The following is a 69901-nucleotide window of genomic DNA, read 5'->3' as shown; positions in this document are numbered from 1 at the left end:
CACATTCTGGAGCTCAGCACTGCGGATAAGGGTTGCAATTGTGCTGGTGTTGTGGGTGGTGAGACACAGGCTGTTCCTATGGCATGGGGGAGGGATGGGAGGTGGAGGAGCTTGGGGAGGGGGGAGGCGGGCTGGGTTTGCTGCTGCTCCCAGGGTGCTTAATTGCAGTGGCATACATGGTGATAAGCTGCTGAGCTGCCTTTCATCAGCCAGGAAACCCAGCATGTGAAAAAATCCAGTGTGTCATTGTCTGCTTGCATAGCTGGCTGCCTGACCCACCAGCGTGCACGCAGGGCCCGGAAAAGAAAAGCAAACCCACGGCCAGAATTGGCACTGCAGGAGCCTCTGGCCATCGTGCTGCCTGGCTGGGAGAGGTGCAAGTCTCAGGTGATGGAAATTAGCTCACTTCTGACATGCTGCATGCTTTGTTTCTCCCTTTTTCGGGCCACAGCCTGTGTGACAAAGCGTTTTCCCAGCTGCACAGGGGTGGCTTGGCCGTAGGGAGCTCAGGAGGGTGTGAAGGGTGGCATGTGCACTGGGGACAACCTCACTTGTTTTTTGGTTTCCGGGCCCAACTCTTGAACACGGAGTGTTTGCAGGAAACCTGTAGTTTGCTTATTTGTTTATCCAGCTCTTCCTGTGACTTCCAAGGAACGGTTTCGTTGTCTCTATGCTAATTCGAGCGCTGCTGAATAAAGGGGCCTTTTTTCCCCCATTCTGTCCTGCGAGAGGTCATCTTTATTCAAGAGCTATGAATGATGTGCGCAGGGTACTAATCGCACACAAAGAGCCACGTCCGGAGCCAGCCAAGCATACAGCTGTCCCTTTGTTCACATAGATGGAGATGGGACCTAAAAAGTGCTCCTGACCCAGGGACAATAGCAGTGGCTCACGAGACGCCTGAGATTTGGCAGGGCCCCTCTTTCCTGGCGCTAAAGGGCCTTTATTAAACATAAATCACGTCAGCTGCTGCCACAGCCCTTTCTCAGCTTATAAAAGATTCCCCTTTGCTGCTTAAGTGACATGATGGAAAGGAATCGCTCTGAAATACCCCGAAGAACCGAGTGAGGGACTGGGCTGGGGACAATTGACACTTCTGGCTGTTTAATATCAACACTCTTCTGTCATGGTTACAAAGGTGTTTGCAGCTGGGTTCATTTTTTAAACTGGCCGGTGATTCAGGGTGCTTTATTGATTCCACATTGGCTGGAAATGTTAAGAGGCCATGAGGTCAGATTTCATACCTGTGAGTTATGAAGAATTATGTAGAGCACCACAAGCCCTAGGATAAACATGTTGCCGGCACTAATATCATTGGAAAAGTGTGATGCCTCGGGCACCAAGAAAATAAATAGGTGTAGAGCATCTCTGCAAAGAGCAGAGTGCCTCTGTCAGTGGAACTATTATTAGACTCTCCTATTCGGTGATGTGAGACCGGACTACTGCATTTCCCTGGGAAGGGAAGTAAACACTTTCTTCTTCCCCTTTGAAACAAAAGGGCAGCCTGAGAATAAGGAATGAAATTGCTCATGAAATTGCTCATGGGAAATGTTTTGCTTCAGGTAGCGCTGTTGGCAAACCCTGCACCTCATTACCAGCTGGGGTTCCTCTGCGAGAAGAGGGCCCGAGGTGTGACAGGGAGCACAAGATGTGGCAGCCACAGGAGCTTCAGGCAAGACGTGGATGTGTCAGGAGGAGTTTGAGGTCCCTCTGGCATGTCAGGCAGCAGGATGCTGGTTGTGGCTGGAGCTGTGTAGGGAACGACTTGAAGGACTCCCCCCAGGCTATAACTGTCTGGGCTCATTTTCTGCTTCTTGAACAGAAAGGTAGCAGGCCAAGTAGCTATCAGCCGTACACTCTCTTAATTAACATTTGCATCCACCACTTGTTTAAAACTGCACTTTAAAAGTAGCAAGAGCTGACTCAGACCAAGCCTTGCCCCATCCCTCCTCCCCCCTGCTCCTGTTAAGCTCTGTTTCCCTTTAGTGGATGTATCTGATTTTCCAGCTGTCACGCTTGCTGGAGGACAGTTGTCACAGGGAACATATTTCTCTCCCACAAATATCCCTGCCCGCCGTGGTGCTGTCTCTGTTCCAGTATCTCACTCGCTCTCACATGCCGGGTGCACCAGGGCTGTGTGGCAATTAGCTCAGCCCATGCATTTGCATTACCCGCTGGAATAGGTACTTCAGTAGGTGGCATTAATCCCCTAATTCAGCATCCGTGCAACGCTCGGTGACATTTCTGATCCTCACCTCATGGTGTTTGGGAAAGCAAATTAGTGTCTCTCATAGGTGGGCTCCTGCTGTCACCGGGTAATAAGCAGAGCAAGTTTTTCATATTTCCAACACACTCCGTGGCCTTTGACAAGGATCCCCACTGATCTCCCAAGGACTCACATGAAGCTGAGAGTACGAGCCCATGCCTCGTGGCACAGCTCCTCTGCAGAACAAGCCATTGCTGGAAGCCAGCTCTGCTGCCCCAGCCCCAGGTGCTGCACGGTTTGGGTGCGCTCTGCCTGCGCTGCCCACGCAGCTCTCCGGGGTGCAGCTCTCCATGCTGATAAACAAGCAGGTTTCTCTGTTTTGCTTTTGCTGTCTGTTTGCAGGAAGCTCAGCTGGCTGTTTGGATTTTCCAGGTGATTTATGGTGCGTTGCTGCATATTGTTAGTGCTGGTTTTGAAATCAGTTTTGAGTGGACTAGCGTTTTTCCTTGAAGGCTTTATCTAATTTGTGAAACATCAGGCGGGTTTTAGGTCTGATTTGGTCCTGCCATGTTCTAGTGCAACTTCTGCAAATCAATGAAGAGTCACTAGCTTGTACCAGCAGTAAATTTGTCCCTGCAACAATCAGTTCCCATTTGGAGAGGAAAAAAAAGAAAAAAGCTGTGCTGTCAACACGGAAACACAGACAGTGGGTTGGTTTGCCTTACCAGTGGTTGGAGCTCTTTGCATTTGCTATTTGCCTTGGTGATCTTGGCACCCAAATGGAGGTTATTGAGAAAGACACTGGTCTTTTTTTTCCTGGTACTGGAAGTGGACTGGAAAAAGGGTGAATGGAGTATCAGTAACACAGAAACCAGCCACCACATTGCTATCTTTGTAAAACTCATCAGTATGAAATGCTCACTATCATGTTTACAGGTGTCATTAAACTTCAGTTTTCTCCTGCATAATGTATGTTAAAACTGAGATAAATATCTCAGTCCATGTCTCAATGCATTTCTCATATGCAAAATATGTAAAGTTGAAGTAAGAAAGCTAAGTGTACCTAAGTAAAGCTCAGAGTATTAATGCTTAGTATAGCTGATGCAAATGAAAGGCAGAGAGAAAATCATGTATAAAAAGCTTTGATCTTCAGATAGATTATTTTTAATTTGCTATAAACCAGAATAAAATGCACAACAGCATTTCATTGAGGGTATCATCACTCTGCATACTCTTTGCACTGAGAATCTTTATGCCATTCTAGGTGTTTTTTCCCTTTAAAATATTTTTTTGGCTGCTAGGATGCACTAACACAAGTTTCAAATGTATTTCACTCACTCATTAAACAGAAGAAAAAGGACAACAAATGTCAAAGTGAAAATGTGCAGAGGATGGGAGATGATTCAGCCTTACTGATAGCTATTTACCATGGCATTTGCTTTATAAGTTGCAAATGTAACTTTTAGCAAAACAGGATCGTTTCAGCGTGTTTGCGTTTTCTCCTCTGTGCCTTGGTGTCTCCATCAGCAGAGGAACTTTGCTCAGGCTGAATATGTAATTTGTGGTGAGTCGCAAAAAGGGGAAGGCAGATTCCCACAGCTCCTGCACACCAAATTCAGCTGAGCTGTGGCCGCTCGCCCCCTGCACCGCGTGGTCTGCTGCATTTAGCAGTCGCCCTGAAAATATCTGGGCTGTTGGAGGGATGGGAGATCTCAGCAGATGGGAGATCTCTGCAGATCTTCCCCATTTGGGCCCTGCCTGAGAGCACAGATGTCTGCGTGTGGCCAGCCTTGTTCCTTCACACCCACGGAGGGCCACTGAGCTCTTCTCACATGAGTCACAGCCTCAGGAGCCGAGGCTGTGCCATGCTTGGCTCAGCTCTTCCCAAGCAAGTTCTTGGGAACTCGCTGCTGTGCCCAGTTTCCAGCAGCACCCACAGCTTTTGGGTGTGGACACCTGTGATGTGCCCTCTGAGACTGCCTGAGCCAGCAGAGCACTGGTGCTCCTGGAAGGCATCCTGGAAGGGTCACCCTGCTTTTGGGGAAAGATTGCCCAACAGCACAATGCTGAACTAGCAGAGCAGCAGCTTTTCTGAGGTAGGCATGCTACAACTCTCCACTGACTGAGTAAAAAAAGCTTCATATTGCATGTAACTAATCACAGATAGATAAATACACTCCTGTTCAGCCTGGTGTACTTCTGCTGAACTGGGGAGTCTGTAGGGATGTGGGTTTCTGGCAGTGCCCTAAAAAGGGAAGTGTAAAAGATTCACTATCTATTTTTAAGCTCTTATTACATCACAGGATGAGGGTTCAGATTCCTGATTTTTTTTTGCCACCAGTCCCTCATGCCAGTGAAAAAGAGATGTGATTCCAATCTGCTCCCTCCTATGGCACAGCACCCTCTTAAGATAAAGGATATAAACTTAATTACCCGAAGCCTGCACTTTTGCCTTTACTTTGGTGCAATTCCTGCCCTGTATTCTTCTGCTGTCTCCTGAATAGCTCCTGATAACTGGGTCCTTTCTATAGCCATGCAGAGCTTTAGCCCCAGGCAAGCTGGATTCTGGGCCAGAAATGATCTGAACCTGCATACCTGCAGGGAAATATGCTCCGATTGATTTTTTTTTTTTTTCCCATTGAACAGCTATGAAGCTCTTATAATCCTGGCAAACTTCTTCATCATAAACCATTTTCCCAGCCCAAGTAGCACACGCTTGATTGGCACTTCTAAAAAAAAGGGGGGGGATCTGAATGTGAAATCCTAATTTCTCATGTAGCATCACTCACATTTAGGAGCTGCTGGATGGCTGCACTCTTCTGGGCCCAAAGTAGTGAATTCATCCCTTGTCAGCAGGTCCGAGGGGAGACCAGCAGCATTGCCCTGATGGTGCCGATGGGTTCGGCGGAACAAGGTGCTGGGAGCCTGGACTGGGAGCTGGGCAGCTGGAAGGGGCTTGGCAGAGCAGGAGGGGAGGGTGCCCCACTTCTTTAACAGCTGCAGAAACCACACGGGGCTTGCTTCCCTCCTGTCGCAGCCCAGGGAGCTCGTCCTGCCTCGTGAGACATCGGGGTGTGCTGGCTCAGAGTGGTTTTGGTGCTTAAGAGGCAAACAGAGCTGTTGTCTGCAGCCGGCTGGAAAGACAGGCAGGCTTTTAGGCTGCCAGCTGGGAGTTTTTAGGCTGCTGTGAGAAACCCACAGTATCCGGTGCCTAACAAGTGAAGGTCGTTGGCGTGAATTCAGACGGTGACGTTTACATTTCGATCGATTACAAAAACTCAATCCTTTTTTACTAATTCCTTCTGTCTGCAGGTGAGGATGCCAACTGCAATCAAAGCAGAAGTTTTGCTGCCTTTGTTGGCCTTGCCTCAGCCTTCCCTGCTGCTGTCGCATGTGACATTGGCTATTTTTATCCTCCATAAAGACGCTACCATCAACTCCCTCTGCTGCAGAAGGAGCTCTGATGGATAATTTAATAGCAAATGCTTAGATGGTTAGTGATGCAGGGAGGCTTTTTTACAGTCAGAAGGAAGCTGAACAGGCGAAGGCTGCATTGTACTTCTGAAATCTCCCCAAAATAGCAATAAGGAAAACCTGTGCAGGCAAAACTCTTACAGAAGTGTAGAAGGATGAAAGAGACTGGTGGCTCACGGGGGACAGAGGGGCTCGGTCGCCAGGCACAGGCAGAGATGGGTCACAGCCCTCCAAACACAAGGCTAATGAGCAGTGGTATCCTTAGAAATGGGGCTGCTCACCTGTTATATCCCCGTTACACCTGTTACACCCGTTACACCCCTGCCCGGTGTCACCCAGCCAGATCGGTTGGCTTCTGTTGCCAGAAGGCAGATCAGCAACCGAGTCAGGCCACAGTCAGGCTGCCTTTAATCACACCATTGCTGTTGGGCAGAGAAAAAGAGTAAACAACTCTGCTGTCCTCACTGGAGGAAAGACACAATTTCTTTGAAGAATCTTTCTTAACATTAGAAAACACTATTTATTTTTTTCCTACTTTTTGCTTACTCCCCTGCGTTGCTGCAGGCAGGGTGCTTTTCTTTTGGAGCAGAGCACGTGTTATAATAGACATCATTCTCTTTGATATCTTCTGTTGGCTGGAAGACATCCTCATGCTGAGCATGCACAGGAGAGTCGTGTCCCTACAATTTAAGTGGTAAAACTTCTTTTGAGTGGGCACAGTTGTGTTGATATAAATACATCCTTGTTGGGATATCTGCTCCTGAGCAGAAATGGAATAACTCTCCCAGTCTAAAACATATGCACCAGTATAACCTGTGGACCAAGAGAGGTAATAATATAACTATATAAAGTGGTTGAGATGGGATTTACCTGCTCGTGGGGTGAATAGTTCCTGGTGCAGAAACAAGTTCAGGTCTGTTGTTAATCTGTCCTATGTGGTAGACACAGTACAGACCATACGGATAGCGGTACCAAGTGTCCTGTAACAGTTTGACTCCCAGATACATCAATAAAAGCTATCCCTTGGCAAAAAAAAAAATAAATAAATTATGTCAGCACAAAGCCTGAGCATAAGCCCAGGTGTGGCGTGAAGAGCTGTGATGAAAGCCGGGGTGGCTCCCTCTCCATCGAGGTGGTGAACCCCACACAAAAACCCTTCTGGCTTTGAGATTTCAGTCATACCTGTATGATAAATAAGAATCCTTTTTCTTATTTTGGATGTTTTAAGAAGCTCCTCAGCTAGTGTAAAGCCCACCTATATCAGCCAAGAGAACAGCTCGTCAGTGGGAAACCCTATCTAAGCCTAAGCCAGGTGTCCAAGGCACTTTGAAGGGAAGACATGGTAATTTGAGGGAAAGATTGTGCTAGATCACCCCGACCATCCTCCCAATGCTCAGGCCATACTTTCTTCTCCCTGGCCCTTTGCAGGGGGCTGGCACCAGGGAGAGGCCAGAGATTGCTCTCTGCATGGATGGAGCCAGCCTTGGGGCCACCGCAGACTCACTCCCTTTCCCTCGGATGTGCTGAGGGGTTGGTGGGACACGAGCGTTAACACCGAGCTGCAGCATTTACATTCCTCCCCTGCTTGTCACCCTTTTCTTACATTTACCTAAGTACCCAGCCCTGAGAAGTACAGCATCCGGCCTTTGCTAATATTTTGCTAGAGCTCAGCAACGAGGCTTCTATTTTGTCTGGCAGGGCTCATTTCAGATGCCTGGTCCCTGGAGGGGCAGCTGACATTCTCTCTTTCTCCATTTCATCCTGCCAGCTGTCTTCTCATTTCTGACTTTTAGACCTGTTTTTGTTCCTGAACAAAAACACTTGCGCAGGTCAGCACTGAGTTTTGATTCAGTAGCAAACTAAATAAATTTTCAATGGCATAACGTTAGCCTTTTTTAATCCCTGCATAAATTCATTCTCCTATAACCTGGATACATTTAATTTGATGGCAACAGTGAGTCACATCAAGAAAACACATGGCAGAAGAGGTTAAAAGACGAATTCCCAAGCCCTTTTGTTCTACTTTCTTAGGAAGAGTGGCTTTACAGAGTGGATGGAGGATGCACAAATATACCTTACACTGCATCTCCTCCATGACTTTTCCAGGCCAGCAGAGATGTTCCTCAGTACCTGTTATTTCTGATCCTGGCTCAGCCACAGACGTCACTCTAAAAAGAAATGTTCCATCATTTGCTGGGAGCTGCTGACACAGTGAGTAAGAAGCCAGGAGCAGAATCACACTTTGTGTCTCCCAAACCAACAGGGAGCATTACGATGGCTCCCATGGCCTTTGGAGGTTCACCAATACCAAGGTTTTTCTCCAGAATGAAAAACCAAAAAAAAAAAAAAAAAAAAAAAAAAAATTGTTTTTTTTTTCACCCAAAAAAGCATTCTTCCTGGCTAAAAAGACCCCTCTGAGAGCCATCCCAGCCTCTTCTTCCCCACGGTGCCAATCACAGCCGTGTAAGAAGCCCTCCCCTCGCTTTCCTTCCCTTCCAGCCGTTCCTTGGTGGTGTGGGTGGAATTGCAGTTTGTAGGTAGCAGTGCCCTGGGGCTTCATTTTGTGAATCGCACTCCAACAGTCACCTCTTCTTATCTGCCAATCAAGGTATTATCTGACTAGTCACTTTACAGTCTACCATGTAAACCTTGACAATCTACTGCAGAGTAGACATTTGCCAAGATATTTCATGGTTTATTTGGAGTAAATGCATGCTAATCTCCTTTAATCTAGGATGTATGCACTTCCCGAAGCTTCCCATCCTCTTTCTGTTCTTTGTTTACAAAAAAGTGCATCTCTTCCTCCTGCAGCTTGGATGCTAGCAGGACTCTGGTATGCTCTGTGTGCATTTGTTTCATTCTTTTATCTTTTCTTTCCCTTCTTTAGCTGAAAGCGGATACCAGCTTCTTCTCAAGTCAAGGGCAAGGTTGTGATGGACTTCAGCAGGTGAAAGCCTGGGCCTTTAGCTACTGTGGTCACATACCAGAAATGAGAAGAACAGAATCACCTCCGTGGGACACGAGGGCACCTTTGAAATCCATTATCCACCGTAAAACCCAGCCGGTCCTGCAGCACAGCTGCAGGCACGCCAGTCGCACAACGACAGATTGAGTTACCAGAAATTAGGCTTGGAGTTACCAGACTTACCCTGAGCGTGGATAAATTGCAGGAAGGACTTTCAACATCAGCCCTGGCAATGCTGGGAAGAGAATCATGCTACAAATCATACTGTGCCAAGAGAACTTGCTCGACCCCAGCAAGCTAGAGAATTGTGCAAGAGCTGCTACAAATATATAATGTCACTGGAGAGCAGTTTAATGTCCTGAGTGGTAGGGAAAATTTTGTGAGAGCATTAATGGTAGCACTTAGATGGGCCCAGCTCCTACAGTGCTGCTCCCAGTGAGCAACCTGTGCTTCCCTGCAGTGCCTCTTCCCTTGCCGTGCAGGAGCATCGCTCCCCAGGCAGCATGGCTGAGGATTTGAGCTGATGGGACTTACTTGTGCTCAGAGCAGTGATGCTTCAGAGACGTGTATTTCCTCCATCAGCACTAAAACCACTCAAACCCTTCACTTGGGCTTGCCCCAGGAGCATCAGCGACTGCTCCCCGCTGGTCCCCCCATCCTCACCTGCTCACACCACCTGCCCCCCAGGCTGTAAGCCCCGGAGTCAAAGGCTGGGCTGCAGCTGCTGCAGGCTCGGTGCCCTGGGTCTCCGCATATCACCCAGGGATTTCCTTTAGGTAAAGAGATACGCTGACTGAATTCCTTCTCCCTCCTTCATCCTTTTCTGTTCCCTTGTCTTTTCTTCTTCCTCACGTTTTGAGGAAGCCTATGAGCTGTGGGAGACCTGGGGGACATTGAGCAGACAAATACACAGCAAGGAGCCCAGGATTTTGTGAAATTGCTGGTGTCTGGCAGATGGTTCCTACCGGGAGGGTTTGTTATGAATGAAGTGTGTGGGGATTGTGAAGCCACAGCAGGGGGCAGTGCTATATGGTAAATCCATGTATAGGCTTTCAGACATTTTGAGCATGGGAATTTTGAAATTACAGAGCCAGAGACAGTAACCTGGAGTTTAATTTCCCTCTTATTCCCTGACCAAGAAGCAGCACTTGCAACTTCAAGGGCTGGTGCACAGCTGGCGCTGCAAACCTTAGTTTCCAGCTAAAATGCATGCTTGATTTTGAGGTTGAAGGAAATAATCAAGAGATGTTTCAGTGTTTAAATCCACGCATATACTTCCCCAGCTGTATTTGCAGTCTCTTTTGGCCCGAAATACCTTCGACTGCTTCTAGAAAGGAAACTCCAACCACCAAGGAACCACCACAGCACCCTGAAGAGGGAGCCCTCGGCAGCCTGCAGCCTTTGTCAGCCAACACTGAGAGGACCACGCGCTACCCCTCGAGGGGCCACCTCAATTAAAGCTTGAAACGACTGCCAGCCCTCCACTCGGCTCCAGCTTCAGCCCTTTTCCTGTGTTTACTACAGAGCACATCCTGCCGCGACCCTATCCAAACAGGACAGCGTCTCGCAAACAAACAGAGGGCCCTGAGGTCCCAGCCTTTTCTCCTCCCCGACTGCGGGCTCCGTCCCAATTTGCAGCAGGACAGGCGGCCTCCGAGAGCTCGGCTGCAGCTTTCTCCTGCTGCTTAGGCAAACCAAAGGCTGGTCGAAGTAGAGAAAGTGGCCACTTTCCTGCAGTTTTGGATGGTCTGCTCGCTGGGAAGCTGAGCTGGAGGCACTCTCCTGGCTGAGACCTCCTCCTGCCAGCCTGTAGCATGCACGTGTGGACCTCCACCACATCTCCTGCAAATGTTGGGGTAGTGAGAAGGTTTTTGTAGCTCATTGTTATTTATTTATTTGCTTACACATGTAATACAAACAACAGTGAGATTTCTCTCATGGGTCCCTCCCTTGCTCTCCCATTCATGGCACCTCCATGGATATTGCAGCAACAGCATATGTGGTAGAGTTGAGTTCAGTAAGGATTTTGCAACCTTGAGGAAGCCTTTTACACCTCAGGCTTTGTCACCTAGCTCCCTGGAGGCTCTGCAGGTGCCTGGAGCCACCAGGAGAGGCACGGTGGAGCAGCCTGCCCAGGGGACCTTTGTCCTTCAGGGGACACCAGCCTGGCCCTGCGCTGTGCTTTCTGTTTTTGCCTGTTCTGATCTCTGCTCTCCAGCTTATCCTCTCACCCCTTTCTCCTCCCCTCTCTGACGTGCTTCTCTGGCTTTCCCAAGCGTGATGCCAAGTCACTAATTACTTTTCTCATGTTCCTGCATTTCCATTAATGGCTGAGGACTTGAATGCGTTCTTTGCTCCTTCTCTCCTCCCAGCTTACCTGTTCTTGGCCCAGGAGCCAGTCCTGCCTCAGGGAAAGAGGGCAAGGTCTGGGCTCATCGCTGATGACAGGCTCCTAAATCTCAGCACCCTGCATCCTGAGGATCCCCCTTGTAGCTCTCAGCTCTCCCAGCATGACCTGAGCCCAACAGCCACCTTCTGGGGCAGCCCTGCAGCCAGAGGAGGGGCTGGAGCAGATCTCCTAGGGCTGAAGCATGGTGATGGGGTTGTTTTCAGAAACCTGCACAGTGTCCCTCTCAGCACAGAAGAGCACAAAATCATCCAGAAGATGAGTCTGGAGGTGTCACGGCCTCCCAAAGGGCAAGAGCCTCAGAGGAGGCCGGCTGCGAGCAGTCATGAGACAGGCTGTGTGCTCACCAAACGTGTATTTAGAGGGTGGAACGCACTGCCCCAAGGTTACACGGATTCAAGGAGCAATTAGACAAACGCACTGAGGGAAAGTATGCCTGGGGCTATTAAACACACAGATGTCACCCCTGAACCAGGGCGGCCCTGAGCTATGGGTCGGTGGAAGCTGGGTGGGTGTGCTGGGGAAGAAGGAGCACGTGCTTTTGCTCTGATCTTCCCTGGGCATTCACTGCTGATCGCTGCTGGAGGCAGGAGCCTGGGCCAGGACGATGCAGCCTGGGTTATGAAATGCCTTCTGGAAGCAGCTCCACAGGGAGAGCCGACAGCACCTCCGCGCTGCACCAGCAAGAGCTCTGCAAGGTCAAGAAAGTCATCCCAGACCATCAGGCCTCTTCCAGGAGCCTCACTGGCCTCAAAATGTCCCCACTTGCAGCTTTCCAAAACCAGGGAGCTAATCTTCCGCTTCAGGGATCAAGGATCTGGCTTCACCTTGCGAATGCTGTGCCAAGGTGGCAGTGGCTTAGCCGGCAAGAGAGCACACGCAGCCCGCTGCCTGTCCTTGTGCCTGGAGGCGCGGGATGCATCATCTCGGCACCAGCAATCCTCTTGTTTCACTGTCTGTATCTGAAAAGGCCTCTTTGAGCTTCTGTGGTGGTGTGCTGGAGGCCACACTGGACTTGATGGGAAGCTCCTGCAGGCAATCTCCATCCTCAGCGTTTTGCTGCTTACCCAAGAGATGCTGCCACTACTGCCCATCTTCCCTGTGCACAACCTCTTTGCTCTGTGGGCTGGGAGCCTGCCCCATGCTCGTGCTGGTGATGTCCTTTGACTATCCTCTCTTGGCCGTGCCTCCCCCTGGCCTTACATCCTCAGCAGAACAGGTCTGGGTCCCAGACCCTGCCCCTATATAAAGGAGGGGCAGCCCTGGGAGCCCCCTCACTGCGTTACACAAGTCCCCCAAGACAAACTGTGCCACATAAGTTTAAAGGAATCGTCACCAAATGCTTGTGCAGCACTGCTCTGAGCAAAGGCTCAGGAAACTCTTGTGCAAAGATGACCTAATTTACAGCTTTCGGTGCTATTCTAGTAGGTTTACTTTTTTTTTTTTTTTTTTGTGTGTAGAGAAAAGGAACCTGGCATCTATCCTCATTTAATACTGATCTCAGCCTGACTTTGAAACGTCCTACCAAAAGCACAGCCAAGGGATTTTTTTTTTTTTTTTTTTTTTTCCAAACAGACAAACAGCCAAGGGGAGTAAATAGCAAGGAAGAGGGGGGGAGAAAGAAGCAAACAAACAGCAACCAAGGATTTGGGTACTGCAGTCCCAAATAGCTTCATGAATAACATTATCCCCTGGAAATCAAGCTGCTGGAAATGCTGGCCTGACCCAATATGCAAATCTTTTCTGGAAAGGACAGGGGCAGACGGGATTTCGGGTATGCAGGCAGGGGAAGGAGAGTTCCCTTGGCCAGGCACAGCCTGAGGCTGCTGGGCACAGCCGGGGGGCTCGGTGCTCTGCTCCTGCTGCCCCACCAGGGCAGCTCCCACCAGCAGAGCTGGGGTCACTCCACAGCAAACACGCCTGTGTGTGCAGCTATCTGTGAATTACGAGCTGTTCCTGACACGGCACCCAGGGAGGCAACGGGTCCTGGGCTGCTTTTTGCCAGCTGGCTCCTGAAGACATTTTTGTGTGTGGTAGGTTCGGTTTTCCAAGGGAGAGAGGCCCAAAATCAGAGCAACTTTTGCAAGTAGAGGTTATTAGGTGCTGATAATGCCTGGAGTTACACAGATATCTCCCTGTCATGGATGCACACGCGAGTGCTTGCCTACGTACGGCTCTCCCTGCGGCTGCCTCATTGGCACCAGTCGGTGATGCACATGGGCTGACATCCTGGCTTGGCACGGCACGGAAAAACCTTGATCAACATGTCCTGGCAGAGGTGCTGGCACAAAACGTGCATTACTACCCTCAGCCCCATACATACTGCAGTTTGTTTGAACCTTTTATTGGGCCATTTCAGCTCCCCTCCAGGGATCAGTCTCCTCTGGATGGCTCTTCTCACTCTGAAGGCCTTTTGCTTAATTTCTTGCAGGAATTTTATTCATGTAGCTCTATTTTGACTTCCTCCCCTTTGCCCTCCTTGGATAACCTTGCCGGTATGTTTTTTATACAGTGTTATCGCCTCTCTTTATGGTTGTCCTTCAGGGAACATTGCAGGGGAGTCTTCTTTTGTTCTCATGTGACATGCCGTTGCCTATTCTGCACTTTATTATTTTACTATTATTATTTTGGAGGTTGCCCCCATGTACGTTATGGATCTGTGGGTCCACCAAACTGCCCCTGGTGCAAATAACTCAGAGCACCTCCTTAGCATCAACACCCCTTCCAACTATTTGGCAGTGTAGTGTTACTGAGATAGCTCCCCGAGCTGCGATACATCTTGTCAGTCTCACATGAGATGCCAGGACATTGAACCTGAGCACAGGGTGCCAGCGCTCGAATTAAAACTAATTGCTGTAGCACATTGGTGCTTGGAATGAAGCTGATAAAGCTGAAGCCAGCAGAGAGCAAAATCAGATTGGCAATTTGCCTGGGGGGCAGCTTACTGACCTCTCTCCAGATGAGCTGCAGTCTGGTTGGTCCTTCTTCAGCACAAGGAGTGATTGCAAAACTTTTAAGGACTGGAAATTGTTTTCTGTACCTCACGCCGTAGTACACTTGTACAGTTGCATAGATTTTGAAGGTTGAGTCCTGAGTGGCTCTCTTGGACTCATGTCCCTAACAGTTGTGTTTCCTGGCTTGTTGCTGGTGGGTAGGCTCAGTGCTCTTACCCTCTGCCCTTCAGTCCGCAAATTTCCACATGGCAAAAGCCATCCTTCCAGCTACATGGCATGAGGCTTGCATTCCTTTCTTAGCCTGTTCAATGCCATTGTGCTTAATTCGTGTGGGATGGACTTTTAATTTTAATCATTGGTCATGCAGCTGAGCCTAAAGGCTCTGTTGTTCTAGGATAAATGTAAAAAGTTCAAAATAATTGCAGTGAAATTGCTAATGAGAGGGTCAGTTTGAACACAGCACTCAGTCTGAACCACAGCTTTGAAGACTGACCAACTCTAAAGGTAACCAAACGTGCCCAACTGAAGGCATGATTTCTGCTTGTGGTAGGACAAGCGAATGGCTGAGCTCATAGGGAAGAAGCTGAAAATCAGACTCCAGGCTTGCAACAGAGATTATAGTCCCCCTAGGATGTAGCTGTGTGGAACATGTCAGTGGGAGGTTTACAGCATGGCCTGAGGTCTCTAGCCCAGGTTATAAGACCAGAAGCAACCAACCTCCTGTATGACCATGCCATATTTCATTTTGGGCAGTTTTAGAGCTCCATCAGATTAACTGTTTAGGGACAGAGATCTCCAAACACAGGCACGCTTCCAGAGAGCCAGCCCAGCAGCTGGGCCTAGAAGCAGTGTATGAGATGGTGGCTGCTGGAAGGGGAATTTCTTCTCCCATCTTCTCCCCTTGCTGCTGCCACTTTTTCTCCTGTGCCAGCAGTGTGAGGTTGTTCAAGGAGACGATCAGAAAACTAATCCCAGATGGAAAAGGAGGACAGTTGGCTGGTTCCTCAACAAAGCTGGAGCTTCTGTGTGAGAGGAAGGTCTCAGCTGTGCAGTCAGTTTAACTCTACTGCCCGGTGCTTTCCTTTATTTTTCAATGCTTTGCCCCCCTCCCAGGGACATTCCTCTCATTTCATGCATGCCACCAAAACACAGAGAGGCAGTTTCTGCAAGGCAAAAGACAGGTAGCCATCAAATGGCTTTAGAAAACCGATCAGGATTTTCAGAGCATGTGCTGCGATAGGAATCTTCTTCACCTGCTCTTGGGAAGAAGATACCTCAGCAGCTGTGGGTATAAATAGCACTTATCAGGCAGCGGGAAGGAAACAAAGGTTTGGGTAATTAGAAGGAGAAAGGTCTAGCAGCAGATTTTTTTTTAAAGGGCAAGTAAATCAGCTCTTGTGCAGCTGGGGAGGTTGGGAGGCACCTGGCAGCACGGCACGGCACAGCCTGCTCTGAGCACGGTCACGCAGTGAAGGTCAGGCAAGAGCAGTGGCTGGAAATTTGTGCATGTATTGGACCAAAAAATTAGAAATAAAGGACAATGAGTTTAATAGCTATGCTGGGGTTTCTCTGCATTAGGAACCAGAGTCTGATCTTCCTTCAGTTAAGGACTATGGTGACACAGATATTTTTTTCACAAATAGCACTTTTCCTATACCTTCACCTTCCAGGGATGGGCTGTGGACAATATAGAACATCATTTATTTGATTTGTTAATTTAAGAAAAGATCTTGGGAGTGACATCAATGCAAGTAGGCCTCTACACGCTGCAAAGCCCCTCAACAGCAGGGGGCCTATGCTCAGAGTTAGAGGGTGGGATGCAGCTGCAATGGGATGGGGATGGGGATGGGGATGGGGATGGGGATGGGGATGGGGATGGGGATGGGGATGGGCTGTGCTGCATCCTTCCAACAAAGTGGCCTGGAGTGTGTGGGCCAAAAAGAAAGTCAGCGTGAGCAGGCAGTGTGCAGTGAGACCGGTGGAGCTGTGCTGCTATAAATCATTCGGGGCCCAGGTTATTCTCTCAGCACAAACCGCATGACCAGGCATTTGTTTGGCTGGCTTCAGACTGACTGCACCTACCTCGGCCCTACCTGATCTACCAGTTCTGCCTCTATTGAAAAAAGGGGCCAGGAAATGTTTGACTGAGGAAAAAAGTGCAATGTAAAATATCTATCTCTCACTAAAGCTGTGTGAGGCCCCGTTTGCTGTATGCAGGTGTACGTTTTGTTTGTACATTGCTCAGATAAATGATGCTTGTTGCCTAAAATGTCAGCAAGGTTTCTGAGATTTCTGTGCTCCAGCTGTATTAGCGATTTTATTTATTTATTTTTTGCAGTGCACTTGCTTGTCCTGGGTGAGGAAAATGGCAATACAACTGCATAGATAACCCATCTGCTAATTTATCTCTCCTGATGAAAACTGGTGTGTGTGTGTGAAACAACACTGATCATATGAGAGCCAGCAAGCAAATGCAAATATCTAAGCCAGCCTCAGTATCTGGAAAAAAAGAAAAAACACATCCCAGGCTGACACAGAGGCAGACTGTTGGTCACTTAGCTCTGTCCTGATTTGACTAAAATAATTTCCTTCCAGCTTCCATGGTTCTAGTGACAAGGAAGGACAAATTGCAGCTGTATCATATAAAAAAAAAATTACTTAACCACACTGCAATTTGCTTTGCATTAACTGTTTGAAGGCCAGCACTCCATCCCAAAGGCTCTGGTGTGGTTTGAAATCCCACAATAGGAGCAACCAGAGGGAAACAGTTTCCATGAGATACGGCTTGAAAGCATGCTCACCCCCTTAACACATTTCTTCCCCCTCCTCTCTCACCCTGCCACGCTTAGCACAACAGCACCAAGGCAAAAAGAGTAAATAACAATAGATGGCTCCTCAAATTTTCATAAAGATGCATTTTTAAGAAGTGATGCTGGTGCTTGGCTTTTCAGTAGAAGTCGTACTCCTGTCTACACCTGCCTTTTTGGAAAGCAGGCAGAAAACGTTCTGTTCCTTGACAAACATCCCCGTCTGGTTTTGGGTGTCCACAGAGCATCACTTTGTTTGCAGCCCTGCATTAGGGACGTGCCCGGTGTGTGCTGTGGGAGACGCTGGGGAGCTGAGGGTTAAGATAAGCAGTGGTTGCTTTTTTAGCAAGGCAAACAATCGCAGTGCCCAGCACAAGCTCTGCCTCTTTCCATGATGAGTGCTCAGGCGTGCCAGGCATTTTTTCCCTTTCTGAAATAGAATCTACTCTATGGAAGCAAAATTAAAGAGAGGAAGAAAAGCCTGCGTTTTGTGATTTAAAACTCCTCCTTAAAAGTGCTCCCTGGTCTCGCTGCATTGCAGGGTCTGCTGTGAGCTTTGGAGGCCACTCGGGTGGTTCAGACCCTCCGTGGCATGAAGGCCTTGAGATGGAGAGACAAATCCTTGCTCCTGCCCTCCGCCCACAGCTGGAGACATCCCACTCTCCTTCTTTGGGTCTCGGCTCCAAGGCCGTGTGGGGACAGCTCGAGTGCCGCTATGTGTAGTGACATCTTTATGTGTTTTGATTTTGATCGGTATCGGTCCCATCTAGGCGGGCTGCGTATCTCCCTGTTCCCCAGGGAGGCCACTGGGATGTGGGGGATGTGCTTCATGTTGCTAGCCCAGCTGAAAGCCAGCTGGCCCAAAACCTCATACAGGCCTGCCAGGAGCACCAGCAGAAGACTGTCCTGTTCACAGGGTAGCATTATAGATCCTTTTGGCTGCTCTTCTCGTTGTCCATCAATGCCTGTCTGTCAGTGAAGATTTTCTAAAGCTTCCACCCAAATACCTGGTCCTGAAGATGTGGGGTCAGTACAAACACCCACCGGCACTGAGAGTAAGGGCCCCTGTGAGGTCTGCATCAGCAGCTTGCATCCTGGTGTCCACCCTAACCGCTGTTTTAAGAGTAAATGCAAAAAGGAAAATATACCGAGGGGAATCAGAAATGCCAAGGAACCCAAAGGGGCTTTATCAAGGAGTTCAGCTGCAATGTAGTGTAAAATCCCCGGCCCTACATTCCAGTAGCACTGTGGGGAAGGACTGCGGTTTTGCATGGGCCTGTGTGCAAGCCGCCTCCTCAAGGCACACCCGAGTGAGAAGAGCTAATGAGGTCCAGACTATATCCGAGCTGGAAGGAACACAGTCTGCTTCTCAGAAGGATTAAGAATTAAAGAGCCACTGTCAGGTCCCATAAGTGTAAGCACAAGGTACACAACCCAGCAGCCCTGAGCTGCCGATGCTGAAAAAGCTCCTTGAATTCTTCAGGGCAGGACACAAAGGGCATCAGTCCAGCAGTGTCTGCAGAACAAGGCCTGGCACTGTGTCAGGAGGAGGGCTGTGCCGGGCACCTGCCTTGTTCTTGTAACAGGTTGAAAGTGCAACGATCACCAGAGGGGGATTAACATCTATTTACCCACCAGGAAACTTCAGCCTGAGGGCTCTCATGCCCTACGTTTCTGTGAAGATACAGCCTCTTTGTATTGATCTGGTCCAAAGCGCACCTCAACACGTCTCAACCCAAGCACCCGGCTGGCAGCACATCACCCAACAGGTAGCGGAGGTGATTCCTCAGAAGTCACCCAGCCTGTGGCAGTCGTGAGTCACCGTGCTCTGAACCCAGACGTCTGAGTCAGGTCCCACTTCCCCGCTGGGCCAGGAGGGTTTGAATCAGATCACAACAGGGTGAATCAGGACTGGAACGAGCCCTCCGGACTGTCAGGAGGCTTTGAATCAGGCTGTGAAACAGTCCTTCCTTCCCAGGCACGGAGTCAGGAGCCGAGCTGCTGCTTCTGCTCCTGAGCAGAGGGCATTAGTGGGCATGAAGGTGAGCATCCCCAGCTGGCAGAATGAGAAGAGAGAACCTAATTGTGTGGCTTGACTACAAACTGCCTGGGTGGTCTCGTTTTCAGCCAGGAGGTTTGCTAAAATTTCACAAACTCTTTGAAGCAGACAGAAGATGGAGGAACAGAGAGTATTCTTGAACAGGACTCCTTTTGGAAGAAGGGCACGAAATAGAAGGACACTTTCAATGTTCCCCTGGAGATGACCAGATCCCAGATAGTAGATCTAGTGGTCTCATCATTGCCCCTACATTTAATTCAGGGGAGCACAGTTTGAACTGAGTGCTGTTGAGGTTTTGGGGATTCCCACATAGAAGTAGGAGCACACTGTTTTGGGCAGAGCATGGTTATGAAATAGGAGAACCTTGAAAAGCACCAAATCCAGGCAGGCAACAGTGGAGAACAGAAGGCAGCATCTCTGCTTTGCAGAAGGGAGATCATCCAAAGTCACCCAAGGGCACGGTGTGGCCAGCTCAGCTTCAGGCTCAGCTGCTTTTACTATTACTCATGGTTTGCTGTGCCAATACGGGCTTCCTCCCTCTCCATCGGGGAATAAGGGATGCTTTCTTCAGCTTTGTTCTTTTTTTTTTTTTTTTTGCACACATTCACTTTCATGCTTCGATTCATTGACTTGTTAGCGATGGGAGTAATTAGTGCAGGCTCTTCCACACTCTTTGTCTTTATTATTCTCCTTGACACTACTAATGCTCTCTGGCTGGGATCTCGATGACTCGTTGACATTCATTGTCATCTGAGAACTGAGCAGACGATACATATTTTCTTCCATCCAGGGCCATGGTAGCATCTCCCAAACCTCAGCTGTATCTAGGAGTGCTTCTGTGGCATGAGCCATGTGGGGAGCTGGAGGTTTACTGCAAGGGGAGGTGGAAGCAGAAGGAAATGCTCCTTGCAAGCGTGGGCCAGCCCCACCTGTGCGCCCAGTTCTCTGGTTTCAGGGTGTGCACGGGGCAGGACAATGCGGCCAGCCAGCGTTTCACTGCTGACAGCTGATGGCTGTGAGATAGCAGCGGATCAGCTGGGATTGCCCGAATTTTTTCTCTCCACCTTGGCAGCTGCGAATGCGACAGCATGGGTGCCTGCTCCCAGCCTCCAGTGTCAAGGCAAAGGATATCGGATCGCAGCGGGAGAAGGAGGCCAAAGAGCAGCACTGCTGTGGGAGAAGACGTGTTACGGTTGGAGACGAGAGTGACTAATATCTGGCAGGAATGAGAGGATATTTTGAGCAATCTGTGTAACCTTCTGTTTCCTCTACTTTTTTTCCTATAATCTTTTCTCCTTCCATTACTTGCAGCTGTTGTATCACATATCTGCTTGGGATCTGCTCTCGTGCCCCTGGGAATCCCTCTGCTGCCCGAGGAGATCTTTGGAAGGGACTTCTAAACCAATTGTCTCTGCGGCTGGTAGGAGAATTGTCATGTTAGGTTGATGATCAGAGTACAAGTAGTGAATTCAAAATAAAATAATAACAACTAAGTGGCAGCTGCACTCCAGAGCTCAACACAAACCAGAACAGGCTCCTAAAAGAAGCAAAGCCCATCAAGCCATTTCAGGCTACTGAAATGCAGTGCAATCATGATCCAGAGAGAAAATTAGCTGTATTTTCCAATTCCCGTATTCTGGAAGTCTTCCAGCTCCTAGCTTGAAGTGCCTGGTTTACCCACAGGGGAGTACCCTGCTTGTTTAATAGTTGATTTCTGATTTGAATCTTTTCTAAAAGGTGTGTCTATGAGCAAAAGATCATTCCACAACCTTCATTTGCCTAATTATTCTCTATAGGTCAGCTCAGGAACTCAATGCTATAGGTGGGCTAAAAATGAAAAACGTCCTTCCTACAGACTGGTGTTAAATCTAAGAGATATTTCCAGTACTTTACCGCAGCAAGAAAATGTTATGGTAAGGAGAGCAAATGGAAACACTTGCAGACAAAAACTACATCCAATGCAGAAAATACAAGAAAAAAAAACACCTCTCATGGCCTTGTATGTTTAAGTGGAATTAAAATGCATGTGCTTAAGACAGGTATTGTTTTCAGTTTCACTAGGCTAAAATGTACAAACCGGGATGCAATTAATGTAATGATTATTGAGATGCCCTGGGGTAGAACAGCTGTCACACAGCCCCATTCCACATGGCTGATGCCTGTTCCTTGTGAGACATCGGTACCCGGCAGTCGGAGCCACTTAAATCCGGGACTGCAGACACGTGCTGTTGGCACTTGGTGCTGCTTGCCCCTTGCAGCAGAGGCCACACACCTAGGGACAAAGTGGCAGTGCCACGCTGTGCCATGCCACCTCCAGCACATCCCCAAGGACACCAGCCCCAGTGAGCCCGCTGGCAGCCCACCATCCCCAGGGGCTTGTTCCAACTCTGCCCACCTTACGCCGGGTTCATGCATCATGGTGGCATAAATGGCAGGGAAACATTAATTTAGGCACCAGGGTGGCCCACACACTGCCCCAGGATGGGAGTGCTGGAGGTGAGCGAGCAGCAGCCAAGGGTAGAGTCACCTACAGCTCTATCACCAGCAGAAAAAAGTAGTGCTATTTTCCACCCCTTTTCCACCCACCAGCCTTCTTCAACATCAGGTAGCGGTCGTGTCGTCAGCAGAATTAAGAGCCCTTATTTCAGGCTGTTTGAAGAGGCTCTCGGTACCTCAGTTTAAGTGCCAAGTCACAGCAGGAGGACACTTCCCAGTCTGGACAACACCTTTGCGTTTAACCACAGCGGGGAGTGCTCTGGACCGAGTTTTGCTTTTGTTTTGCTGTAAACTTGTAGTATTGCCCAAGTGCTAAGCACTTGCGAGAAGAATGAGCTCTCCAGTTTCCAAGAAGAGGGCTGGTGGGAGTGCAACGACATTGATTTACCTACAAAGCATTCCAGCCGGGCAGGTCGGGATTGCAGTGGGAGGAGAGGATACACCTGAGCAGTGTTGGCAATTTGGGCAGGTGTTTTGAGTCTGGGGGGCTGTGGGCTGTGAGGACACCACTGCTCAAGGCCAGGGAGAAAGCCCTGCTCCCTCAGTGCCTGCAGCTCCTTCTGCGTGGCAGTAGCCCTGGGAGATGCTGCTGTGCCAGCACCACATCCTCAACCTGCCCTGTGCACCCAGGTGGGGACAGGACACGTCCTGGAGGTGTGAGCCCATCCTGGATGTGAGCTAAATCCTGCCCGCAGGGCACCTGCTGCCCCTGCCCGTGGCCCTCCTTGCTCTTCTCTCCCAAGCCCCTTGCTTCAGGAGGGCAGGCGCGCTCGCTAATGGCAAGCTGACAAGTGAATCAGTGCATACGTGCAATCAGCGGTGCCGTGGGAAGGAAACAAGGGCTTATTCTCCCCCTGTTGTTTTAGACAGCGCTTCCGCTTGCAGCCTGAGCTCCAGTTAAGGACGTTTATTGATTGTTCCTTTGGTTTACTACTGGCTGCCCAGGGAGCAAATAACAACATTTTAAATTAGCAGCCTAAAATATGGCAAGGCAGGACTCAGCAAGCAGTGATTAAGCAGCTCTCTGATACAGAAGAGGGTAGGAAATAAATGGCAATATATATGTGTGATGGCAAGCACAGCAGGGGAGAAAATTAACTCATTGCAAGAAGGTGAGGGATCTTTCAGCTACTCCTGTTGCTGTCTGGTGATTGGGTTGCCAGAAGGAGGTATGAGCCCAAGTACACTTTTAAAAGCGTCACTGCAGAGCACTACGTAGCCCTGTGCCTGCAGGACTTGAAGAAATGAGGGGCTGATTGAAAGGCTGCTGAAGCCAATGTGAAGGTTTCCAATGAAGTCGGTGGGTTTAGATCCAGACCCTAAAACCTAGGCATGGTTTCACTGAGAAAAACACTTCATACAGGGCAGCCTTGGAAAGTGGTCCCCAAACCGTGGTCCTTAGAAGAAAAAAAGCATTGCTGATGGACTCCAGTAGCTCCTGGGTGCCACAGTAGCACGTTGGATCATGGCCATCCAGTTTTATATTACATATATTAATGTTACATTGCTCATCTTGAGCATTTAAGGGATAAAAGCCACATTTCCTCCAGCCTGAACCTGAACTGGTGGATTTAGGCTAGGTTGGAGGGTCCTCCCGGTGGTGCTCTTTAAAGCCTTTAGCTAAACAGGACATTAGTGCTGAAGGGGTCATTCCTTAAAGTTAGTGCAAATAAGATTTTAGACGTAAAGAATCCACCTGCCGTCTGCACAGTACCATGTGCTACGGCTGTGTCACCTCGAGCCCAGGTACCGTAATCACACGTGCCTGGTGGTGCAGGTGGATTTATCTGCTGATAGGAAGTATTTGCATAAGGCAGAGAGAGATTTGTATACATCCTGATAGATGAGGAAATAGGTTCCTGTAATATTGGCAGAGGACAGGAGAAATACCCTAGTGCCTATGCCATCCCACAGTGACCTTTAGTCTCCCTCTATCGCAGGTCTTGCCATTGTTGGTGGGGCTGGAAGGCATTTCAAAGAGCTCGGGAGCAGGTAGAACAAGTGCCAGCTGCTGGGGCTGAAGGTTATGGGCTGACGTGGGGCTGGCAGTGACAGATCTAGCAAACACTGGAAGTCAGGTGCTCACCTTGCTTTTTTTTTTTTTGCTGCACACGAATTCAAAAGCCTTTGAAGGTCAAGGATAGAGTTTTCTAGTAGGCTGAAGGGAAAGGGCTGTCTGCAAATAAAGTTTTCACCAGATGCAATGTTGCTGTAAAATCAAAGTCCTCTTCGTTTAACAAGGATAACAGGTTTATAAAGATCTTATCGCCGTTAGGAGGCTACTGTTGCTTAGCAAAGGCACCCAGCAGGTTGTCTGAGAGCACGGGAGTGACATTATAACACATTAAAACCTACAGGTAAAAGGACAGTTTTTGCTTTGAAAAAAAAACAAAAAACAAAAACCTGAGAAAGCCAATTCCTCAACTTTTTGCAGGCAGGCAGAATGCTGGGGGACCTTATGGGGGTGTAGCAAGTTGTCCACATCACAGGATGCTGGACTGAACCTTAGAAGAAGCTAGAGAGAAAGCCCAAAAATGGGTTTGTATGAGTTGAGTGCCCTGGGTATGATTTTCAGGGGTCCCATGGCAGCAAATGGCTTCCACAGGTAGTGCAAGCTAGCTTTCACCTTCTGCTCTGGGCTTTTTCCCCGCTTCTCATTAAAAGTAACATTCCCTGCTGATGTTTCCTCATGGCTGCTGTGTGGTAGTTTGTTGGACTTGCCCTGGGGCGAGGTAGGTGAAAGGCTGCATCATCTAGGAGCCAAGGACTTTGGAGGAAGGTGGAAGAAAAGAAAGCTGCAATTCTGAAGAGATGAAAAAAAATCACAACACAACAACAACAAAAAAACATTAAAAACTGCTAATTAAGCTTTTGAAAACAAGGCATTTTTATGAATAAAAACTCATTAAGACCTCTATCAGTGCTAGCTCTAAGGAAGAGACATTTTCATTTAGCTCTGTGTGCTGTGAGGAAGAGTGTTTGAGATTCTTGATATTTAGACTGAAAAGTGACTATAATTTATGGAGATCTGCAGAAAAATAACCAAACACTTTGCAAGCTAAATTGAAGCATCAGACAGCAAAAGACCTGGGAACATTTGAGCAAGAACTCAGCACTGTTGGCCAACCATTTGAATACCTCCCTGGGCAGCTGGGACACCAGGGGTTTGTGTCCACCACACAGTTAAGAGCACCAAAATCTGTGGTTGGGCTTCCTGGGTCTGATCATCTCAGTGGAAATCAAGGGGCTCACTGCTGGTTTTGGTAGGGTTTATAGGGTCAAACAGCATGGTCCAGCAGCAGAAACGGGGATGCTGGCCCTGCTCCATCAAATTAAGATTTTCTGCACAGGTATTCACATTTTCCTTCATTTCTTTGCTTTGGGTTCGTGAGAAACTGCCCGTGCAGCAGGGATTCATTGCCTGGATGGGAAGCATCCTTCCTCCCCTCGCTGCCCATCCTTCGCTTTGCTAGTGAGTTCTCACAACGGAGCATGTTTATTTGTGTGGAAGGTACAACGCTTTGTTTCCCCCAAACAAAACCTTTAATGCAGAAGCCACCCTTAACTAACGCCTGAAGTCACAGCACATGACGGGCCAGGCAGGGCTATCAGGGTGATTAAGGAGATAAAGTCGAGGCTGCTGACTGCATTGCCCTCGCATGTGCCAAAGTGCCAACACGCCTTTCGGGGCACAAACCGACTTATGAGGATGCACAAGGCCATGAGGCGATTTGCAGGCATTGGGAAATTTGTCCCCACAGTGCCACCCCCACGAGAGCACCTTGTGGCCCTGCTGTCCCTGCCAGAATGGCACCGAGCAGCCAGGGCACTGCCCGAGGAGGGACAAAGGCTTGAAAGGACACCTTAAAACGAGCCCCAGAGGAGAAGCTGGGGGCGAAGTTTAAAATAATGCTTTGGAGCTGCTGGAGCTTATGCTTGAAAATAACATGAGAGGGGATTTTGGGCCCTTTGCTGTATTTCTAAATGGCTCTTTGCATAAACAGAGATGAATTCCAGAGGGATTTTCAGTTCGAGGTCCAGGATCCAGAATCTCTGCTCAGCCTGCAAACAGGCTTAATCCACGCAGTGGAAAAAGCCTGATTTCAGCTGCTGCAGTTGCATGGGGCAGGGGCAGAAATTTGGGGAAGGAGCGTGCTGATTGTATGTGTGTTTGCACAAGGTTTATGCAGATGACTTTGAGATGTATTTATTGAATCTGGACAAAAGCGTATGATGCGACACAACCACCTTTCAAATAAAGGAGCATATCGTTTTCTGAGAAGTGACAAAGTGTGTACCTAGTGAAAGGCCTACAAAAAGGGTTAATTTTTATTTAATCTTCAGCTTGATTTTCCTGTTAAAGAACTAGCTCTGTAGTTAAAAGTCTGCTCACAGAGAAGTGTGGCCATTTTCTGAAACCGCCTTGAATCCGCATTAAGGGGAACAAGCCTGCAGGAAGAGCTGGTTTGTCTTTCCAAATACTTTTTTTTTTTTTTTTTTTTTTTTTTTTTTTGGAGGGGGGAGCATGGGGAGGAAACAGATATGAAAGTGAAGTAGATATTATTAGGCTATGGTTAGTTCCTGCTGACATTCCCCAGCTACTGTACACAGCACAAAACCACCCTGATCTGGGCAGCCCGGAGCTCCGCTGACTGGTTTTGCTCTGGCTCCTGGTGAGGTGAAAGAGGAATTTGTCCTTCTGCTGAAGCTTGGGCGAAACTGATTGCCCACGCTACCCCCCTGGCAGGCTCTGATGGAGTCTAGGGGGAGCTGGTCAGAGCAAATTGCAGCACAGCTCAGTGCCAGTGAGCTCGAGCAGGAGGCTGCCTGTAAAACCAGTGGTGGTGGGAGCAGGACAGCACCTTGCCCGCACCTGGCTGGCCAAGCAGGAGCACCAAGACGCCTCCGAAATTCAGCTGGGATTTAGCAAATGTTGTCACGCTGCACGTGCCGGGTCTGATTCTGGAGAGAGCTTCCCATGCACATCCACGCTATTCCTTCGAACACAGACTCTGGGGAGCAGCATCCTCCGGGACCGGTACCGAACCTGCATTTCCAGTGCAAATTTGTAGGTGCCCAGCTGTCGGTGGAAGTTGTTGGATGGATCTTGAATGATGGGGTCATGTTTACTTCTTGTGCTAATGCCACTGTTGCAGTCAGATGGCTTGGTTTACCTCTTCTCTGAAATTCTGTGAATCTTGGACTTGGTTCAAGACTTGACTGGATCGACTGGGGACTTTCCATTGTTTGCAGTGATCTTCGGAGCAGCTGTTATTGTTCTTCATCATCTCCTGGAACATTTATTGTCTCCTGAGGAAACTTTCAGAAAACTTTCAGAGTAATGAAGCCTTCACATATTGGCAAAGTGATTTTTGGGTTCATTCCCAGTGCAATAGTCATAGTTTTTCCTTTTCACCGACGTCATAGCTTTCAGATGCGCTTGGACTGACTTGCGGGTGAATTCAATGTTCGTCTTCACAGCTTCTGCTAGGTTTTCCCTTTTAGCCCACGGCAGTTTATGTCTACTGCTTCCTACCAAACCATGTTGAAGATTGAACTTGAGTCAGAAAAAGGTCTTTATTCTTGAAATGTTTAGGGAAAAAGCATAAATAAATCGCTGTTGCTCAATATCTTTTTTTTTTTTTTCCTTTCACAAAGAAAAAATTCTCACACATATTTCCATCTGTAGCCATTTTTCTGGTGCATCTGCGTTTTGTCTCTCTCTCCTCATGGGAACACTGATGGGCATTGTCAGCCTTTTCCAAAGCTGTGGACTTAGAGATCCAGAAATCTACTAATTAGTTCATGTTTAATCTGCACGATCTGCAGAGCACTTCTGGAGTCTTGTAGATTTGTTCCAGCACAGTCAAATTATGCTGATTAGATTGGTAAAAAGCCAAAAAAATGCATAAATAGCAATTATTTTAAATAAATTCCAAGCACATAAAGACTGATTTTAGCCTTGGGTGTTGAAAAATATTCATGCAAATTGCAGTGTATGTTTACTGCTTGTTTTTTTTTTCCCTTCCAAACCGAGTGCAAGAGTTGGACTTTGGGTTGCTCCAGCTGCCTTGCGGAGCCCAAGCCCTGTGCAGGTGAACAGGCAGAGAGGTGTGGGTGTAGGACATCCCCATTTATCCCCATTTAGATGAACAGCTGCTCTCAGACAGGGAGCCCAGCTCTGCTGGGGACCGGCTCTTGGAAGGATAATGATTTTTTGGCATTCATCTCCAGCATCTTCCCAAGGGGGCTGCCACGCTCCCTCCATCCCCACCTCACATCAGTGCAATGCAAGAGGCTCTTCTTGTCATATCAGGGTTCCCCCCTCTTTTGGGGGGAAGAAAGGAGCTTCAACAAGGGATTTCAGTGCCCGGCCTTTTGTTCATCACAAGTTTGGGAGTGGGGGCCAAGAGGTTTGGCTGCAGGTAGGGGGCTTCTCCCATCCCCAGTCTCCCATGATCGTTGCTTTGGCTAAACAGCAACAAGCACGCTCAGAGGATAAATACAGGGTACAAAACAAGGCAGGCGTAATCTGAATGTTTATGGACACAGCTGAGCAAGCCCTCTGCTTTTCAAAGGCTTTCACATGTTTAGGAAACAAAGTCATAATGAAAACCTCCCATCTCGCAAGTGGGCAAAGGCGCTGCTAAGCAGCACAGGAGTTTTGCAATAGAAATCTAATTGCTGTGGTCAGAAACAACTGGGACTTTAATCCCTCTTGCACCCAGCAGCCATTACATGTTTCGGGAGGTGTCACGGGGCTTTAGGCTGTCATAACCAGGAAGGTACAGAGGGAGGATGGGCATCAGCTCCGGGCTTGTCTACCCTTGGGCGCACTCGGCCAGGAGGCTTCGAGCAGCTTGGAGGAGGAGCTGCAGGTGTTCTCCAGGAGCCCCGGCCCACTCCATGCTGTGCCTGCCACATCCCAGCACCTGGTACCCAAACACCCATCTTCTTATTTTCAGATGGGGTTGTTCCCCTTTCCCCTCACCTAAAGAGCCCCTTGCATTTATCTACAGTGAACTTCCTACGTGCTTTATTGCCCAGTCAGTCGTAACAGGGACTCACCTGTGAGGTTTTTCTGTAGCTCTTTACAACCTCTCCTCCCCCGTACTACCCTAAATATCTCCAGGTCATCAGCAGACTTCCTCAGCTAGCTGCTCCCCCTTTCTCCAGCTCATGTACAGCCGCCTTGGGCTGCACCAGCACGGACACACGGACACCAGCGTGACCTCCGCCCTCCCACAGGACCCAACCAGCACGTCCCCAAAGCCATCACCAAGCCTTCATCTCCCAGCTAATGGCTTCAGAGAGCGCCTTAATTCCATTAGAGCCCCCTGCTTCTACAGGGCTGGCTCTGCAGCCTCGCTCATGTCCTTTTAATATTATTTTCTGGGTGTACAATTTAATACAACCGCTGGTACGTGCTCTGCAACAAAGTGGGGCAGGGAGGGAGGAAACCACGGGCTGCCTGTCATTTGCAGTAATTAGCAGTCTATGCGGTAGTTCTGCCTTGTTAATTTTTACTTGAGCAAATCAAATGCTGGCTGGTTTTCTAGGGAAGTGTACCAAAATGTGACGGCTAGTCTTACTGTGTTGGGTACAGACCACCCGAAACCAGTGCCACACTTTGGCTGGCTGGGAAGAAGTACAGGATCTGTCCGTAGTCATGGATCCATCTAATTCACAGGGAATTAAGGGTGCTTTTTTTTTTTTTCTTTTTTTTTTTCTTTTTTTCAGCTCTGATGAAAACATTGCAGCACGTAAGCCTCTTCGAGTCATCCTCTCTGCTATAAGATCAGCCACAAACAGCTGATTTCTGCGAGGCAGATGTATTTATAGACAGAATATAGATTTAAAAATACCACTTCTCTGCTTCAGAGGGACTGGCTCCCAGTTTAAGCTGTATAAAATTAATGCAGCGAGTTAATGAGAATGGCTATGGACTAGAATGAAGGCAAGGTTCAGAAAATCATTAAGCGCTGCCATGGCTGCGTGCTCTGGCTTGGTGACGAGCTGTGACACGGGGAAGGTTCCCCAGCCCTGCAGCACCTGGGTACTGCAGGAGCTGGTGGGCAGCCACGTGTTGCTGCAGGAGCAGGAACAGCTCTACTTTGGGGGAGCTTTGTGCCGAGCACCGAAATGCACAGGAGGAAGGACTGCGGTGCCCATGCCAGGAGAGAGCCCTGGGTGGCTGACACTGCGTGGTGCTGCCCAACACTTCACGGTGGTTTTGCTCTTGGCCTGCTTGGCTGGAGAGCTCTCGCTGTCAGCCCAGCCGGGCCTCTTGGTGCAGTGCTTATGACCCGTCTGAGGGGCACATGGCCCCGTTTACAGTCTACGTAGGAAACCTCAAAGAGCCCGGTGCCGTCATCCTTGCCTTGACGTGGCCGCAGGCTGGCAATCAGCTGTAACCACGTGAATTTCTGCTCTCTCCACTGGAAAAGGGCGCTTTTATTTCTTCACAGTACTGCTAAGGCCACCGAAAGAACATTATAAATGAATGATCCTTCTTAAATATTTCCACCAGATTTGACAGAGGACACAAAAACTCAGTAAGAGAACATGCAGAGACTGCGATCGGTTTCTTTGCCAGCCCTGATTTCTCAACACGGGCAATCAAACCTCTTTCTTCCACCCAGCTCGTGCCCAGCAGTATATTGAAGTGGGTGATTCTTTCCTGTAGTATACACATCATATAACTGTACTGTTTATTTTGCTAAGATTTGAGACCCACAGTAAATTTAGACCTCAGTGCAACTCTTGTAACGTGTCACACGAAGCACATGCGGTCCAACAGGTTGACCTGACTGCAGAGCCTTTAAAAACCTCCTTTGCTCTCCCTCCTTTTCACTCCATCAGTTCTAGACCCCAGCAATGCCACCGCCTGCATGCCTTGTTAGAACAGGCTGATTAAACTGAGCCAGCAAAACGCAAGATTACAGCTGTCATTAATGAGCATTTCTGAGCCACGATTTTTAAGGGGAACATCTGCAGCTTTCTGGGAAATTGCCTCTTCATTGTCAAAGTGCAGGAAGCCTTTTCCAAGAAGCCATTTCCTACCTTGCTGCTGGTCTTTCCTTTTCTTCCTCCATGCAGATTTGGTTCTCGGATACAGCCGATTCCTACAAATAGGCAGCCCCTGATTTTTTTTCTAATAATATTTTGAAATAGCACCACATGGACAATTTCTAAGGGCACAGGGGGTCAAACTTAAAAAAGACCATGGAGCCTATCATCTCATCACCTCCCTCACCCCCACGTGGAATAAAAGAACACCTGGCTCAGGATGTTCTGGCATCACGACCTCTCATCCCACGTGCCCAGGGACCGGCCACCTCGAGTCCCACACACCTGCACTGGGGGTAGCCTCTGCTCAAGTACCGCTGAAGGAGGGGGATGAGAGCCCCCCAAAGCAATGTGAGGGAGGAAACACCCCCGTAGATTTCCCTGTCCTGCACTGCACCTGGAGGGAGGTTGATTGTGCAATGTTTTCTGCTGGCTGACCAGGACCAGTCATGCACACGGGCTTCGTGCTGAGTCAGTATCGGTGCTATCTGGGGAAAGATGGAGAAAGCTCCTTCTGCACTTAGATGGCTTTGGGTGCTCAGCCAGCACCTCTGGGATCTCTGAAATCACCTGCTCTGGGTCTCTGACATTTCCTGCGGCTGTCCAGACCCCACGGGAACACTTCCCTGCAGCTCCAGGGCAACCATTTGTGCAAATCTCCCTCTCCAGCACCAGAAAGGAGTATGATATTCAGCATCAACACCCCCCAGCCCCCACTGAAATAACTCCAGGCTGAGGTCTCAGCAGCTTGAATGAGAGGAATGCCTGCCTCTGCCAAAAACCTGGCTGTGAGCTCTGTCACCTTGCAGCACCAGGCAGAGTTCATGCGTGCGCGCTCTGCTAGCTCTGAGTTGGAAGGGAAGGGCCCACGTCCCAGCAGGCTGTCTGCCCTAGGAGCCAGGTGAGGAACACGGAGGCACAATTAAACACTCCCACAGGCCAGCACAGCCTTCTGCATTTATTTCTATCGGTGTATCAGCCAGCTGACCAGTTGAAAGCTGCTGCCCACCTGCAGAGAACAGCGTGTCCTAAACAGCCACCAAGGGGACGCGGAGCTCCTGGGGGAGATACGCAGGTAAATGCCAGCGAGGAGGATTGTTTTTGTGTGGCAATTTCATTCAAGGTTTATTTGTTCCCTGCACCGATACTGATGCCGATTCATTCCAGTTCAGAAGCTGTCGTGCAGGGAGAAAGGAAATAACACAATCTGGCTCCTGTGTTTTGGCATCTGAACAGCACAGTTGTTCAGGAGCACTCAGGAGGCCAGCAGCATGTGAACGCTTTCCCTCATGGTGACACAGACAGAGCTTGCTGGTAGCGGAGTAACCCCCTTCCTCCCCGCGAGGAGCTCACAGCTGCACGTACCTTTGGTGTAACATCATGGTTATGCAATGCTGACTCTCCCACTTCACTCTCATGGTGCCTCGCTCATCCTTGCGCAAGCAGAAGCCGAGGTGGAGCCCTGCAACGGCCTCAGAGAGCCCAGCAATTTTTTCTCAGCCCTCTTTTCCTGAGCCTGCCCTGCTCCCGCTGGCACCAGAGGTGAGCTTGGAGCACTCACCACCGCCTTACGGCAGTGCAGGAGCTCAGATTTGTCCCAGTCTGTGTTCAGAAGGAAGCTGGCAAGGCACGAAGACACGGGCTGCCCGGGGCACTTGTGCACCTGAGTGATGCAGGCTCTGCTGGGGTGCACGGTGGTGTTTGCGAGGCTCGCTGCATCTCCGAGCCCCCCGCCTCCCTGGGTCACCCTGACTTCCGCAGTCGTCCCGCTCACCAGGACTAATGGAGCACAGATGTGCTCTCGAGGGAGCAAGCGAAGCAGAACCCTCATCTCTGGAACGCTTCCCAGCAAGAGCCATCTCCTCACCATCACGTATCCCACAGCACCTACGGAGAGCTCAGAGCAGGACACTGAGAAAAGAGGAAATTCAGAGCATTTTTGCTACTTTATCCCTTTAAGGTTCTCCAGCAGGATTTCTGATCAGAGGAAAGGTTGTGTGCTAACAGGTAAGCAGGAAACAACCACAACGAGATAGAGATCTGCAATACTTTAATTAAAGCACAGCTAAACAGCGAACAACAGCAGGCCTCTCAGTGTTTCACAAGCCTCGTCTTAGTCATGACTGTTTGCCTTGTAGGTTGCAAGGTGCCTGAGACTGCTGGCTTGTAGGGCACGGAGCACAACGGGACAAGTCGAACCTGGCTGTCAAGCAGAGACGTGTATTGGTGCTTGTCCACAACAGCTGAGGGATCCAGGCGCAGAGCCAGCAGTGAAAATGTGAGGCCTGACGACGTGTGAGTGAACTGTGTCAGGTCAGGAAGAAGAGATGTTTCCTTCTAGACTGGACTAAAATGCATTAAAAGGAGAAATGAGTCTTTGAAAGCGTGGCCCAGGCATATTCCCCCAGTGTGGCAGGAAAAACCCACTGAAAAACTTCTGATTTACCACTTTTGGCAGCAATTAGAGGCAGAATGTAAAACACGGGTGATCCTAAGCAGAATTAGACAGCGGAGTGCTGGCAGCACAGTGCCGCCCATGCTGGATAGCGTGGGGTCCTCCCTGCGACCCTACAACAAAGCAACAGCAGGAAGCGGTGTGGTGCTGGCCGTGGCCCTGATTGGCAACAAAAACACAGAAGCCTTTTTAATATTGCAAAGACAGAAATTAAATCCTCCTCTTACGCAATGCTTGCCCTTCCTCAGCAGGGATCAAATCAATATGGGACCGTGCAAAGTCAATGGTTTATTTCAAGGGGTTTTGAATTGGGCTTTGTAGCAAAGAAGCACCAGCCTTGTTTCAAGCTCCATGAAGACACATCAGTGTTTCCATTCCATGTCTATTTGTAAGACAGAAACATGACTTTGTTCCTCTTAAGTCCTTAATGTTACACTATTTTAAAATAAAGTCTGTTGGAAAAAGGAATCCAGCCTAAGGCTGGAATTATCCCTAGTGAAGCTTGGGGACCGCACTTGTTAGAAAGTGAGGATGACCTTCAGGTGAGTTAAGAATGCTCTGGTAGCACCAACTTTGCATTTCCTCATGCTTTCTTCTGGCTTACCTGAGTACTTTAGTATTACTTCTGTGGTGGCAGTTTAAGCACACCCAAAGGTGCACATGTGTACACGTAACACAGCTCCCAAACAGCTCCGTGTTAGCAGTTCACTGCATGCCTTCCTGGAGGACCTCCACAGCAGTAGAAGCAGAACTTCCACTTAATTTCTGGAGAAAAGCAACAATAGCAGGCCTACTTACATAACTGATTTACTCCAACAGAATTGCTTTCTGCCTTTAATCTGCTCAGCAGTTTATCTTTGCTGTCGTGATCGGTTGAGCTTTCTTTAAACCGTTATGGATTAGCATTCTGCTATAACACGTTAAAAGCTTAGCTTTGTTTATTTTTGTCGGGAATGGGGGAGGGATATCAGGTTCAAATGTTCAGGCAGCAGTTCGTGAACAGTTACTTTTCCTACACCATATTCAGGTACCAAATGCAAAGCGCAGCCAAATAGAGGCTGGAACAAAAATATTTGTGAATTCATTAAAAAGAAAGCAACAAGGAACTTCATATATTTGCATAATTATTTTACTCCGTGAATATAAAATGTAATCCAGCATTCAAAAAGTTCATCACACCCACCAGCCTTATATGGAAGACTGAAGAGTAAATGGAAGAGTAAAAGTCTAAAACCTTACTAAATAAAGCTGGTTGATGATTTTCTAAGTTTGCATTATTGTTGCAATTTGGAGACAGAAATCCTGCCGAAAGCAACACTTCTGTCATTCAGCCGCAGGAATATAACACACCATAATGCACAAATAACACCAAGCAAACTGAACCTCAGCCACACTGCTTACAAAGAGCTGTTGGGGTAACATGAACCAGCCGTTCAGTGAATTTTCACAGTGGAGTCGTCAACAATGACAGCTGATGATCTATTAGAAGATTACAGTACAAATCCAGGTCCAAATTTCTACTACAAATCGATCACAATCTACTATTTTAATCCAAATCCAACAATTAGCACGCTTATTTGACCTCTGTGTAACCGAAATGATTTGCAGATGCCAGAACGGAGTAAGAGGCTGTGCTCCTGAGCGCTGCCAATAACCCTCTGTGCAGCTGAACTCTGCTCCAAGGAAACACTGATTCTGTGATCAGCCATGCTGGCAAACACATGACCTTGCAACTTTCATATCTAAAACGAAGCAAGGAGGCACTTTCACATTCCTAAGAAAAACGCACACACTAGTTAGTGAAAGTGTGTTAAAAGAGAAGATCTTTTTTTTTAAAAAATGTATCTAGTGGTGCTCAGAAAAAATAAAAACATAAAACGAGGAAAGTAATTCAATAAAGAGGAAGAAAAAAATCCCAGTTTATTTGTGATTAGTATGCTGTTTGTTTTACTTTCTTATCAGGAGGGATCTTTATTCTGCAGATTCCAGTGAATGGCCCTTCCCTATTAATTTATCTCCTTTCTGATGGCAAGTGGAGCACGGTTCCAGAGTTCCAGCATTCCCTTAATGCTGCTCTGCTTAATGCTTGTGTGCTATTTAAACAAAGCATATTCCAACCAAATCTGACTATATATGGAATTCCCTGACAAGTAAAAACTTGGATGCCCTACAAGAAGGAACCATGAAAACAGCAAACACACACAAACACACAAAGCACTCCGAACTGCACAGACTCGCCATGGACTAAAAGAGGCTCTTGGTGGCAAAGGTCAGGTACCCGGTGTGACCGACCATTTCCTTCTGTGGCACGCCGCTTTTGAACTGCACAGTTCCTTGCTGCAGATTAGTGCAGGGGCTACCTTGGTTTGATGGGTTGCTGCTGTCAAAGCCAGCGCTAGAATTATCCTCGGCTGCTTTTCCAAGGTCAGGGATTTGCAAGCTAATTGTCCTTACGTTGTACACTCGGAGCAGAATTTCCAAGGTGTTAATCTCTGTGAAACCATATTCCTCCATTGCTAGGCAGGTTCTCTGGACTTGTTCAATGCAGGGGGAGAACGAGCAGATGCGGCCACCTACAAAATAAGGCAGGAAGTGGAAAAAGAGGGTAAAAACCAAAACGAAGCACTTTTTCTATTTTTTTTTTGAATCCTCTCAGCTGCACATAAAAATACTGTTATACAGAAGTGTGAATATTCCGAAAAAATCTTCGTGAGGCAACTGTGCGGGTTTTAAAAGTGTCAAAATCAAACACGGATGACTTTACAAGATGCTTCAGACCCTTCAAAAATTGCAGTGGCAGATTCATTCATCTTCCAAACACAGTGCTGCCCATCACATTTGTTCACGATAAAACTGTTAACGTCGATCCCTTTCGAACCACTGCCCACTACTCTGGACCGAGGCACTGAGCTGCCGTTGGCACCTACACAAAGCCAGAAGTCATTCTTCACACACTGTACAGAGTCGCCTTCATTAGAATATAAGTGTGCGTGCACACACACCCTGACAAAAGCGGCTGTGTTTATTTGAGGACGATGGTATGCGTGTACAGAATGAAGTAATCTCTCCAGGCCATAGAAGGAGCGCTGCTAAGACTTTACCCTTTTAGTCAAGATGACGAGCGTGTCTCTCGAGCATTAAAATTTACTGGATAGCACATCGGGCAGTTTCACAGCAAACGTTTCAAAACTCTAGGAAAGGTTTTTAAGTGATAAACTAACACTCGTCTCCTCATCTGCCCATGGCTCATTTTTGATTCTAAATAGGGAGAACTAATAGGCCCCCTACAACTTTCTGCTGGCTCCAATGTCACCTTAGCAGCTGAGAATAGAAGGATTCAGATTTACTCTGAAAAGCCACAGCCAAATCAGATCAAAGAATTATAAGGACACTGCCATAAAGCCAGGGCATGTGCTTTCTCCCAGGACACAGCGTCCCACAAGGCGACTGCCCTTCCTGAAAAGCTTTTGTGCTGGGGGAAGGAGAGCTGGACAACGCAGCTTCAGCTATTGTTTCACTTAGTACAATTAGATGAAAATGTTTGCTGACCTGATTTGCATTCCTTCCCAGCCCTCTCCCAGGCTCATCCAGTCGAGCCTTCCAACACCAGTTGCCTAAGCAGTTAAAGAACCCATGCAAGTGAGAGCAAAGCCTCCTGCTAAAAATAGAGGCTATGCTGGGACTACACGAAGTCTGCTTTATCTCATACTCCCCCCTTTTTTTTTTCCTTTCTCGTTTCTAAAGTCATATCTCTAAAAAAAGAAAGCATCAGGTCTGAAAGCGTCAGTGCAGCACTCCAGTTACTGTGCAGCACTGATGTGCTGGGTACTGATTGGGGAAGAACACTTTCCATGACCATTAATCCACCACACACTAACAGGGAATTAATTTTAGTCCTGGAATAAAGTCTCTGCAGCCAGGGGTTCTTATCACGCATCTTCAGAACAAAGCACCCTGGACAAGTAGTTCCCCCGAGTGACAATTAAAAAACAATCTAATAATCACCTGCAAAATTAATGCTGGTATGTGTCATTATTAACCAACTCTGGTGATGCCAATTTAATTGCACGCCCAGTCTGCTAGCTCCCGTGAAATTAGATTTCTGTGTTTAGCAGGGTGGCCAGGGCTACCAGAACGGTTTTGAATCCAACAGCTCATCCCTTCTGGCCAGAGCAGAGCACATTTCTGCCACGTCTGTAGATGCAAAAGAGAAAAGCCCAAGAAGAAATTCCCGTTACATAATTAGAAAGCTACTATAATGCACACAGGTTATTTAGAAAGCCGCTGCGTTCTTACTGTGTACGGAACTGAACAAACGTCTAGCTGAGCTAAATGTCAGCTCACAGCGACTCTTTGTCTGCAGAGAAAGAATTTGTGGGGAGATCAGAGACTTACTACTACTTCATTCACGCCTTGCTTTTCTGGTGTTTTGCACCGAAACAAAAACTGGAAATATATTTACATTTACAGTACGGCAGCTCTCCTTATTTGTTCCAACCACAAGGATTTCAAGACATCCTTAGGCTTTCGAGTTCACATGCTGTGGATTTACCGAGCAGCAAGGAGCCTGCACGCACTGCTGCAATACAAGCTGCAGGCCCGCCTACGGTTCTTGTCGAGCCTTCAATTAAAGCCCGAGCAACCTTCATCTTGCCTCAGAGCCGTCAGCTGACTGCAGCCTGTCAGCACCAAACTTGGTGCTGATTTATCAGGCTGCCCTCCTGCAAGGCAGACTGCCTGGGGGAAGCAGGGGTACAGAAAATGGGCTTTCAAGCCACTTCGTAGAGAAGAAGAAAGTTCTTGCTTGTAATAGCTGATCTCCAGGTGGGAGGTGCAAAAGGAAAGTTATTTCACTTACTGCACTGCTGGGAGATTCCCAGGTATGAAGAGTGATAAAACAGGGTAACACAGCTGGTATTCCACATAACTGAGTGGGCTTTATTAGCTTTTTCAATTGCATTTTTTCCCCTTAGTACCTATTGTTTTGGTTATTATTATGCGTTCCTCCCGAACCAATATACCTACAAACAGCTTAGAAGCAGAACCCCCAAGCATCTGTCTTTATGGATGGCAGCAAAGGGGGAAGGGGGTGTCCTCTGCTTTCTCCTCCCCACACCATCCGCAGGCTGGATTTGACTGGCAGGCTGGACGTGTCTGATTAGGCAGGTGTTAACAAAAGGTTGGAAGGCTGCAATTAGCAGAAGGCTGGAAGGCAAAACTGAAATTGCAGCTCCAGACTTAACAGAGACTGCCTAAAATAGAAAGGCTTGGGAAGTTTCAATTGACACGATGCTTTATGAGTTGCAAAAGGGTGGACTCTGAGCAAGAGGAAGCACTGAGCAGGACATGCTCTTCTGCTCCAGGAGCAGCGATGCTGTCCTCAGCAGCCCAAATGCTTCTGAATTCTCTGCAGGCTGCCCTCTGCACCCCTGCAGGATTACCAGCTAGGCCCTTTCTGTCACAACCCTTTTTGTCACAACCCGTTCTGTCACAACCACCAAACAGACATAAATCTAGATTTCAGCACTCACAATGCTCAGATTCTCTGAGAGCCCTCTTGTCCTTTACACATCAAGAGGCATTTAGGGCTTAAAGGGCTTGAATATGCAGTGCTTTGTCTTGCCGTGCCAAGGATTCCTTAATGAAGGAAGAAAAGACATGTACTGCCTCCCTTTCAGCTCGCTGGGGAATGCTGCGCTGTCTGCGGATGACAAAGGGGTAGACTAGACTAGAGAGCAGGAAAAACAACTGAACTCAGACTTCTGAGTACAAACCAGGTTCGTGTTCTCTCAGAGCTCTCCTTTTCGGAGAGCTACCATTCCTAAATTTGTTTAATGAGATCTGTGTGTCATCATAAATTGATACAGTAATTATCTGAGATTAATCCTGTTCGCATTGGGAAGCTGTGTGAGCTTTTTGATCTGAAGAGCTGTCTAAAAATGTGTTTATTCATGTATAATGCATCTGACAAGCGCTACAGTTGAGGAGAAGAGAATAATGAGTCTGTATTAAAGACTTAAATTTCTTTTTCCACCTTCAATTTTACAGGGAGTGAGTTTGAAACATTTAATGGAGAGGTTAAACCTCCTGAATCTGTAGGCTGAAATGAGCCCACACAGTCCTGGCAGTCATTGTAACCAGCAGCAGGGTCAAAAGCGTATGAAAATTAAAGTACAATTGGAACAATTAGAGGAGAGAGCTTAAGGGAAGGGGGGGAAATAACAGAGGATTTGCATCTACATAGCACTGTACATTTTTAAAACATGGAACAGACAGTATCTAACTCATAATCACGGGACACACCCTGCTATCTGAGATCAGTGCCTTGAAAGTTGCTCCTCTTTCAAGAGCAGTTCCTGGTATGTTCCTGTGCAACTCCAACAAGCAATTTGGTTTCTGGTTTGTCTGAGCAAGGACTGGCATCTCTACCAGTTCTACTCAGCTAAACTCTGCCGTAGGTTTCCAGTATGGAAAAGCTGGTAGTGCTGCCCAGCTGACAAGAACTCCATCTCATGACACGAAAACATGCGTCCAAGTTACGTACCCTCTCTTCTGCAGGTTGTAGCATGAGTCACGAGCTCTCTGCTAGGTTTTTTCATCATCACAGTATTATTCAGAGGATGTGAAAAGAACATATGTAGTGCAGCACCATTAAGCTCTGGAGTCCATAATTTTGGAAACGATTCCGTGACGTACAGAATACAGCACAGCATTTTTATTTCTGGTAAAAGAACACAGCTCTGGGTTTTGGGATCTCAGTGCATCGTGGTAATTGGAAGATTGCGTTACAAAGATCGCATGGAAGAAAAAGACGACACAGGCATTAACATTATGTAGGGGCGAGGCAAGAAGAGTCACCGAGCAGCATCACCATGGCATTTACTCTGAGCTAGTAGGACGCTAAAAATATTGCCTCTGAAAAAGGGGACAGAACGTCCTTTAAGTGAGTGTGCTCGTGGGCGATTTGATGTAGCTTCCCTGACAAGTGAAATTAGAGGATTTGGCTGTCGGAAGAAATTAAAGGATGTTTCTTGATTCAGAAAAGAAAATTTTCTCCGAATCACTTGCCAGCTCATTAATAGGAGCTTGATGTGTTTTTCTGCAAATGTGACCTTAACCTCCATGTTTGTAGGTACATCCTTCCAGAGGAATTCATTCCTGCTCACTGGGACCAGGCTGGCAAAAGCATGTACAAAAACTAAATATCAGTTGGCTCCAAACTGGGGAATAAAACCTAACACTTCCTTTAAGGTTCCTTTCATCCCCAGCTACTTCCTACAAGCTGTGCAAAGGCCAGCGATTTGGGCCAGCCTTCCTCAACATGGATTATGATGCAGGAATCCTGCTGGACTCACATGTGAGAGAATCACTTCTGCTTCTGGGTATGGGGCCAGACCCATTGTGGGCACCTGACCCAACAATTCCTGACAGACCTGAGCTAGGTTAATGCCCTCCAACAACACAAAACTGGGGTTGGCCCAGCAAACAGCCCGTGCTTGGGAGCTGGAAGATAGCAGACTCTAGTGGGGCAGCTCTGCTCTTGACCAGACGCCCCCTCAACACTGAGAGGCTGTTTCGATTTAGTTAGTGGATTTTTAACCTCACCTTGAGTGAATTCTCCTTCAAATCACAGCAGGTGCCACACTAGTAAAGGCTGGTGATGAAATTTTGCAAGCACTCATGGCTTCATCCATTTATCCCTAAACAATCTCCTGTGGTCAGAAGCATTGATATTGCCTTGAGTACCACCTGCATGGGTGGAGGAAGGCAGTCTAGACGGCATGCCAGACTGCAAGGCTCCACTTCCAGCCCTAACACATCCCCTGCGTGCTCCTGAGGGAGCCTGAGCCCAGCCAGCACCGGCCTCATGTCGCTGCCCTCTCGGCGTCATTCAGCCTGGGGTTCTCCCTACCCTGAGACTTGTGGCTGGGGATTTCAGCTGCTCCTCCAAGCCACACCTGGGTGGTTGAAAAACGGGACCGTGAATAACCTCTGGGCCTCAAGAAAAATAGCCAGTGAGGCTTTGTACATGGAACTGGTATTCCCTGAAAGCTCAGGGGAGGAGGGAGGCCAGCCCAAATGAAAATTGAAACTAGCAAAACCAAGCAATGCCTTACCTACACCACAGACTGCTGGGAGGATGAGACATTATTTATTTGCTTATACATCAACTGTAAGAACCAAACCCGGCAGATTAGGACAACAATCGATGGCTGTGCTAGAGCAAAAATTGTAAGCAAGACCTACTTGTTTTAACTCCACTGTGAACAAGCAAAACAAACAAAAGACTTTGGAAATAAAAAGCAACAGCAAAGAGTAGAGCATTGCTGAAAGGCTTCTGTGATGGCAGGAAAATACATATGGGAGGTGGTCAGAGGGGACTTCCCCCGCAGAGTTTTGGGGGAGATCTGACAGCACCACGTTACCTGATTCACATGGTCTACCATGGATCATAATTTGACAAGCTCATAATTCATGGGCTTTATGACACTTAAAAGGGAGTGGAAAGTCTGGATGTAAGAGTAATATCGTTAATATAAAGAATGGAAATAACAGAGGGGTGGTTGTAATACGTTTGTTACTCAGACTGCTAATTTAAGCACCACCAAGGACGGATTTATTAATGCAAGAGGCCCATCCAGCCTAATATATGGCTGTATTTTTCCATCTCCCTATCTGAAAATTTAAGACCTGTAGGAAAATTATTACACAAATGCATCATCTTCCACGGCCTTGGAAGAAATAGGCAATATTTATGAGAGCGGAGTAGGTGGGTGCAGAATTATAATCAAAGCACTACAGTATTCAGCTGTGAGATGACTGAGTCAAAAGTTTCAGGGTATTTAAGAACTGTAGGATATGTTTGTTACCTCACTTTTTTTTTTCCCCATTGTGTTTTTTTTTTTGTTTTAAATAAGCCCAAAGGGGTTAAGAGCAACTTTGCAAAACCACCAAGGTCAGATAACGCGAAGAGCAGCCATGACTACAGAAACACATTCATCAGCTGACGCTCCTAAAGGAAAACAGTGCAAGCCTGGGAATGAAGGCAAGTTCTGCAGTGCAGCAGTGCCTGAGAGGTATTACAAGCAGCATTTCTGCTCGAAAGCGTGACTGGTGAAATGAGCACAGAAGGATGCAGCTGAGATGCAAGCCTGAACATCATCAGCAGAGCGCATCACTAGGGAACAAGAACCTTCTAGTCACAAGCTCTCTGTGCATTTTTATCCTTCTAGCTCTTCACAAATTGGCAGTGCTTTAAATGGGAGGCCAAGCTATTGTAAGCAGCACATTTACAGCCTACTGTAAGGCATAACGTGAGTGATAAGTGTACCCTGTGAAGAGGATCATTAGCACTCAGCCTACTAGGAGCTGCAAGATTCAGGATCTTGAACCTAAGTAGGAGAGAAAATACTGATTTGATAAGGATTTGTTAAGGTTAAGAACTCTCTCTTACACACTGTCTCAGCTGAAAACTCCATAATGAACAGTGTGGTTTTAAAGAGGAGGCTAGCTGATGCTACGTATTGCATTTCTTTAGCCCTGACTTCATTCTAAGCACCTTAAGACTTTGGGGAATGAATGACCACTGTCTGGCAGCACAGCTGCAATATTAGCATTGTGCATCGCAGTAAAACCCACAATGTGACCCTGTCCAGATGTGAGTGAGAGGGCATGGAGGGAAAAGAACGGAACGACTCCTTTCCTCCAGTGATGCCCTATCATTATACTAACCCTTGGAACAGCCGTGAACATCAGCAGTACATGCACAAACTGTTCTTACTGCAGAAGAGCTTTAACTACTTAAAAACAAAACAAAGGAGCACTATGAAATAATCTGCTGGCAGTAGGGAAAGAGAAGCACTTACAGTATTCTTCTACCATATTTTAGATTTTACAGCAGTAAAACAAACAAAAAACAAAACAAAACAGAAAACCAGACCAACCAACCAAAAACAAACAAACAAAAACTACCCACATGATTTGGAATAAAACAGAGGCATGTGTAAGTTTGTATCTACTGCTATTGCAATTGACTATACACAAAAAAACAGCTTTTGTTTTTATGCAAAAACAAAACAAAACAAAAGCTCCACGGCTCAACCAGGTACTATGAAACACAGAAGATGAGCCATAGACCTACACCAGGTCTCAGACACTGGTGGCTATTTGCAGTGAAAACTGCAGCAAGGATCAGCAGCTTTCCCTCTCGAGTGGTACCTAACATGCGTGATGCCACTTGACAAACATAAAAATATGGAGTTTTAAAATATATTTTATATTGGCTAAGCAGATGTAACCTTGTAGCACAGGCAAATATAGACAAAGAATATGGCCAGTTTGGCCAGATTTAGAATGTACAGAAATCCTTTTCTAGGATTTCAAATGCTGAAGTGAGACAGGGATTCAAATCCTGGAGCTGCTCAAGCAGCTCTGCTTAGTATTCTAAACATGCACCACTTAAATAATTCAAATTGGACTGCGCAATGCAGCGCCTTCTAAGCTGGGAAGTCAGCTGAGTGTTGTGCTCACTAGATTAGATAATTTGAGCATGGGAAGGACATTGTACAGTGCAGTGAAAATTATTTTCTTCCCAGGACACACTGGAAAGCAGCTACAAAATCAGCTGTAACCCTTGCAGGTAGAGTGCTAACGAGTCTCTATTTATTTACTTTTAAAAGAAAGAATGGATTACGTTGGTATTTGAAAGCTTTCCTGAAAATTTTCCAGAGGGACCCCAATGCTGGGGTTGGTCCTGACTCAGCAAGGTAGTGCACATTCAGTGACCCTTAAGAATAAGTTGAAATGCTGTGATTTCAGGAAGACCTAGCAATTTACCTGAAGTCAGTGTTCTACTAAGCTTGTGTCCCAGCACGGGGCTGGGTTCTGCTCCTTACACTTCCTTCACTAGCAAAGCCACTTTTGTAGCTGGGAGCAGCCTGGCCTACGTTAGCTCAGATTCACACCAGTACTGCTACAATGTTAGAACAATAATTAGGGGAAAACTTGTTCCAGGATAAAAGAATGATGTGTTCACCGAAGTTTATTTTTCAATAGGGAAAAGATTTATTATAAACTGAAAAAAGCCATCCAATTGCTCAATAGCAGTTCCCACCTGCTGTCACTGTCCAGGAATAGCTGGCACAAGCTGGAACAGCCTTTATGTTCAGTTCCTACTGTTACCAATGGCAAACTTCTCATTACCTCCAACAGCAGAGATTTAAGGCAGAAATTGGCAAGCATATTTAAGTACAACCACATTTTCTTTAACATTACCAATGGAGAGCTCTGTTAAATAGGTCCAAATCTGCAATGATTGATGTAAAGTGCTTCTGAACACCTTCTATACAAACACCTTTCCACTGAAGTGCCAAAGAAATTTGCTTTCAGCATTCATTGTTGCTGCTGCTGCCCACACACGCTCAGATCTAGCAAAATGCACTTGACAAAGCTTCAAACGTGTTGTGTTGTTTTTTTTAAAAAGTTTTTCCTTTTTTTTTTTTTAAGCAACCTGCCCCTGCTAATTGTAGCAGCTAGCACAGGCTTGTAGGAAAAAGTTGTTCTGCTCTTTTCAAATCTTTTGCTGCAAATCGCAGACCTCTTTTGAAGGTTTTTCATCCTTCGAAATGCCTACAGACTGACATTTGAGAACAGCGATCACACAATGGAAAGGAGCAGATCTAGCATATAGCTCAGAGGCAGAGATGTGTGCATGCACAGTACTTCCTAAAAAGAGATCAGTGCGGTTACCTTCAGCTTTTAACGCTGCCTTTGCATGTCCTATGGCTTCCCATGGAGACGGAATATCTAGGAACACAGCATCTGCAATGTTTGAGACACCAAACCCGTTCTTGCAGACGTCCTGGTTGGTCACAGTCACCAGATGCTCCACCCCGTGCTCCCGAAACTCCTCCCTGGCCTTCTCAGCCCGCTGTTGGTGGAACTCCACCGTGTACAGGTGCCCTGTGGGAGCCACTGTCCTGATGAGAGCGTGGGAGAGGGATCCGCTGCCTGTACCTGGAAAAGAAAAACAGCTCGTGAAATGCCTTCTGACAGTGCTCCACGTTAGCACGTTGGTCTTCTCCATCAGTCCGGCTGCTTGGAACACTACTCGAAACCACAATGAACACAAATTGTTGGTTAAACTACCGAAAGAGAGCAGTCCTTCCCCAACAAGGAGACTGAATGATCTAGTAAACAGTCTTCAGGGTCCTCAAAGCATTATTTAAAATAATGCCAAGGGCCAACTATAGCTCTAACAAGAACCACAACAGGACAGGAGGGATCAAACCCAACAGGAAACATTCAGGAAAATAAACCAGAGATACTTTTTTCTTAAAGTGCCAGACTCTTCTAGGGTAAAAAGAGATGAAGGCAAAGTTGAGCATTTTCAAAACCTCAAACTTTGTTAGAACAAAGAAGAGACGTTGGCAAGGGTCTGTGTTTGAAAACCCTACTGGTCCTAAAGGCCAAATTTTTTGCATGGACATGTGTACTGCCTCTTAAGACTCTGGGCACCCTCGGCTCACACTGGAATTATCCAAAACTAAGGCCTTCAGCTCCTTGTAGCCACACTGACCAAATGAGCTGATTACTCAAGTGACTCACCTATCCACGTGCCTGCACAACCTTCATGGAGTTTAATGAGAGCCACCACATACCTGCAACTGTCCATAATCGCCATGTACAGTGAGGGACTAACTATGAAGACAAACTTTTTTTCTTGCTTTAATTTGATAATTTAGGAAACTTATTTTTAATGATCCATTGGCATATTAACTAGATGAATGACTAATAACCATTTCACTAAAAAAAAACACCCATATACCAATTTGCCTTGCAAATTACTCACTGAAATGGCATTTAGCAGAATAACCCCCCAAACTCAAAACCCCACAGCTACCCCGAATTATCCGTGTTTATTGATTTATAATTCTGTACTGGGAGCACATTTCTCCTGTAAAAAGAAAATCTATTTCTAGCTATCTTCAGTGACGGTTCAGGCTGTATTTCAGCCTGAAGCAAGTTCTTTTAACTAGCATAGATTTTAGAAGTTGTTTTTTTTTTTCTTTTTTTTAAAGACAGAACCTGAAGTACAGCAGTAGCAGAGAAAGCTTAGAGACTGCGGAGAGGAAGTTAATTAGGGGACACAGAGGCTGGTGTGCTGCTTAATTGGAGCAATACTTCCCCTAACCATACAGGAAGTCAGAGTTTACTGACAGATCCAAGGCTCTTTCCCTCTAGTCACAGAAGGGGAGAAATATTGCTGTGGCACTGCATTTAATCTGACAGCTCTGAAAAGGGAGCCGTTCAGATTGTAAACAGAGCTCAGGGCCCGTGCTTGCCATGGGATCAACCAAATGAGCTGCAGAATGGGCACCGCTCCTCGGCTCCCCTCTGCGAGGGTTGTGACCCCAGCAGGCAGGCCAGCAACTCCCCCAGCTCTAATGGGGCAGATTAGGCAGAGAAGGACCTACAATTTCAGCACTGGCCCCAAAGAGGTCCAAGGGAAGAGAGAAGCTGTGGCACAAACATTTATTTAACGTGAAAATGCATGCATACGTGCCAGGATTAAAGCAAACAAAAGGCAAATGGCAGCTCTGTGTGCACATGTGGAAAACTGCTCACGGCACCTGTCAGCTCTAAACGTCGGCATTCTCCCTGTTCACAACAGGCAATGGTATCACAGCAGCCACGTGGTTGCCAAAACTCTCTGATACACTTACATAGCAAAGAAACAGCATCTCATTGATTGTCTTCTAACGATAAAAGCAGTGATGCCCATGGGATGCTAAAATGACTGAAATTCTGCCTTTCCGTTTCAGGCCAGCAGGCAGGATTGCACAGCTGAGAACTTCTGCAACCTCACCAAATTTGATTATTTTACCTTTCAAACGGGTAATGCTGCCCGCTTTCTGCATCCTTCTCAGCTCATCTGTAAGAGCGAGCAGAAGGTCTGTCAGCACAGCTGGGATATGAGCAGAAAGGAGAGGCAGCTTGCGCATGTATCCGATTTCCTTGTTCATACTCTTTCACATTTTTAATCACTTTCCTTTCAAATTAGCTTTTAAAAACACCAGAGAAGATACTGGAAGGAAATCCCATTAAGATATTTTGGCTTATTTTCTGTTACTCTTTTTTTTTTAATCCATAAACACTCCAAGCCAAAACCAGAACCAAAAACAGGATGTTGGAAGTCACTGCTTGCAGGCATGCCTCACAGACCGAGCTTTTGTTAGACAAGGTTGCCAGGAACTATTTGTTGTTGACTGGGCTGCTGCAAACATGAGAATAATACACACGGATCACACTTTACTCCATCAAATTCTATCATGCTAACATCACTAATGAGAGTATTTCTGAAGATGCTGCCTGCCTTCTCCTTGACAACACTCTCAAAACTGCAGGAAACAAAGAAGATGGCTATGAATCACCCACCATTGCAAATTTTCTTCTTTTCTTCAAAAGACCGGGGATTCTGAACCCAATCCTGTGAAATAACGAAGACCCTCAACTCTCGTGTGCCTGATAGTTTGCTGTGGTTCATCAAGAGTATCCTCACCAAGGGTCTGGCAGTTCCCAGACCCAGTTTCCTAAAACCCAGTCAGCGCTGTCTGTAGAAGGCAGGGGTATGTTTCTCTGCTGTTATAGATGGGGAAATGAACGTTTATTTTCACCTCCTCCCTTGCAAATCTGCAATATCCAACATCCGAATCTTCTCACCACCTTCTCAATTCCTTTCCAATTTCTCTCTGTCCTCATTTCAAAATCACTGTAGAAAAAAGCAGGGTTCAGCAACACGTCACACCTAGGCACCAGCCTGAAATAAGTTCCAGCCAGGTTCAGAATTCCTTGGGAAATGAAAGGCAGCCCTAGCATGATACAGCACCCGCCAGGAAAGCAGCAAAATGTAAGGAGCACTGCTGAAAACATGGACTGGAAGAACTCTACCAAACCTGAAATACTGTAGCTGAATTACCTGCATACAAAAGAACAAAACCTTGAATGCCCCAAATGAGTATTTCTATCGGAAGAGGCAAGCTAAGAAGTGGATGGACTGCAGTATTTTCATTTCTCTTCATTCATGGGCACAGTGAAATGCCTGTTCCTGATTTGGCCCTGAAAGCAGAAGGTAGGGCAAGAATTTTTACAGCAGGATCCTTGCCTTTCTGGCAGTTTGCACTATAAATAGCCTGAGAAACCGTTTGCTCTCTACCACAGGACAATAGCCATTTAACTAGAGCAAATTAATCATGAAAAGGCTCTGCAAGAGAGGTAAAACTGGAATAACTCAAACTGTACCAAAGGAATCCTTACCAGCACAGCTGGCGTTTTACAGCTCATTTAGATGAAGAAACACGATCTGTGAATCTCACCCTGGCTGTTGCACCTATGACTTGTGAAAGTATAATGCACTTTTACATTGATATTTGTGACTTTAAACATCTCAGTCAAAAAGCAGACATCTGCATTGTAGGCATTTAATGAGACGCCACAGGGTCCACAGTAGGCTATGCTCAAAGCTCAAAGCTCAGGGTTTGAGGAAGAAGAACTATGCGGGGAATCAGGATGTGGACCAGGAAAGCAGCCCATCTCAGTCCAAAGGCATGAATTAAGATCCCATGTTAAAACCATGGTTAGCTGGCTAGTGGCCCTGCAGATACAGCAACGTGCTGTTCTTCCCTTCCCAGGCTCATCTGAGCTCCGGGGAATGTTTCTCCCCTCTCCCAAGACAAGGACACCGGAGCAGTTTTAGAAGGATTTATATCCTAACAAGTGGACACCGAGGTGAAACAACAGCTCAGTGCCTATTGATACTTCCTTCTGAATTAGAGACAGCAAAGTATTGATCAGACGAAGAACTCGATCATTCTCCTGACCTCAAAAAGATTTGTTCTTCCCACTCTCTGCTTATTCAAGTGACAGGTTTTCCACAGAGAAGCCTTCACACACCTCAGCCACCTTGAGGCAATGTCCACGTTAAGATCATTCCTCACCTTCTCAAAGCTGCTGCAGCCAACATCTGACCCCTTCAAAACCACCATCTGCTATTTCAGTACTGGAGTGATGCACATCAGGACACTGACAAGACACAGACGAGTGTTACCCCAGCACCAAACACAGCACTTGACTGAGAGCTGAGCAAGAGAGCACATTTTTACACTGTTTTCTGTTCAGTCTGGTTTTTGTATTACAAAGGATATTTGCCTACACTCCTGCGATCCCAGCCATGCTATGACACAGGAGACCTGATGTTGTGTTCCACTACGTTTTCTCAGTGCAAGCTATCACTTGGCTTGCCTTCCCCCCAGATTTCTCTTCATGGATACTACTTTCTTTAAAAAAAAGTACACATTGTGATTTATAACCCATAAAGTTTAGAGCTGTGCACCTGCAAAATACTTGCCGAGTTTATTACGGCAGCTTTGTAATCCAGAATAAAGCTGGGGAAGCTCGTAAGTGCACCCTGAAGTTCATATAGCTTGAAAACAGGAAAAGTGATAACTATGAAGAGCTATTAAATACTGGATCAATACAGTGCCTAGTGATATTTCAACAGAACTGAAGTATGTGGTGCAGTATTTGGCTACTCAAGGTATTCTAAAATGGGCAAATACAACAAAACAATGGCAGTGTTGCTGTGTTAGTCTCCTAGCTACCACGCTTAAACCCAGCAAATAGTAAGAGAGGTCATGAGTCAGCCACGAGAACGGATGGAGCCTCAAACCCAGAGAAAAATTAATCTTTAGACAGAGCTAACAACTCCACAGCTAGGATCTGTCAAGAAAGGCAGAGCAGAGGAAGACTGCTCACTGTTCATGACAAGTTTATGTAACAGGGGAGTCATTAATCACTTTGAGCGAATATATAAAGAGATATTAAGCATCTGATGGAAGCTAACCCAGAGATCTTACCGTGAAGACAGTCAAAGGCACAAACGGTGGCAGAAATGAGAGACAGCAAGAGCTGGGATGGAGGGAGGGAAGAGGAGCGGGAGGGAAAGAATGACAAGGAAGGAGATTAGCCCTTTCCCTTGCCTGTCTGTTGAGGACACGCTGCCAAAACAGGCGTTTTAGGAAGCAGGAGGCCAGAGAGGGCCACTGCTCACTGACCAGATCCAGGAGTCGGGGCGCTAACAGTGTGCAAGTTTTTAAGACTGGCATTGCCTACAAAAGGAATGGGAATGTAAAGACTGAAAACAATTTGCTCTTAGAGATTCAAGAGTCGGAGCTCCTTATGGGGAGATCTGCAAAACGGGCGTAGCATCGTGCAGTTTGGAGCTGCAGGAGAAATGCACTTGGTAGCCAAGTGAAATGGTAAGATGAAAGCAAGCCTGGAAGTCTGGAAACAAACACTTTGGGGCATGAACAGCATTTCTCATCAGCTGCAGCCCTGCTCCAAGGCTGCATACATCAGAGTGATGCCTCAAGTGGCCACAGTTTTGGTTTAGGTCTTTGGTATGCCGAGAGAATACAATGTTCTCTGACGTGTCCTGATGAGGCCTTTCTTCTGCTTCAAAAGGTGTCACACCAGGATCGGGTTTTTGACTTCTTCTCTCACTCTAAGGTGAACAGCTGCTAAGAGGTAGATGGGGGAGACATTATAAAGTTAATTAGTGTATGTTCCAAAATCAAATTAATAGTTACAAAGCTTTGGTCCGCACTTTACACAGAAGATACGGCTGCAAACAGTTTACTTGCACTTCTGCCACAGAGATGGTGCAGACATGAGCAGTGTTTGTCAAAAAGTCAGAGGAGTCAGGGCATTACAGCTGACTTGCTGGGACTCCACAATACACTATTAATCATTTATTAAGTACCCATTAATCATTAAGTCCTCATTATTTTTTTATGAGCGTACTCTTAACAAAATCTATACTCAGACCATGAGGTTGAAAATTTCATAACTGTTTTGGAGAAGCTCTAGTGTAAGACTAGCCAGGGGCTCTTGTTATTCCTCCACAAAGAAGCCGTGAGGACCCAGGGTACTGCCCTCAGCCTTCAGAAATCCTGTCTGTGGCTTCAGAAATCCATTGCTCTGTGGCAGTGACCAGGGTTTAGCAATTTTTAATTTGGGATTTAGCTGGAGGGAAGCAAAAAATCCAATTAACATTTTTGCTCATGTGAGTCTGATTTTGTTGAGTGCTAACGGATCAGTGGGATGGTGGTTTGAATACTTTTGACTAAATTACATTTTGTCTGAATACAACGCTCTGTCGAAGCCAAAATAATTCTTAGATTTATCAGATTAAGCAAGGTTACACAGTGCTGTACTGCATTTCCAGGGTAATTCAGATGGTTAGGACAGATAATTGTTTAGGTCTTACCAGGGACAGAGGACAGCAAAAAAGCCTATGTAAGTGGTCACTGGGAAAAAAAAAGGAAAAAGAAAAAAAAAGAAAAAGTTTTTACATACTTTGGTTTGGCCAAAGCATCTGAAAGGTTTCATATTTGTACCAATGTAGTATAAAAATAAATTTCAAAACCTCAAATTCTTTTGTTAAATGGGGTTATTATCCTATAGGCAGCTGTAATCACTGGGCTGAGAATAGCCTTGCCTTGGAAGTTGACATCAAGTTTAGTTTTAGAGAGTGTGGTGGCACGAAATAAAGACTCTGTTTATTCCTTTATTTAAACAGGGACTTGTGCATGCAAGGAACACAAGTAAGACCAGAGTTACCTGATGAGAATGAAAGTTTCGTACTACCAGGCCACCCACAGCAGGTATTTTAGCAGCTATCTCAAGTACCCTTTAATTCTGGAAAGATCGGGCTGCTAAAGACTTCTTCAGGAGGTCAATTCCAAATATCAGGGACCAATACTTTCAAGAGATCTTAGCTCCAACAACAGCAATAATGGTTTTAAAATCTCAGCATACTGTCATAAATTAGCAATTAGCAGATCATATTCCTGTGCCTCCATCATGGAACATCGGGCAGATGCTGAGTTTCCTTACAGCCTCAATAGAGTATGCTTGGATCACTTTAATTATGCATGTGCTGCTGACAAGCTTACTCTTTATGTATTTATTAGAGATAATTAAAATAGTAAAAACTGTATTAATATGTTTATATCACTTGTGACAAATCATTACTAATCAATTTGAACTGCACAACTGAAGCAACACCAAATTGAGCCTTCTGGTTGTTTTCCTGATTTCTTCTAAGCACACACAAAAGCTCACATACACTGGAATTCCCAGTGTTCGAACACGACACAGAGGACATTTCACCTTACTTTATCCACCCGTACTTAACACAGGTGTGCAGATTACTCCACAATTCTGCTTGCTTGCCCTGGCTACATTCCTGTTACAGTTCTAAGACACAGGGAAAAGAGCCTGGCCTGTTTATTGTGCCTGCTTTGCCCATCCCTACAGCAGCTACGTGTTCAGATAACAAAAAAGACAGACCTCCATGCTAATTAATGCTCAAGATACATCTAAAGCCAGCAGCAATGGGAGGAAGCAGACTCAAATGTCATTATTAGGCCAGATTTCCTGTCTTGTTCCTATTAAACATCATTGGCTAACTCCTTCTAGGTCACGCGAGGTTAATCTAGAACTAATGATTTTGGATCACTGAACACAGTCTAATTTTGGATGCCACCAAAGTAGGTTACATCATCACACAGGAGGCTCCTGTCGTCAATACACGTACAATTTTTTAATTCAAATCACCACTTCTGGTCAGTTGTGTGCAAATTTGCAGTAAAGTTCTTGCTTCAAGATTAACCAGATGAATTTGACACAATGCTCCTTTTTTCTTCACGTACAGTGAATGTTTCAGGCAATACAAACACAACAAGCTCAACTGCAGTAGTAAAACTGTCCACTTGTCCTAGAAAGCTGAAGTTAAAATACTTTCATTAGAACAGCACAGACATTAAAATAAACCTGGGGACAGTTTCCCATTAGCAAAAGGATTGTTTGCAGCTACAACTTTTGACTCATAACATTTCTGGCAATCTGGACTGGTTACCTCACCAAGTGTTTCCATTTCTTAGCTGTTTAGATAAATGAGCTTTTAAAGATTTTCATCGAGGCACCTTTGACATTACTGAAAACATTTTACGTGCAGCTCTGTACTTTAACATTCACCTGTCCCAAGTGAGGCAGGACGTGCAGCAGCTCACATCTCCCCAGCCCAATGTTCTGTATTTATTCTTCCCACAAAGCAAGGAGGGGAGGAGGTAAAGACCTGCACAACGAACAACACTGCTACTTCCATGACAGCCCCAGAACCATGTAATCGCCCTACAAACTGAATTATGAACACATAAGGGCTTGGCCACTTTACCAGAGGTTTCTCTGCCTCTTTCAAGTGCCAGCACACAGCAGCCAGCTCCATGTGCCCCCTGTTTATTAGCGGGTGTAACTGGATGCAGAGATAAATGGTATTTCAGTTGTGCTGGAAAGCAGCCATTCTGGACCCAAAGCTGCCCAAAATTATGCACGGGTGGGAACAGGAAATGTTAAATGCAAGTAAATGCGGTGCAGTACAACCCCATCATGCAGATCCTTTGCTACAGAAGGAAGCATGTAGGACTGCTTCCTAAAAAGACTCCAAGTAAACAGCCAGAAAAAAATGAGGACAAACTCTCTACAGTTCATATTTTTTCCCAGACTAGAGAAACATGATCAAATCAAGCAAGCCTCATACTGCCTGCAGCAATAAAACCATGAAGGCATTATTTTAAACTGTATTAACTAGGAAAATATCTATCTAAATGAAATTTAACTCCTCCTTACTTGCGAATTATGCAAAATCACGGAAGGGGCAATACACTAAACCAAGTTTAGAAACACAACACAGGACTTTAATGAATGCATCATCCATTATATCACAGAACTCTAGTGCGTTTTGCATGCAGTTGAAGTGCTACAAGTGGATCACACTTGGGAAGAGAACGATGAAATGTATGTACTTACGTGGTATCACATGGTGAATGTATTGACATTTTATTTCCCTTATTACCAGAGTTCAACCTCTCGTCTTCAGAGCCTTTTACTACTTCACCTCAACTGTTTTATCTCTAACTTATAATTCAAGGTCTGGATTTCGATTCAAATAATATATTTTGAAAATGTTTTTGAAGTGCTTAACAGTTTTAGAGAACAGAAAGAAAAATGTTTATGTATTTATTTTAAGAAGATGAATTAATCGCATACTCAAAGGTATACATGTACATAAGGCCAACACACTGAAGTAGTATCGCTTGTTGAAGAAACAGCAGCTGATACCACGTGCAAATTAAATAGAATTACTCAATGTGTAGGCTGGGAAAATTACACCACAATGGAAAAAAAAAAGACTTTTTGCAAAATGTAAAGTTAAGCCTGTTTTTCATGAAACATGTTGGTGTTAGCCCTTAATAAAGGATTTCAACATATTAATTATTACCTGATTCACAGACTATGGAGCCCGGCTTCAGTTCTAACATCATGGTGATTATAGAGATGTCAGTGGAATACAGAATCTGTGTCCTGTGCGGAAGATTCATAGTCCACAGTTCTGGAGTTGGATGAAGAATAAAAACCCATCCTCCTTTACTGCAGGTCACTTTGGAGCCATACTTCTTGCCTATGAGATCCATGGAATGCCGGATGACCCCGTACTTGGTCTGAGTTACGGTCCCATGTTGGACTTTCACAGGGAACATGGATTCGTGGCCCAAGAACACAATAGCTGTGTCACCATCCTTTATCGTATCTCCATATTCAATAAAACTCATTGTGACAGTCTTGTAGTGGGCTGGTGGCTGTCACCTAAATGGGAATAAACATCAAGACAGTTTTATGGTATCGTGATAGGGCTGTAAGTACAGACAAGTTACTTTATTTTCCCCAATATATAAAAAAGTACACACTGTGCAAATGAGATGTTAGCAAGAGAACTCCATGAAACTGAGGGACCTCCCTCTGCCACACTGTTTATTCAATTAAAATCAATGGAAAGATCCCACTGATTTGCATATAACCAGTATTTGTAGCATTATATGATGCATTTAAAAGAAAATTTACCAAATACATTATAATTTACTCAGCCTGCTCCACAATGCTACTGGGAAACTTGCAAGGTAGTATCAATTTCAGCAGTCTGTTCACTTCCAGTTCACAAGCTCTCAGAGTATGTTGTTAAGTGGTGACTTTTATTTCCTTCTGTTGGCTCACCCCTTGGTTATTTGCAACATAAGACAATGGTTACTTGCCTGGATATCAATCACTAGTTATTAGGACCACTTAGCAAAAGTTTGCTTGAAAGTTTTCCAAATGAAACTTTAGAGATAAGATAAAGGTAGTATCCACATTAATTTAGGTATGAATTTGACTAAGTACAAAGAAAAAGCAATATTACAACCTTTAATTTGCCATTGGGGGAGCGAAGTAATTGTCTGGGAAGTGATCTGTGCTGTAACTGAACGTAAACAGCCATTTGCAAGCCAATGCAAACACAGTTGCATCATTTTAGTCCCGTGTTCTCAGAGCTGTTTAGAGAATTACAATTAAATTTTGTTTTCTTTGAGAAGAAAACATCGATCTTGGAAGGCAGTTTACAATAAAACCTGGCACTGCTTTTCAGATAAGGTAGCTAACAACCTAAGCTGCAGGTCGATCAATTTGTGGAAGGAATTGACTAATGAGGCAATGGTGATCCCGAAGTTAGAAATGAAGGCCAGCACTAATTTTAGTTTCGGAATAATTACTTAGTTTGGGTGCTTTTGTATTGAGCATGTAAGACCTACTTCACTGTTTTCACTAAAAAACTTTTTTCTAGTCTGTTTTTGTTGACCAATGTTTGTTTTAGTTCAATTTCCTGCTAAGCAGCTGGGTTTATAAATCGCCTGCTGGAGTCATTGAGACTGAGAAACAGAAATGGTTGTGGCCCAAACTTCCAAACTTCCAAAGCTTATGACATGTAATACACGTATTCATATACCAAAGCAGAACAGGCTTGTCTGGACATATGGTGAACCAGCCAGAACATCCCATAAATGCAGAAATGTACACATACTGGACTTTGTGAGATAGTACAGTGATGCTTAACCAGGTTTTATAGCTTGCACCATCTGATTATATTGATGTTCTTAATCTTTCATGAATTACATCTGTAGTTCTCAGTCTGGATACTATTTATGAAATGTAGTTTTCAGCTCTTGTTTAGAATAATGCCATTTGGAAAGAGTGTGAGTGCAATCCATTTCTTTTACAGCAAAGCATCATTCCTGCAGCACTTCTGCAGGAATAAGAAGTTATTCTCCTTTTGGCTTCTAATTTCTCTGCCTCCCTTTGAGCACTACATTTATCACAGCTCATCAGAACAATGGATGCTGACATCCCCGGTGACAGCTCTCAGCACCTGGCAGGTTATTTTTGGGGTAAGCTGGGGGTCTGTGAGGAGCTCTGGTAGCTTCACTGCCTCCCCTTATGACATGGAGCACATCAGTTGACAAACATCAGTTATTTTCATGCATTATCAGTCATTTTCCATTCCGTTATGAGTGCAGGGCCTAATGCCCTGTTGCTACACTCCCTCCTTTTCTCTTCCAGGTGTCACGGTGCGCCTGTGTGGATTTCTGCCACAGGCTGCTGGGGAGTGAGAGTGAAGGTGGACCTGTGGCTTGTGGCAAGGGGTTGGCGTTTTCCTCTGGGTTCCCCTTAACTTTACATCACCTGCGACTGCTACGACCTGCACTCGGTGACCCGGGCGATCCCTTGCGATCCCACAGAGGGAATCCCTACAACGATTTGTGCTGGCTCTGACCAAACCTCAGCTCTGTCTCTGCGCTCCCTGACCCCTGTGGCCGCAGAGCTGGCGGCTCCTTCATCTCCCTCAGGGCTAAGCCCTGCCACGGCGGTGGAGATGACCCTGCTGAGGAGGATGAGGAGGATGAGGAAGGCAGGCGCTGCCACACACACAGATAACACCCCAAACCCAAGCCACACGCGGTGGAGGCGGCTCGGGCGTGCAGCGCCTCAGTTCCGGACTTGTGAGGGGTTCAAAGCACAAACGGAGCAGCGAAAGCGGGACCGGGGAGCGCCCTCACCTCCTGCCTGGGCGTCCCCCCGGGGCCACCGTGTCCTTACCGTTACCTCCCGGGGCTCAGCCCCGCCAGCACGCCCAGCCCGGCCCGGCCCGGCTCGGCTCTCCTCACACGCTGTGGCCGCCCAGCGCCTCCTCCCAGCCCGGTCGCAGGCTGCTGACGCTCCCCGCCGCCTCCGCCCCCGCCAGCCCTGCCTGCAGCCCTGCCTCGCTCCCCCGTGCCCCGGTTCCCCTCAGCGCTGCGCCCCCCGCCATGGAGGGGAGCCCCCGAGGGCTGGGCTGGGGACGCCCAGCCGGTCCCTGCCCGCTGTGGGGCTGCCCTACACCTGGCCATAAAGTGACTCGTGGGGTCCCTGTGGGTGGGGGTTTGGGTGGTTCTTCCCAATTTTGGCTTCTTTCCCCCCACACCGATTGCCTCCATGGGGCTTGTACCCTGGTGGTTTGCTGTGAGCCCATCGGGAGCTCGTCTTTATTATCTGTCAAAGTGTCAGGGCTACAGCTTGTGGGGTGAAGCCCCTTCCGCAGGGAATGACACCGCCTTTGCCGTCGACACACGCAGGTCTTCCAGGCAAAGCGGCTTCCAGAAAGTTCCAGGCGCTCCCCGAGGAGCAGCGGGTGCAGGGACAGGCGGTTGACGACCAACCGACCGCTCAGCGCGGGTTTCTGAAGGCTGCCGGCGAAACCCACAACTGAATGTGGGCTCGTGAGAAGCCGAATCATTACCGAAACCCCAAATAGCGCTGTACTAACTCCTACTCGTGTCTTGTGTTTAGGATTGCAGTGATGTGGAGAGCCGTAGGTGCCCCGGCGGCGTGGGGATGGAGCCGGGAGGCAAGGAGAGGCGCCGGAGGACAGCATCGCCCCAGCTGCTGCTCCCAACAAGCCCAGGCCACCGGGCTTGGGAGGGGTGCGGGCACAGCACAGGGCATGTGAGTCACCTCGGACATGCAGGTAACCTTCCCGTCTCTATCAGATAACTCTGGAGGGTTCACCAATAAGTGGGAACGCACAAGAGTGGAGAAAAAGTCACACATCCACAATCAATGACACCACCGATGTACGCTGCTGACCTGAGAGCCGTTTGGATGACCGCCTGTGAGTTTTTTAATGGGTGTGATTTCATTCGGGATAAGGGAAATGTTGCACACCATCTTCAGTGAGAACATGTTTTCTGTTATGCTATTGACCTGCCCATATCATAATTGCAGTACTCTTTGTTACTTAGTTATGAAACTCTCCTTCATCTAATCTAAATATAATGTATGCAGTTTCAGAGGTTTCTTAAACTGCAGACTCCTACTCAGCTGTTTTCCTGACTGGCAATCACGGCTCTGCTGCGCCTTTATATTTGCACCTACCTTGTTTTTCGTGTCATTTTTTTGTGTGTCGTTGGTTGCATTTGTCATAGTTTATATAGTTGTGGCCTTTCTTTCCCATGAAGAACTGCTGTTCAGATCACTGTGGGCCTGACTGTATGCAAGATTAGGACACTCAACAACTCATGGTTCTCATAGGCACTCAGTTTACTGCAAATGATCAGTAATTTTCAACAGGCTGCCCAACCAGTGTGAAAAAAATGCACCGTGGATAATTACTAGGCAGATACATATTAAATGATAAATTAAAATGGGAAGAAAATTTTCACTTGTGAAGTTAAGCAGATGCAGCTCCAGCCAGTTCCTGCTATTTAGCTGTGCTAGGCATTGGAAAAAAAATCAGTTATATGTAGTAAACTGTTTTCTCTTGCTATTTCCTAATTTGGAAGTATTCTAGATATTCAAGAAGATGTTTATACCATATTTCTTCAGGTTCATCTTACGTTCACATGAATAATTTCAGAAGACACATTCACTAGCCAACACCCATCTCCTCTTGCAGTCCTACACTGCATAACATTTATAATTAAGCCTCTTAGGAAGTTAGCTTCGTGGCCCATGATTAACTTCCCTTAATTCTTCATTGTTAAAGCTTACTGCAGAGATCTCTGGAGTAATCACTCTACCTTTCCATCACAAACTGCCAAGCTGCAGCGTAGTTTACCAGTCAGTATGCACTGATATCATCCCAGCATGGAAAGTACATTTTGATGCCTTTATCACAGTCCAACAGGCAATACAGGCTTATCCAAAGAAAGTATTCTCTCAGCAGATGAGCTAGATAAAACAGTTGATCAGAGGCTGTTGACACACAGCACAACATCTATAATTAAGTCACTAGGGAAGCCGGGATGGGATGCTGTAACGAAGGTAGTATCCAGTTTACACACAGTTTTCAACAAATCTCAAAGCATTGAATAAAACCCAGTGAGGTAATAGCCACTTCTGACTTAGTGAATTTTAGAAATTTGACAAATAATGGTGAGAAAAAGGGGATAGGGGGTGCAGTGTTTATTAAACATGTACACTGGATATATTTTGATTATGTTGCCACCATGACTCTCTTTACACGTCTTTTTTCAGATAAAAGTTGTGTGAAGAAGAGGTGTCTGTTTGTGTCGGAAGTGCTATAATGAATGGCACATTGAGAACACTACTGGCTTATAATAACTAAAATGACTGGTATTCCCTGTTCTGCAGGCCTGGGAGGGAAAGAGCGTATCCAGTCAACAGAAATGAACCCCTGGATTTGGGTTCTGGAAGTAACCTTGACTCCACAAATCTATAAAACAATTATAGTAAAGAACAGGTGATCGCTTCTCTTGCATGTGGCAATAGATTATGGGATAAGACAAAAGGAGCCTTCAGTTCCTTGTGGTAATGCTTTTTGGGTTTTGTGATGAAAAACACTTGAAAATACGATTGTAGAAGTTGTTCTTAGTCTTATTTGTATTCTTCTACATTAAAAATGATAACTGGTTTATGTTAAAAAAAAAAAAAAGAAAAAAAATCCTTAATCAGAACTCCCTGTGAATTTGGAAAAAAAAAGTTGCAACCAAGATCATCAAGGAATATAAAGTATTATGAGGATTCTGGGTATGATTTTACACTCACGTCCATTTAATACTTGCATATGAATGTTTTTACTTGCAACTTACACTATTCTGAAGTACGAGCAATGTGTGAAACTAGTAAAATTTAGGGGAAGACTTTGTGAGGTTAAAAAGGCAGAGGAGACTTAGAGAGGATTTGTTCTTTGATCCGGGAGATAAGAGACCAGACTTGCATGGATGCTGCGCCTTTGACTTCTGCCGGAGATCTGTACACTCAGCATCTCAGTGTATCAGACTTGGAGTAACTTGGAAACGTGGAAGGCAGCCAAGCACAACACGTTTTTATTTGAGGTAGTCTCTGCTTTATTTTGTAATGATTTATTTATTTATTTTTTAATCCTAAGCAATTCTGTGCACTGCTTCACACTTCTGGCCATCTTGATGAGGGTACTGGTTGTGGTGCTGAAAGAATGGAGGTGGGAACAGAGTTTCTGTTGCTGTCTTCTGACACAACTCATCTGAAGCGAAGCAGTGCCGTGACTTAGATCTGCATTTATTTGGTTAAACACATGATCTGGATGGGAAGATAAGCATGGATTCTGTTGCACTTCAAAGAAACTGTTATGTGAAGGTGAAAAGCACATCAAGATAGTTGATCGCTTTGTTTATTTCAGTAAACACTGAAATTCTCAGCCATGTCATAGCTTTGAGAGAAATCCTGCAAACTATTGATGAATTTAAGGTGAGTTTCTGAGGGGTCAAATCCCAGCCTTTCTGCTCTTGTCTTCAGGGAGAAACCAGGCACTGTAATAAAAGGTAGGGTTCCCTTTTTGCATATGGCAGAAGGAGGAGACCTTCTGCATGTTACACAATAAACACACGTCCAAGTTCAGATATAAATGAGACAGCCCAGGGCTGGAGGCGAGGACAGGCCAGTGGCCACCCCTTGGGGCTGCTCAGTGACGGTCCCTGCTGGCCCACGGGCACCCCAACAGCCACGGGGAGGCTTTGTGGGGCGAGCCCCCGGGCCGTTACTCGCCGCCATCGCGCCTCACGCCGGTCCCGGCCCCACAGAGCCGTTATTTGTGGGGCGGCGGATAATTACACCTCACTGAACCCTCAACCACGGCACGACGCCTCAACAGAAAGCCTCGCTGCCCGCCTCGCTGTGCAGAGGCACCGTGTTTTGGGGACATTTTCCGCCCCATAGCTGACGGGGGGCGTCAGTGGCTTCGTGCCCGCAGCCCCGTGAGGGACCGAGCGGCCGCAGGCAGGCGCCGACCCCCGCGCGCCGCCCGCCCCCAAGGCGCGCAAAATGGCGGCCGGCTCGGCAGCGGCCGGCGACCGGCCGTTGGCCCCGCCCCCCCGCGCCTCGCCCAATGGAATGAATGGGCTATAAATAGCGGCCAATGGGGCGGTGGCTCGCTCCCTATATAAAAAGGGCGCGGCAGGAGCGCCGGGGCTCCAGTTCGGCGAGGGCAGCGGTTGGGTGCGGAGCTGGGCGCGGAGGTCCTTGCTTTGGCTGCGGAGCCCTCGGTAAGTCCCGGGGCAGCCGAGCCGTCCATGAGGCTTTAAAAAAAAAAAAAAAAAAAGAAAAGAGAAAAAGTATTTTTTTTTTTTCCTTTTGTGTTTTACGGGTGCGGCTGGGAGGGTGTTGGGGGGGAGCGGGATGGGGGATGCAGGGCAGGGGCGCGCCGCAGGTGCTTACCGGGCTGGTCCGCGGCCGGCGCCCCCGCTGTAAAGCCGGCTTAACCCGGTATTTAGCAGGGTAGTTACATAGCTTCGCCCCAGCCAGGTCCCCCCAGGGAGCCGTCGGTTGTATAACGCCTCCCACCGCTCCGCTCCCCAGCGGGGCAGGCAGCTCCGCCCGACCGGGGCCCCGCGGGCGCTGCCGGAGCCCCCCCCGGCCCCCTTCAGGGCTTCCCTAGACCCCCCAGCGCTCCTCCAGCCCCCCCAAGCCATTCTAGGACCCCCCCAGGGCTGCTCTGTCCCCCCCGGGCTCGTCCCTTCGCACCCCCGAGCAGCCGGTACCGGCGCTGCCCTTGCCGGGATGTTTAAGGACAGGGCAAGGTGGAAAACTTTTTTTTTTTTCCCGATCTCTTTATCCCGCCTTGTTTTGGTGGAAGGTGTTGTGACAACAAAGGTGTGAAAGGCACGGGTGGAATGACAGCCAAGGTGACCTTGCTGGGTGCCTGGCGTCCTCCCCTGGGTGTCGGGGAGGCTCGCCGAGCCCCCAGTGACAGCCTTCCCCTCTCTCTCCCCCCCAGTGACTGCGGTAGGGTCAGCCATGCCCTTCTCAAACAGCCACAACCTCCTGAAGATGAAGCACTCTGCTACCGATGAGTTCCCCGACCTGAGCACCCACAACAATCACATGGCCAAGGTGCTGACCCTGGACCTGTACAAGAAGCTGAGGGACAAACAGACTCCCAGTGGATTTACGCTGGATGATGTCATCCAGACTGGGGTTGACAACCCAGGTAACGGCCGGGCCCGTTAGATCCGCATAACGATCTGTTCTCCCTCGCTCCTGGAAGTGCTTCTTGACAACAGCACCCAAGGCTCTCGAGCTGCCGAGAGGCAGAGCTCGTAAAGCCCCGCAGGACGGCTCTAAAGGCACGGCCGTGTTAAAAGGGGCCTTATTCCATCAAGCCATGTTCCTTGCTGAGATCTGACACATCAATTCCCAGACACTTCAATTATGTAACTGCTCTGCTAAATACTTTAAATCCGAACCAAAAAAAAAAAAAGCTTGTTCTAATTTTTACACAGCTTGGGAGGGGGAAGTTCTCTTATGCTGTGTGGGCTTACCCGGCTGCTCGGATCTTGTCCTATTCCAAAGTGGATGTGTGATGTTGTGTAGCACTTCTATGAAAAAAGGGGGAGCAGATGCGTTTACGTGTTAACATTACAGTATTTATTTTTACTCTAGCAATATCAAAATGGCCCAACTAAATAATCAGAGACTGCCTCCTGATGAGGAGTACCCGGACCTGAGCACCCACAACAACCACATGGCCAAAGTGCTAACCCTGGATTTGTACAAGAAACTGAGAGACAGAGTCACGCCCAGTGGCTTCACCCTGGATGATGTCATTCAGACTGGGGTTGATAATCCTGGTAAAATGCGTTGAGAATATTCTGTGTGAACCAGCCAAAGTAACTGGTGCTTTTGAATACGGTGACTTAAGCTAGGCTTGTGGAGGTGGTATTTATGAGCAGGCTACAAAAATGCAGTTCTGTCTGTAGCTGAGCAAACAGAGTGATGCGTGCTTGCTTAGAGCAAAGCATGATTGTTTAGGTATCGTTTTACCTGCTGGTCTAAATTAGCTAGTAAAATTGGATGTGCTGTGCAAAATTGTCCTCAACCAAAGCTTGACAAAAGTGTGCTTTAATGGCAACAGCTATGGTTTTCCATAGCACTGCATTTTGACTAACTGGATGAAACGTAAAATGTAGGGTCTCTCAGCTGCTCCTATGTGAGAATGCATTTCTAAGTGACTAGACCTACCACTAAAGAACTTGCCTGGTTAGTGCTGCTCTGGAGTACAGCCAAACATCACCCAAACTTAGCTCTTCTGACTTTATTACCACTCCAGGCCATCCCTTCATAATGACAGTAGGATGCGTAGCTGGCGATGAAGAATCCTATGAAGTGTTTAAGGAACTCTTTGATCCAGTTATTGAAGACAGGCATGGTGGCTACAAACCAACTGATCAACACAAGACTGACCTGAATGCTGCTAATCTGCAGGTATACATCTTGATCAATTGCTGGTCTGAGGCCTGGGTAAAGCTGTTGGTGGTTGTCTGAACTGATTGCTCAGGCCCTGTCCTCTCAGTTTCACCCTGTGTGGACTGACAGGCAGTGTGCCCAGTGCAGTCTTGCTTCTGAGCTTGCTGCTGTGGGGTTTCAATAGCTGGGTAGAACCAAGCAGCTGGCACACAGCAGAGACTTGCTTGATGGGCTGCTGCAGCAGAGGCCATGCCAAATATGTTGAACATGTATTTTTGTCCGCTCTTGGCTGTAGTTGAGCTAAACAGCCCATTCCCAGGAATCAAGGGGTGTTACAAACCTTAACACTTCCTGTGTTATGATCCTGTATACTAAAAATCAGCTGGTGGTCTCATACTATAGAATAGCCATTGTTACAGCTACCTAAACAAGAATTTGTTTTATGTTGATGCCTCTGGATTGCAGATCTAAAAGGGTAGCAAGCCCAGATGCTGGTCTTGGAATGTAAAACTGATGGCCTGATGGTGTCCCGATTTTCTAGCATGTACTTGGTAGCCCTAGCCTCAGAACAAGGGTTGTGTTACACAGATACTTGTGCTAAGGCTGAAGAAAATGCTCCCCAAATCTGTCTGCTCAGAGGCTAAGTAGTCAGTCTCAAGTATAAGGTGTACGCCCAAATGCACAGGAGCTGCATTATTTAGGGTAAGTAACTTGGCAACTAGGCTGTGCTCACCGATTTCCTAATCTTGTAGGGTGGTGATGACCTGGATCCCAATTACGTGCTCAGCTCTCGTGTCAGAACTGGCAGGAGCATCCGTGGATTCTGTCTTCCCCCTCACTGTAGTAGAGGAGAGAGGCGGGCTATTGAAAAGCTCTCTGTTGAAGGTAAAGTGAGAACCCGGTGGTCAGGGGGAACTACTCACATCAGGGCTGGAGCTGCTCCTTGCAGCTGGCACAGGCTGCCTTCCTCAAGGCTTAGCCTGAACACGGATCTCTCCCTGAAAACAGCAGTTTGAATTCCAGTTGCATCAGCATTACAGTTTGTAGCTTAGAGCAAGAGCACATGTCAGAGGGAAGTTGGACTCTGTTAAGTTGACCTTTGCTGATCTTGAAAGCTTTTTTTTTATGTGTGTGGGGAAAGAGGTTGGTTCATCATGGCTCAAGCTTGAAATGTAACAGGTATGTAGCAACTTCAGGGCTTGAGTCACATTTACAGTATTTTGTGGCTGCTTTTAATTGACTTTCATTAAGGTTCAGCTTGCTTAGGGGCGTAGTCTTGCTCCAAGGGTGCAGTTGACTAGAGTGAGCTCTGGTCTTCAGTGGAACTTCTTAGCTGCAGTTTTTTGTTGTTTCCCACCTCCTTTAAGTGAGAGGGAAGGAGATTCTCAAGGTGCATTCCTGGAGACTGATGCTGTCACCGTTCCAAAACTTCTCAAGGGCAGAGTAACAGTCCTTGACTGGAATACTGCTTGTTGTATTTGTGACCTTGGTTCTCCTTGGAAGAAAGCACTCTACTTCTACAGTTCAGCAGCTGTAGGGATCCCATACTGCATGTAAGAGAACAAAGGCGACTTGTTTAAGCCTGGAAGGTGCAGACAAATCATCTGATACAGCCTAAAGTTCTGCAGTGCCACAAAGGCATTGACATCACAGATGAAAGCAAGGGAGGAACCAAAACCAGCAGATAATTTGAATGCAGCCTCTAAAAGGCTGGCAATGTTCGTCATCTTTGGTTTCATCCTAAAAGTGTCTCTTTTCAGCTCTGGGTAGTCTGGGAGGTGATCTCAAGGGGAAGTACTATGCCCTGCGGAACATGACGGATGCGGAGCAGCAGCAGCTGATTGATGATCACTTCTTGTTCGACAAGCCTGTCTCTCCTCTGCTGCTGGCATCTGGGATGGCACGAGATTGGCCTGACGCCAGGGGAATCTGGTGAGTGTATGCCCAGAAGGGAGGAGTTGCACGAAGTCCCTGCAAAAAAAACTTGAAATTTTAGTTGTGGCTAATACTGCTGGGCAGAATGGCAGGCTCTGAGCTCATACTGCTGAATCGAAGGAGAATCTTCTGTGGTGTCCTCTGGGGAAGTTGCATCTAAAAGCAGAATTTGGAGGTGTTAGCATGCACTGCATTGGGCTGGTAGGAACAAGCCAGCTGGGCTAGCCTGTAGGCAGAGCCTACAATCCAGCACAGGTCTGTGAAGCACCAGACAGTAACCAAAGCAGCCTAGGAAAGTAGATCACTTTTAAGAGTTGATGTACCCCTGCATTTGTTTCTCATCTTAAGAGTGTAGAGTAACTTAAGGTGACAAACCACAGCATGGGTTTAGCTGAAACCTGGTACTGGATGTGTAGCTGCTCCTGTGCTGTCTCATCGCTTCTGCTTGCAGAAACTCACTGATGCCAGACTAGGCTGGCTTTACCTGTACCAGTGATATTTTTTCCCCACCTCTAGGGACTCAATGGCATGAGTTGACCGATGCAGAGGTGTGGAGCAGAAGGATTCTGCTTGTTAGATGTGGGTCACCTACATAGAACTCTGCACCTCTGGAGCTTCTGCAGCATAATTAACTTCCTCCCTTGTAAGCTAAGGGCTAGTTTCTATCAGCTGAAACACTCCAAGCTTATTACTGTAGCTGCTTCAACACAGCTCAGAGGAAGCATGCTTTGTTTCTGTAGGTCACCTTTAAGATTGCGTCACCTACCTGCAGATGCAAGTGCTAGATAGTGCTGTCATCTGAGCATGACTAATGTACAGGCTTGAAGTGTAAAGTCTCAGTGCACATAAATAACTTTCATCAGGTGCTAGTTAATTCTTGATCATAATCAGGCTGGGAAATTATTAGTGTGATGAGTATTGACCAGCTGCAAGCTAAGGTAGAGTGGCCATTGTCATTTGGAGGTTTTTATAGCATCTCTGAAAAGCCCTTCTTCTACATGAAGAGTGGAAATTCTCCTTACTTCTCCTATAAGTACAAAGTGCAGCCTAACAGAATGTGATAAAAATTCTGATAAGTCGTGGTTACACACTGTCAATGTGGTGTCCTTATGAACATCTGTGTTCTGGGCTGCGTCAGTGTCTGCATTAATCATCCTCCTTCAAACTCTGACCAAACTAAATCTAAATTTGTAAACTCAAGACCAAAATAGCTGGTTAACTGAATTCTAGGCTTTCATACATGACACTAGCCAGGGTTATGGTTCCTACTCATTCTGACACGTTTAGATACAGGCCACTGCCAACCACCTCATGAAGAGAGCAGGGTAAAAGTACTAGGTCAACTCCTAGCTTCTTGATGAGTAAAAGATTCAAAATATTTTTTTGAAGGAGCAACTAAAGAGGCTTCTTGAAAGCAACTGCAATGAGTAATTTGGTGCTGTTATATCTATACTGAAAATGGACACTTGTCTCCTAGGCACAATGATAACAAGACTTTCCTTGTCTGGATCAATGAGGAGGATCACCTTAGAGTTATTTCCATGCAGAAAGGTGGCAACATGAAAGAAGTATTTACTCGCTTCTGTACTGGACTAACACAGGTAATGCAAATATTGACTGAGCTGTAGGTGTAAATGTTAAACATTTCTCTAGTTTGAGCTGACAACACATACTCTTCCAAGCTGGGAGTAGAGGAGTGAGCCTGTGTTGCCAGAGCCTTCTCTGTTGTTCCACAGGATGCTTCTTTGTAACTGGGGTCTCCAGGAGCACACTGATGAGGTCTTCAGCTGTGAGGGCTCTAAAATGTCTGTACTGGCAAAACATTATGAAATGTAGAATAAGTTATCTTAATCTGATACCCTTATCAGAGTGTCTAAACTGCTTAAAGGATCTCTGCATGGTTCTATAAATCACAGCCTTTAGAGACCCTGGGTGGGAGGAGAAATTGCTTGAATGTGGATGGACAAAAATGGACTGAAGTTTCTAGGCTGAATGCCTTTCTCAGCATCTGGTCTTGATATCAACTTGAGCCTTACCAGCTCCTTCCTTAATCCTAACAGAGATGCCAATTCAACGTGCAGTAAATCAAGCTTGCCAGTAGATAGTGACTTTAGACTTTGTAGTGGAGCTTAAGCTTAATCTTGTGCCCAGCAGTGAGAAGGACTAAGGCCTTAAAAGCCCCTTGTTGGTGACTTTCTTTCCCAAATGGAGGGGGCTTATGTGACTGACTGAAATAGCTGCTCCAATGTTATGGCTGTTGCTATGCAACTGGAGCTGTAAATGAGCACTAATGGATGACCTACATCTTTCAGGCAGAGAACAATCTCTAAACATTCATTCTCTCTATTTATAGATAGAAAATCTCTTCAAGTCCAAAAACCATGAGTTCATGTGGAATCCGCATTTGGGCTACATCCTGACCTGCCCATCCAACCTGGGAACGGGGCTCCGTGCTGGTGTGCACATCAAGCTGCCACACCTTGGGAAACATGAGAAGTTCGGGGAGGTCCTCAAGAAGCTTCGGCTGCAGAAACGAGGCACAGGTGAGAAGTGAGGGTGCAGTGCTGCCTGTGTCAGGCTGCCTCTGACCAGGCATCAGCGAGAGCCTGGCTCCAACTAAAGCCAAGTCTTGGTTCATGCTGACAGTGACTGTCCAGAAGGGAGCCTTTGAAGGCGTGTGGTTAAAACCAAGCCTTAAAGTCATAGTTTTGAAGAGGTGGAGATGCAGATACTTTGCTTAAACCTTACCGTATTCACCTTCTGAGCACTCCTAGGCATATCCTTCCCTGTGGTATTCTGAGCTCCAGATAAGGTGGACCTGGTGGGCCTGTTGTGAGCAGGGATGGGAATTCTGACTGAACTTGTGACTGGGAAATAGCTACAGCATGTACTTCTGGCCACAGGTTAGATTACTCATGGATTAAAAGAATTAAAAAGCTCGCCTAATGGTGTGCTCAAAGTGGCTCATGTTTAGTCACATGTAGCTTTATCTCCCTGCAGGGAGGAGGAGGTGGTGGCAACTTGTAGAGAATTGTCTTGCTGTGCTCCCACCTCGGGCTGGTGAGGGAAGAAAGGTAGATTTACTGGCTCAAGCAGTGGTCATGTACTAATTAAACCTCTTGCTCCAGGTGGTGTGGACACAGCTGCTGTCGGAGGAGTGTTTGATGTCTCCAATGCTGATCGCCTTGGCTTCTCTGAGGTGGAGCTGGTGCAGATGGTGGTGGATGGTGTGAAGCTGCTCATTGAGATGGAAAAACGCCTTGAGAAAGGCCAGTCCATTGATGACCTCATACCAGCTCAGAAATAAAGCACTTTATTCTCATGCTTCCTAACTTATTGGATGAATAATAAAATGTCACTCCAATTCAAACCCCTGGGGTCAGAGCCCACTTAGTTACACTGTAGAGAAGTCTTCCATCCATCTGTGTTAGAGTTTATTTTTTGATGGCTGAGATGTTGTTGAAAATGAAATAAACTGTTGTTTTGGCCTGATGCTGTGTTAGATGTGTTAACTGAATGTCTTCTGAGACTTAAGGGGCTTGATTTTCTTAATTATGCTAAGCTGGCTGTTTTTATGTGCTTGCACACCTTCCTGGCTGCACTGCTGCAGCCAATCTGCTTGAGTGTGCTTGCAGCAGTGTCAAAAGCGAGCCTTTAACATGATTGCAGTTGCTGTAAACCTGAGAACTAGTGCTAAACATGAGTCATTCCAAACCTGCCCTACCTCGGAGGCTTCAGCTTGTGCATCTGCTCATGGCAAGCGTAGACTGTTATTAGCCTGACTAGGGCAAGCCAGACTGACTCCTGGAAGGGAGGGGAAATGGAGCTGGGTACAAAGGGCTGCTGTTCAGAGACAGGTCCTCCTGGGGCTGCGGGGCAATGCTCTGAGGTCAGACCTCAGCCTGTAATAATACCTCCACTCAACTAGTTTGCAAAAAGATCACGTCCTTTAATCTCTGGAGATGTGCAGAAGCTTGGTGTAAATGCTAATTGCTCTTCTGGGGCTGAAAGTGAGGTGAAGCTCAGACCAAAATGATGCTTCTATCTGAGCTCTTTGGGTTTAACCAAGGAAGAGATGGGGATTGCAAGCTAGTTACAGGAAAACAGCAAAAGCACTGCTTTCTTCAGCTATTTCTTGTTGGTCTGAGCCAGCAGAACAGCACAGTCAACTAAAATATACCAAATGGATATTTTTTTTTCCAGTCCTGGTCTGGCTTGCAAGCTCAGGCTCTTCTCTGTGGTGTCAAACTGTAGTGTTGTATCAAGTAGGTCTGTTCTCCAGGGGGACTGCGATCAGTCTAGGTGTGCTTGCTGTGTGGAATACCCACCTTATTAATCCACAAGAACAACTTTTTTTTTTTCTTTTTCC

General features: G+C 46.8%; 2 protein-coding genes and 3 long non-coding RNA genes across 7 annotated transcripts in view; 3 read left to right on the top strand and 2 right to left on the bottom strand.

Annotated features, from left to right (window-relative positions):
• The window catches only part of LOC311437955, a 2414-nt gene extending 2310 nt beyond the window's left edge, over nt 1–104 (bottom strand). Inside the window, exon 1 of the long non-coding RNA XR_014693857.1 lies at nt 1–104. This exon is cut by the window's left edge and continues 208 nt beyond it. This is a non-coding gene — a long non-coding RNA (uncharacterized lncRNA).
• A 154-nt stretch (nt 105–258) lies between these two features.
• LOC311437954 lies at nt 259–8988 on the top strand. Its single transcript, XR_014693856.1, has 3 exons — nt 259–387; nt 7787–7891; nt 8568–8988. It is a non-coding gene; the product is annotated as an uncharacterized lncRNA (long non-coding RNA).
• A 25017-nt stretch (nt 8989–34005) lies between these two features.
• TRMT61A (tRNA methyltransferase 61A) lies at nt 34006–57086 on the bottom strand. 2 transcript variants are annotated; one of them, XM_084521817.1, is made up of 4 exons: nt 56977–57086; nt 54293–54657; nt 44641–44907; nt 34006–35465 (listed from the first exon to the last, which is right to left on the bottom strand). In XM_084521817.1, exons 2-4 carry the CDS (start codon nt 54621–54623, stop codon nt 35137–35139), a joined length of 927 nt encoding a protein of 308 aa, XP_084377943.1. In that variant the 5' UTR covers nt 54624–54657; nt 56977–57086; the 3' UTR covers nt 34006–35136. The 2 variants fall into 2 exon arrangements, with proteins under 2 accessions (XP_084377943.1, XP_084377944.1); XM_084521818.1 differs by having other exon boundaries at nt 56937–57057.
• A 104-nt stretch (nt 57087–57190) lies between these two features.
• LOC311438177 lies at nt 57191–60512 on the top strand. The gene is made up of 3 exons (XR_014693966.1): nt 57191–57883; nt 59509–59570; nt 60266–60512. It is a non-coding gene; the product is annotated as an uncharacterized lncRNA (long non-coding RNA).
• Nucleotides 60513–61303: 791 nt separating this feature from the next.
• On the top strand, nt 61304–69024 carry CKB (creatine kinase B). 2 transcript variants are annotated; one of them, XM_084521813.1, is made up of 8 exons: nt 61304–61397; nt 62129–62341; nt 63461–63615; nt 64350–64482; nt 65358–65529; nt 67010–67133; nt 67886–68075; nt 68661–69024. In XM_084521813.1, the coding sequence occupies exons 2-8, from the start codon at nt 62149–62151 to the stop codon at nt 68837–68839; spliced, it is 1146 nt and encodes a 381-aa protein (XP_084377939.1). In that variant the 5' UTR covers nt 61304–61397; nt 62129–62148; the 3' UTR covers nt 68840–69024. The 2 variants fall into 2 exon arrangements, with proteins under 2 accessions (XP_084377939.1, XP_084377940.1); XM_084521814.1 differs by lacking the exon at nt 62129–62341 and adding an exon at nt 62794–62981 and having other exon boundaries at nt 61326–61397.
• The last annotated feature ends 877 nt before the right edge of the window (nt 69025–69901 follow it).

Source organism: Aythya ferina (assembly GCF_964211825.1).
Source record: "Aythya ferina genome assembly, chromosome: 5".
Lineage (NCBI taxonomy): Eukaryota > Metazoa > Chordata > Aves > Anseriformes > Anatidae > Aythya > Aythya ferina.
Note: the sequence above shows the minus strand (reverse complement) of the source record. Positions and strands in the feature narration are given on the sequence as shown.

Excerpts from the sequence above, each read along its gene's own strand:
- TRMT61A (XM_084521817.1), bottom strand. The coding sequence starts at position 54,623 with ATGAGTTTTATTGAATATGGAGATACGATAAAGGATGGTGACACAGCT. Across the intron at positions 44,908-54,292 it reads CTCCATAGTCTGTGAATCAG|GTACAGGCAGCGGATCCCTC; the intron begins GTAATAATTAAT and ends TTTCTTTTCCAG. Across the intron at positions 35,466-44,640 it reads GGCAGCGTTAAAAGCTGAAG|GTGGCCGCATCTGCTCGTTC; the intron begins GTAACCGCACTG and ends CTTATTTTGTAG.
- CKB (XM_084521813.1), top strand. The coding sequence starts at position 62,149 with ATGCCCTTCTCAAACAGCCACAACCTCCTGAAGATGAAGCACTCTGCT. Across the intron at positions 64,483-65,357 it reads TGAAAAGCTCTCTGTTGAAG|CTCTGGGTAGTCTGGGAGGT; the intron begins GTAAAGTGAGAA and ends GTCTCTTTTCAG. Across the intron at positions 65,530-67,009 it reads CCTGACGCCAGGGGAATCTG|GCACAATGATAACAAGACTT; the intron begins GTGAGTGTATGC and ends CTTGTCTCCTAG.